The following is a 67676-nucleotide window of genomic DNA, read 5'->3' as shown; positions in this document are numbered from 1 at the left end:
TAGTTTCAACCTTCTGCATGTTGCTGTCCAGTTCTCCCAGCACCATTTGTTAAAGAGACTGTCTTTTTTCCATTGGATGTTCTTTCCTGCTTTGTCAAAGATGAGTTGGCCATACGTTTGTGGGTCTAGTTCTGGGGTTTCTATTCTATTCCATTGGTCTATGTGTCTGTTTTTGTGCCACAAATAAAATTTTTAAAAAGAACTCTGGAAGGAAACACAAAACACTAATAATATCAATGGCTAATTATGTGGAAATGGAAGGTGAGAAGTGAGAGGGAGGGAGACAGAGGAAGGAATGAGATTTTCATTTTGAACTTGAAAGAATCCTTGATCAATTTTTTTTTCAACGTTTTTTTATTTATTTTTGGGACAGAGAGAGACAGAGCATGAACGGGGGAGGGTCAGAGAGAGAGGGAGACACAGAATCGGAAATAGGCTCCAGGCTCTGAGCCATCAGCCCAGAGCCTGACGCGGGGCTCGAACTCACGGACCGCGAGATTGTGACCTGGCTGAAGTCGGACGCTTAACCGACTGCGCCACCCAGGCGCCCCTTTGATCAATTTTTTGAATAGAACCCTGTTTTAAAACTTTATAAGGAGAGAGGCACCTGGGTGGCTTAGTCAGTTAAGCGGCCGACTCTTGATTTCGGCTCAGGTCATGATCAGGTTCATCAGTTTGATGAACTGTGTAAGGTCCTTTGCTGACAGCATGATCTGTTTGGGATTCTCTCTCTCCCTCTCTTTCTGCCTCTCTGCCCCCCTCTCTCTCAAATAAATAAATGTTAAAAAAAAAAAAACACTTTATAAGGAGAGATGGGCCATGACATCTACATGACTTAAAAATTCAGTTTTCAGGGGCACCTGGGTGGCACCATCAATTAAGCGCCTGTTGATTTTGGCTCGGGTCGTGATCTCACTGTTGGTGGGTTTGAGCCCCGTGTTGGGCTCTGTGCTGGCAATGCAGAGCCTGCTTGGGATTCTCTCTCTCCCTCTCTCTCTGCTCTTCCCCCACTCATGCATGCTTTCTCTATTTCTCTTTCTCAAAAAAAAAAAAAAATAAATGAATAAAAATTAAAAATAAATAAATTAAAATGTTTTCAGTTTTCAAGGAAGGTATCATGAAGCTATGGTCTCAGAGATAAAGAATGTGATGTTGAAACCACAGGTCAAATCCTGCCGCTTCAAATGCCAATGACTGTGACTGTCTGAATTATTTTATCATATTGAGATTTGTTTGAGATAGTATGGGCCATCAGCTGGCTTAGATCTCATTTTTGATATTAGGCAGATTTGTCAAAATCATGTAATAATAGCCCATTGCTAGTTTGTGGATTCAGTCGTATGGAAAGGCACCAGAGGGGAGGAGAAAGATCAGTGGACAGGAAGTCAAGAAACCTGCCTCTAATGGTACTTTGCAATTTAATGTACCTGTGACTGTGGGCAACTTAATTCCAATCCATAGACCTATATCACATTTGTAAAATGGAAGGATTAGTTGAAGTGATCTCTAGGTTTCTTTTTAGCTTGGATATTGGGTTTTGAAAGCTTTATTCACAATTTAGAACTAAAGGGGAATTTATGAGATCATATTTCAAAGCCAGGAAGTAGTAACAGTCTGTTGGCTCTTTTGCTCCTTTGATCAGAAGCTACAGAAGAACTAGTGAGTGATCTTGGCCTCTCTCTCCTATAACCACACACCCACACCCTGATGGCAAGTATCTAGATCTGTGTTCCTCAGAGCGTCTGTTTAGGGAAATGCTAACTAATGTTCTATGAGACATCAAATACATTTATGGCATCTTGTATAATAAACGTTCCTGATGGAGAGTCACAATGCTATTAAACGTCCTGAGAAGGCCTGCCATAAGGAAACTCACATAATTTTACTTAACCCAGCGTGTTTCAAACATACGGAAATAGAACACTTTGGCATATCCTATCCTCTGTTTGGAACAAATGGGATTCACACGCCTACATTTTTAGGGAATTTATGAGATCAGCTATCAGTTGGCAGTTAGGACAGTTCTGGGACCTCTGCAAATATGGGAAGATCTAGTACATTCCTCAGGGGGCTTGGGAGTCTTGTGATTCTCACAGCTCTCCACTCTACCAGTTAAAAGAAAATCTTTCAACAGTGGGAGCCTCAGGACCTCCTTTGTTTTGCAGGGAAGTTCCCATCTAAGCAAGGAGGTCGGTGACATCCCTTTCACTGCTGGTTTTGATTTATTTTTGCTTTGGGGAACTTGTTTTCCTCACTCTTTTTGTTCAGCAATTAGTGTTCTCTTTCTTTCCTAGCTCCATAAGGTTTGTATAATTTCCTCCCTCCTAATATTTTCATTACCAAACGGGTAGGTGGGAAAGGTTCATGCATCATTTGGGTACTGAGCCTGCCGGTGCTTCACATCCTTCATTTGTTTTTGAGAGTTTTCAGTCTCAATTCCCTCAATTCCTGACTCATCAGGACACACACACACACACACACACACGCACACACACACATGCATGTGCATAGTCATTTGGAAAAAATTAATTTAATCTGTATTTCTTTTTTTATTTTTTATTTAAAAAAAATTTTTTTTTCAACGTTTATTTATTTTTGGGACAGAGGGAGACAGAGCATGAACAGGGGAGGGGCAGAGAGAGAGGGAGACACAGAATCGGAAACAGGCTCCAGGCTCTGAGCCATCAGCCCAGAGCCCGACGCGGGGCTCGAACCCATGGACCGCGAGATCGTGACCTGGCTGAAGTCGGACGCTTAACTGATTGCGCCACCCAGGCGCCCCTGTATTTCTTTTTTTAAAATAGTTTATTTTTTAATTTATATCCAAGTTAGTTAGCATACAGTACAACAATGATTTCAGGAGTAGATTCCTTAGTGCCCCTTACCCATTTAGCCCATCCCCCCTCCCACAATCCCCCCAGTAACCCTCTGTTTGTTCTCCATATATGAGTCTCTTATGTTTTTGTCCCCCTCCCTGTTTTTGCTTCCCTTCCCTTATGTTCATCTGTTTTGTGTCTTTTTTTTTTTTTAATGTTTTTATTATTTATTTTTGAGAGAGAGACAGAGCGTGAGCAGGGGAGGAGCAGAGAGAAAGGGAGACACAGAATCTGAAGCAGGCTCCAGGCTCCAAGCTGTCAGCACAGAGCCTGATGTGGGCCTTGAACTCACGAACCGCAAGATCATGACCTGAGCCGAAGTTGGACACTTAATAGACTGAGCCACCCAGGCGCCCCCTGTTTTGTATCTTAAAGTCCTCATATGAGTGAAGTCATATGACATTTGTCTTTCTCTAATTTCACTTAGCATAATACCTTCTAGTTCCATCCACGTAGTTGCAAATGGTAAGATTTCACTCTTTTTGATGGCTCCATTGTGTGTGTGTGTGTGTATACATACACAAACATACATATACATACCATACATATAATATATATTATATATATATATACATATATACACACACACACATACACACACACATGCATACATATATATACTACATCTTCTTTATCCATTCATCTATCAATGGACATTTGGGCTGTCTCCATACTTTGCCTATTGTTGATAGTGCTGCTACAAACATGGGGGTACATGTGTCCCTTCGAAACAGCACACCTATATCCCTTGGATAAATACCTAGTAGTGCAATTGCTGGGTCGTAGGGTAGTTCTATTTCTAATTTTTTGAGGAACATCCATACTGTTTTCCAGAGTGACTGCACGAATTTGCATTCCCACCAACAATGCAAAAGGGATCCTCTTTCTCCGCATCCTCACCAACATCTGTTGTTGCCTGAGTTGTTAATGTTAGCTACTCTGACAGGTGTGAGGTGGTACCTTATTGTGGTTTTGATTTGTATGCTGAGTGATGCTGATGCTGAGTGATGTTGAGCATAAAATCTGTATTTCTGAAGACTTCTCAATTATTTTGGCCCCATCATTAAGCAGTTTAAAGAAAATACAAATCTCGAAGCAGGCAAAAACATACTATGCATTGGCGTACCTGTAAGTCTGAAACCAAGAAACAATACGAAAAGCTACTTTTGCACTTAGTTCCTTTTTTACTTTGAGGTTTTCAGGATTTCTGCCTAAGCAAACCACCTTAGTTTTCTTTTTAAGATTTTATTTTTAAGAAATCCCTACACCCAAAGGGGAGGTTTGAACTTACAACCCCAAGGTCAAGAGTTGCATGCTCCATGAACTGAGCCAGCCAAGAGGCCCCAAGATTCCCAGTTTTATAACAGGTTTATTTAAAAACTCTTGGAAAGCCAATAACCTGTTAGTATACTAAATTATTCTTCAACCCCATGGGACTTGAGTTACATGATATGATTAGCACTTTTTTGTAAGTAAGCTCTACGCCCAAAGCCCAAAGCGGGGGCTGGAGATTACAACCCTGAGATCAAGAGTTGCACACTCTGCCAACTGAGGTAGCCAGATGCCTCAAATATTAACACTTTATGTCTTACTCTTTTCCCCAGTTCCAGACCCACTAGCCTTTTCCTTCTCTAAACACTGCCCCAAATTGTTCTTTGTCCCAGGGAAATCACCTGTTTCTAATCCATCAGGCTGACCTGCCATAGCTTCGCTGGCTGAAGCTCATCCTTTTGTCAAAGACCACATGGGGCACCTGGGTGGCTCAGCTGGTTAAGCGTCTGACTTCGGCTCAGGTCATGATCTCCCTGTTTGTGGGTTCGAGCCCCGAATCAGGCTCTGTGCTGACAGCTCAGAGCCTGGAACCTGCTTCGAGTTCTGTGTCTCCCTCTCTCTACCCCTCTCCTGCTCACACTATGTCTCTCTCTACCTCTCAACAGGCATCTTACCCCTGACAGTGTGTGTCTCACCCACTGGAAGCAATGACATCAGTTGCCTCTGAATATTCCTTCCATGAGAAGATAGGAACCGTCCTCAGCTCCCGCTAGCCCAGAGCTGCTCCAACTTTAACATGTATACAAATCCTGTAGGATTCAATTAAAATACATATTCTGATTTAGAAAGTCTGGGCAAAACTGAGATTTTACATTTCTTTTTTTTTTAAGGTTTATTATTTTTGGGAGAGGCAGGGAAAGAGAGAGTACACAAGCTGGGGAGGGGCAGAGAGAGAGACACACAAACACAGACTCTAAAGCAGGCTCCAGGCTCTGAGCTGCAAGCGTGAAGCCCAACGTGGGGCTTGAACCCACAAACCGTGAGATCATGACCTGAGCTGAAGTCAGACGTTTGACTAAGCCACCCAAGTGCCCCAAGATAATACTTTAATGCAATATTTAAAAAATAACAATTAATGTAAAAAATGCATGATGAATAAAATATCAGCATTTAAAATAAAGACAGGATCCAACAACACCAGTATTAGAGCGAGGCAAGTAAGGCCAAATTCTATGGGTTGTAGGGTCAGACCACACTCAGTCTAGGGTGGGTATTAAGCGACCGGTGGCACTTAGGTTTTGTGCCTACTTCCTGGCCACAAGTGAGTCTGGAAGAGCAGCATATTCTGGCTAAGCTATTCTGAGGAAAACCTTAGTATTTATTAGAGTTAGGGTAGAGACAAATCACTATAGAACTATAGAGAATAGAGGACAAAATACCTCTCGTGAAACTGGGGAGGCTCCAAGGAAAAGATAAGGTTTGAGCTGGGGAAAAGGGAAAGCAGAAAGAATATTGGATTTGCAATCAGAAAATGGGGTTCCTTTCTTTGCTGCTTGCTTTACTAGCTGTGACAATTCAGGCACGTCACTTTGCTTCTCTGAGTGTAACTCTTTATGTGTTTACACTTTATGTGTAAAAACCCATCCTATGTGACGTGCCAAAGACTTGTGAGGATGAACTGAGATTAAATGAGTGAATGGGGTTTCTAAACTGAAAAGCACTATGCAAACATCTTGGACTGTTATTAAGTCCATAAGGAGGGACAGGATTTTGACAAAAGGCATTGAGGGAGAAGGGCCTTTGGGCAGAGAGAATGAAAGGTGAAGTGGTTTTTGTACGAGGCTAGACAAAAGGAAACTGGGCTTTGAAGACTAGGAAGATGAAAGCAGTCAAGGAATGCCTGTGTTTAAAGACCATTAAGGAAACAAAGCCTAGGACCCCAAGCTTGAAGGGTAAAACCAAGCTCTGTGGTCTCACGAGTACTCAAGAGTGAGACACCTTACTCTCACATTTTGCTTCCTAGATGGTCTTTTTGAAGGCAGGCAGGCACTATGTCTTACTTATCTTTGTTTCCAGAAGCCTGACACTTTCTGGCCAAGGGCACTGTGCTCCGTTCTCAAGGAATGAATGAGTGTCCGTCCAAAGGCTTGGGACCTCTACCCCAAGGGGTGGTACAGATTAAGTGGTTGGGTAGCTTTGAAAAGCAGGTTCTTCTGTGCACGCTGGGATGCTCTCCTGATAGCCTGGTGTTAAGAGAGCTCACCAGATCCTAGGTAAGGACGGCACTCTTAAGAACGAGTAAGATGGGGCCAAGGGCTCTAGCCGTCTTATTGCTACGATGACTGAAAATCAAGGGAAGGTGGGGGGATGACGACTACACGTGTTAACATTTAATAGAACTACAGATGAGTGTGAACACGCAAGCACACACAGACGCACAAATGAGTGCACGGGAAACTGGTTAAATCTGAGTAAGGTCTGCAATCTAGTCAATTGTATTGGCGTGGTCAGTTGCATTGTGCCAATGTCAATTTCCTGGTTTTGACAATGTAGCATAGTTACATAAGCCGGTGAGGGAAGCTGGGTGGGTGATGGGTATATCGAGACTTCCTTGTATTAATTTTACAGCTTTTTGGAAGTCTAAAATTATTTCAAAATAAAGCAAAGAAACCAGAAACAAATAGAGCCTCCCTCTCGAGCCCAGCCTCGCCCACCCCGACAGCGCCCCACACCTCACACTTCGCCCTCCGTACCCCCTCTCCTGCTCAGGTAAGGCGGGGGGAGCGGGAGCTGCAGGGCCGCGCACGCGCAGTCCTGAAATCGCCCGCCGCGTCTCTAGGAAGTCACGCTTGCGCAGTCTTGGCCCTTGCCCGCCGCGCCTGCCCCACTACGCGGCGGGGTACTCGGCCGCCTTGGCCCCTTCGCGCTGCCGTCTTTTCCGGCAGTTGGAGCGCTTCCTGTTGTCCTCACCCGCAACCGCCCCTCGGCCCGGACTCCAGAGTCCCTCAGGCGTCCCCTCGTCTCTTCTGGTCCGCCGGGTGCTGCCGCTGGGGCTTCGCCTGTCCGCCCGTCGAGAGACATCGCTGGCCGCGCCGGCGTCCGCGGCTGGTCGCCGCCCCCAGCCCTTCTTCCCCCGGGGCTCTGGTGAGTGTCTCGCTGCCACTGTCTTCAGGCCATCCCAGGCTTTTCCCCTCGTCTCCTCCCGACTCTTTTTGGGCTTCTCCCTTCCCGCCGACGCCCTCTTTCCAGCCCTGTCCTGTCGGCCCCTCGGCCGCCCTCCTCAGCCTCCTGACAGTCCCCCTCCTCTGGGTTTCCCGAGGGTCCCCTGTCAGTCCTCTCCATGTTTTCCCAGTCCCAGGCTCCCCACCCCATTCTTTCTTTCTTTTTGTGCAGCTGGGGCGGGGAGCCAGGCTGTCTCTCTTTTCCATGTTGCCAGCTTTGTCTACTCGTTGCAACAGCTCAGTCTCCTCTGGGACCTCAGTCATTGCCAGTTTTCACTTCTTTTGCTTTTTTTCTGGGGTCTGAGAACCTAAGAGCTGTTGTGTGAGGCAGAGGTGTGGAAAGCCCACCTTGGGGTGTGGTTCCTTTGAGTCTGCTCCCTTTCCGGTGGCTAGTCTTAGGGTACTGGGCTTCAGATCATCTTAAAATCACAGGAAAATTGAGTGGAGATTTTTTTTTTTTTTAAAGAGTAGAAAAGAAAAGTCGATAAGGACGGGAGGAAAGTCTGTGTCAGAAAGTGTATGGAACAGCTAGTAGAGAGACCAGATCTCCCGGCTGCACTTCCAATTGACCGAAAGACACAAAGAGACACTTGTTTTTGAAACGTACAGAGGAAGGTTGGCGCGAGGTAGACCTTGTGCTTCCTCCCCCTTTCAGCTCACCTTGGCTCTGAATTCGGATTAGCCAGGCAGCAGATGTGGTTTCCCTAAACGTAAAACATGACCACGATAATGGGCTCCACTGTCTACCCCAGACATTCGAGAGCGGCTTGCTCACAAGGGGACCAGAGCACTATCCTCCAACTTTGTAGAGAAAACCACTTCACGTGCCAACTCCATCCCTACCAAACATACGTAGCCCCAGCTCCTAGTAATGGTCATAAAAGATGAGTGCCTTCTTTGTAAATCTTTATAAGGTGCTTACTAAGTGCGTAGCATTGTGCATGAGACTGGAGAAGGATATTAAAAGTACTTGCTTCCCATTGACGTACAGTTCAGGAGGAGAAATTACGGTGCGTGCTGCTGCTGCTGCTGCTTCTTTTTTTTTTTTTTTATTTTTTTTTCAACGTTTATTTATTTTTGGGACAGAGAGAGACAGAGCATGAACGGGCGAGGAGCAGAGAGAGAGGGAGACACAGAATCGGAAACAGGCTCCAGGCTCTGAGCCATCAGCCCAGAGCCTGACGCGGGGCTCGAACTCACGGACGGCGAGATCGTGACCTGGCTGAAGTCGGACGCTCAACCGACTGCGCCACCCAGGCGCCCCTTCTTCTTCTTTTTAAAGTTACTTTTTGTTTACTTTTGAGAGGGAGAGAGGGAGAGAGAGAATCCCAAGCAGGCTTGTCAGCACAGAGCCCGACGTGGGGCTTGATCCCCTGCAAACTGTGAGATCAAGACTGGAGCTGAGATGGAGAGTCAGAGGCTTGACTGACTGAGCCACCCAGATGCCCCAAAGATGGATGACTGTTAAGGAGTAGTCTTAGCCTCCGTGTTCATTTGCCCAGATGGAAGGTTCTGGATTGTCAGTCACAAAGAAAGAATTAGTGAGAGAAGGGGTGTTCATAGAGGTAACAGTACCATTGTAAAGTCAGTCAGCCAGGCATAGCCATCTGGGTTGAATAAAACAGTGGTTTTCATGTGATCTGCTTTTATGTTTGCAGTACCTACCCCTGCCTTACAAAGATCCAGTTCTCTTATTAAATTTTTTTCAACGTTTATTTATTTTTGGGACAGAGAGAGACAGAGCACGAAGGGGGGAGGGGCAGAGAGAGAGGGAGACACAGAATCGGAAGCAGGCTCCAGGCTCCGAGCCATCAGCCCAGAGCCCGACGCGGGGCTCGAACTCACGGACCGCGAGATCGTGACCTGGCTGAAGTCGGAGGCTTAACCGACTGCGCCACCCAGGCGCCCCATAAATTTTTAAAACTTTTAAGGGGCTCCTGGGTGGCTCAGTTGGTTAAGCGTCGGACTTCGGCTCAGGTCCTGATCTCAAGGTTCGTGGGTTCAAGCCCTGCATCAGGCTCTGTGCTGACAGCTCAGAGCCTGGAGCCTGCTTTGGATTCTGTGTCTCCTTCTCTGTCTGCCCCTTCCCATGCACGTTTTGTCTCTCTCTGTCTCTAAAAAAAAAAAAAAAAAAAAAAAAAAATTAAATAAATAAATAAAACTTTTAAGAATTTCTCACCTACCTATTCCCTAATTCTGCAGAGTTGAAGAATGAAACAAACAGGGAAGGGACCTCCCGTAGTCTGTAGGTCAGGGCATGAAGGCTTGAATTGTCAAAAGCATAAGGGAAAGCTCTGTCTTAAAAGGTACTTGGTTGACCCAGTAAACCTGTAAATTGCTATAGGGCAATAGTAATTGTATCTTTTGATGAAAGGTTATTAGAATAGGCTCATCCTTTTATGAGTGAAGGAAGGGGAGGAGGAGGTTTTGGAGAAAGGTCAAAGGGAAGGATAGTGCAATCTTTGCTATTACATTAGAGACTGTATGTGAAGGTTGAAAATCATTCTGCTAGAAAATTTGTTAGCCTATTATATGATCATCTTTGAGTACGCTTAATATCCTGTTGATCTTTTTAAAAGCTTAGGAAGCCATGCCAGTGACTTAAATGAGTCAAAACTTTCTCCACCCCAGTATTTATATACCTATCAATGTAAATGTAATTTTGTTCTTTAATTTTGTTGACAACTGAAAAATCATTAACTTGCTCAACTTAGTTTATTAACCACTTATTATATGGAAGGTGCTCTTTGTCTTAGGTTTAAACACTCTTCTAGTTGCATTTCTATGTTAAAATAATTTCAGTTGTTAAAATGTAACCACATCTGTGTATTTATAAAAATGTCTCCAGAAATGTTCAGACCAGGGAGGAGTACAAAGCACTCCATTACTTCAGACTTGTTTTTAAATCTGGTTTCAAAATTTCTTCACCAGACTTAGAGTGCATGTGGTTTTCATTGTGGGTGGAGGGGGTATAGGCTGACAAATAAGGAACCACACCCAAGCTTCATAAACCAGAGGTTTTTGAAAAATCTACTGATATCCTAAAAACATTTGCGTTTTCTTTGTTTGGTATTAGCAGAAACTTCCCCATAAAAAATATAACATAATAACAAATAACATAAGGTAGAGCTGAGTTCACTTGAATTTGGCACATCATCAATAAAAACATTTGAAGTAGAGCCTTGATTTTGAATTACTTTGCTCTCAAAGAATTATTCTTTTATATGATTTTCCCTGAATTTTTTTTAAATAAAGTTGCTTAATGTTAAGCCTTTTGTCTTAGTAATAGTAAGTATTTGTGCATTCCTTAATAGCTTTAATCTACGAGACAGTTTAAAAAGCTGCTAAGTATGGGGCGCCTGGGTGGCTCAGTCCATTGAGTGTCTGACTTAGCTCAGGTCATGATCTCGCGGTCCGTGAGTTCGAGCCCCGCGTCGGGCTCTGTGCTGACAGCTCAGAGCCTGGAGCCTGCTTCAGATTCTGTCTCTCTCTCTCTCTCTCTCTCTCTCTCTCTCTCTCTCTCTCTGCCCCTCCCCCAGTCACACACTGTCTCTCCTTCAAAAATAAAATAAACATTAAAAAAAAAAATAAAAAGCTGCTAAGTATTAAAGGGAACCTGAAGGAAACTTTTCATAGAATGTACTATCTTTGAAAATGGCCCTTGGCCCCTCCTACTTTTACTCCACTTTATATTGGGATGAAAAGACAGACTTAAAGGCAGGCAGTCATGTTGGAGGAAGGCATGATAAGGATAAAATACTGAACATTATTGCCAATGCTGGAGCAGGTCCAGATCGGTGAATGGTGTGGCCGAGTGTGACAATATGGGCTGGCAAAAATATCTGGGGTGGGGGTGGAGGATGAAATTTAAATTTAGGAAAAAATGTTCTATAAACTATTTAAACCTTGTTGGTATCAGTTTTCTCATATGTAAAACTAGGAGGTTAGGGTCCCTTGTTTTTCAGATCTCTTCCATCACTAAAATTATGATTCAGGTTATTTCTTTGTAACGATGTTTTTTTATCACAGTTATTTGTTTTAATTTGTAAATCCAAATAGACAGCAAGCATTTATCTAATATCATAAGACATGTCAGTACATAAATACCTATAAATGGGCATTTTAGTCATAGGTTTTTTTTAACTATAGGAATGGCAGATTTAAAAGTTATTTGTATTTAGGGGCGCCTGGGTGGCTCAGTTGGTTGAGCGTCCGACTTTGGCTCAGGTCATGATCTCACAGTTTGTGAATTCCAACCCCGTGTCGGGCTCTGTGCTGACGGCTTGGAGCCTGGAGCCTGCTTCGGATTCTGTGTCTCCTTCTCTCTCTGCCCCTCCTCCACTTGTGCTCTGTCTCTCTCTGTCAAAAATAAATAAATGTAAATTAAAAAAAAAGTTATTTGTAGTTTAATAGTAATAGTACATATTCATTGAAGAAAATATGGAAATTATGGAAAAGCACAAACGAATAAAATGATGTATTGTGTTCTTACTGCCTAGAGTTAAGCCGGTGGTAACATTTTGATATGTATTTCAAATAATTCTGTGCACATCTGGTAAACACATAAATCAATAATTTAATCAGTTCTGTTGTTGGATATTCAAGTTATTTCAAGTTTTCCTTTGCCATTACACTGCTACATTGAGTCTCCTTGTGTATGAATCCCTATGGGTCTTTGATTTCTTTTAGGTAGATTCTTGGATGGCAAAGAATTATATCGTGTCTATATTATATCTTAATTTACGCTTATGGTGTTACGATCTTGTTCTCTTCCTTTTTTTAAAATTAACAAGATGTTTTAAAGATATTCATGTCACTTTTAGGTACAGATAGATTTGCTTCTGACTACTGCATGTTATTTCTTTATGTGCACCCCCACAGCATTTTATTTATTTCCTTACTGAATTGGCTTCAACTTCCTATGTCACAAAAGATGGCATAATAAACATCCCCTCTAATGCACATCATTGTGCATATCTCCTTAAGAGCATGTGTGACAATTTCTTTAGGCCTTGTACCTAGAGATGGTATTTCTGGGTCATAGGACATTGATACATACTTATTTTCACCAAGTATTTTGTTTATGTGACTTTTGTTATATATTTACATGTTTGTCTTCCAGAAAACTTGTACCAGTTTACTTTCCTACCAGGGTGGTAGGAGAGTGATAGTTGATGGATTCTAACTCCAAAACTAATACCTCTTCTTTTTTTGTTTCTAGCAGCCATGGCAATGACAGGCTCAACACCTTGCTCATCCATGAGTAATCACACAAAGGAAAGGGTGACAATGACCAAAGTGACACTGGAGAATTTTTATAGCAACCTTATCGCTCAACATGAAGAACGAGAAATGAGGTAAAGAATTTTGTTTGAGAAAATTGTGTCATGGTTTTGGCATTCATGTCTAGTGTCACAAAACACATTCATAATACTGTTGAAAGGAGATAAGAATAGCAGCATCCATATTATATCCTATCCCATTAGAATGGAAGGACAGTGCCATTGATTTCCAAAGTCCTTGCTATTAACCCACTTATTTCTACTACTAGCCAATAACACAGGGGTGCCTGGCTGGCTCAATCAGTGGAGCATGCCACTCTTGATCTTAGGGTTGTGAGTTTGGGCCCCATGTTGGGTATAGAGATTACTTAAAAATAAATTCTTAGAAAAAAAATAACACAGAATTCCATAGTAGTATGAAAACATTGGCCAAATTCTTAGATTTATTGTTAAAGTAGTGCGATGTAGTAGAAAGAGCAGCCCTTATGGAATCAGACCTGGGTTGAGAATCCTGCCTTTACCATTTAGTAGCTGTCTGAGGCCAGGACCAATTTCTTAGACTTTCTGTGTATCAGTTCCCAATCTGGAAAATGGGGATAATACTTGCCTCGCAGGATTGTTGTGGGGATTAGATATAACATATGTGAGTATCCACCATAGTGCTTCTCACATAGTAATCACTCAGTCACTTAGCACCTGGTATATATTATTTATATAGTAACTCGTAATTAAAATTTTGTTCCCAACGTTTTATTATGAAAATGTTCAGAAGTACAGAAAAGTTGAAGGAATTATACAGTGAATACCTGTATATACATCTAGATTCTTCAATTACCATTCATTGTTTTATCACATATCCATCTATCCATCTCTATCCATTCATTAAACCATCTTAATTTTTTGCTGTACTTCAAAGTATGTTGCAGATGTCAGTATATTTTACTTCTTGTATAGCAAATGAGTTCAATGTGTGTATATATATACATATATATATTTTTTAAATATTTTAGTTTAAACAGTTTAAATATTTATTCATTTTGAGAGCGAGAGAGCACGTGTGAACACGGGAGGGGCAGAGAGAGAGAGGGAGAGAATCCCAAGCAGGCTCCTTACTGTCAGAGCAGAACCTGATGTGGGGCTTGATCCCACGAACTGTGAGGTCATGACCTGAGCTGAAATCAAGAGTCGGACGCCTAACTGACTGAGCTACCCAGGCACCCCACAAGTGTATGTACCTGTAGAACTGAAACTCCTACCAAGACATAAAACATTATCATCATCCTAGAAAGTTCTTTGATTTTTGGAGATGTTCCTTCAACCCCAGGCAACCACTATTGTAATTTTACATTACTCTTGCTTATTCTATACAGATGGAGGTTGTAAATGGATTTATATATAGTAAGCACTCATTTCAGTAAGGCTTTTTTCACTTAGCCTAATGTTTCAAGGTTCATCCATGTTGCTGTTGTATCAATAGTTTGTTCCTTTATATTGCTGAGTACCATTCTATTTTCTGACTATACCTATACCTCTGTTTTTACATTCTTCTGTTGATAAACATCTGGGCTTTTTTCTACTTTTTGACTGTTTTGGATATGTTTCTATGAACATTTGTGTACAGATCTTTTTGTGAACATTTGCTTTCAATTCTTGGGTAAATATTTAGGAGTGGGATTGCTGGTTCATAAATATACATAAGTATGTTTCATTTTATAAGAAACTGCTAGACCTTTTTCTAAAATATTATCAATAACGTATGAGAGTTCGAGTTGCTTTACATTTTTGCGAACAAAACGTCTGTCAGTCTTTTAACTTCAATTATTCTTATAGATGGTTAGTGGTATCTTACTGTTTAATTGCATTGCCATGATGATTAATGATGGTGAACATTTTTTTATGTGCCTTTTGGTCATTTATATTTTTTTTGTGTGTGTGTGAAGTGTTTCTTCAAATTTTTTGACCATTGAGTTGTAGGAGTTCTTTATAAGTCCTAGTTACCAGTCTTTTGTCACATAAATGTTCTGCAAATAGTTTTTCAGTCTCTGGCTTTCCTGTTCATTTTCTTAACAGTGTCTTTAGATAAGCGAAAGTTAAAAAAATTTTTAACCTTTTTTTTTTTTTTTTTTGAGCGAGACAGAGTCAGCACCAGTGGCAGAGGGGCAGAAAAAGAGTGTGAGAATCCCAAGCAGGCTCCACACTGTCAACGCAGAGCCTGGTGCAGGGCTTGAACTCATGAACCGTGAGATCATGACCTGAGCTGAAGCCAAGAGTTGGAAGCTTAACTGACTGAGCCACCTAGGCACCCTAAATTTTTTTTCTTTTTTCAACGTTTATTTTTATTTTTGGGACAGAGAGAGACAGAGCATGAACGGGGGAGGGGCAGAGAGAGAGGGAGACAAAGAATCGGAAACAGGCTCCGGGCTCTGAGCCATCAGCCCAGAGCCCGACGCGGGGCTCGAACTCACGGACCGCGAGATCGTGACCTGGCTGAAGTCGGACGCTTAACTGACTGCGCCACCCAGGCGCCCCATGATTGAACTTTAAATATGCAGATCTGAAAGTGAAATAGCAAAATATTTTATAGCTGGTGGTGGCTAGCTGCTGTTTACTGAAACAGAGAAGTGCCTGCAGAGTGCCCTATGTTGGGATCATGGGGAATTCAAGGATAAATTTGCACAGTATATCTCTAGGCATGCTGTTGGAGATAGTTGTTTTCAAATACAACCACTCTCTTGAAATTGTAGTTTCTGGTATTAGAGAAAGAAAACAAATACTTACGAGTTCTGATTAAGATACTTGTTTTATTTGATAATAGGTTTTTTTGTTTTTGTTTTTTTTACTTCAGAGAGAGAGTGGAAGAGTGGGGGAGAGAGTCAGAGAGAGGGAGGGAGGGAGAGCAAGAGCAAGAGAGAGAGAGAGAGAGAGAATGAATCTGAAGCGGACTCCACACTTAGCGCAGAGCCCAACACCGGGCTCGATCCCATGACCTGAGCTGAAATCAAGAGTCTGACATTCAGCAGCTAAGCCACCCAGGCAACCCTGTAATACTTGGTTTTTAATCCTACTGGCTCTGCCTTAAAGTTCATTATTGATATGTATCATGTTCTCTAGTAATTATACGATAATGGTGTTATGTTATTAATAAGTGTTACGTTGTGATTTACACTAAATTACACCCCAAAATGGGTTGAAATCAGTGCTTTTTTTGTTTTGGATTCTTTTTTTTTTTTTTAAATGTTTTATTTATTTTTGAGACAGAGAGAGACAGAGCATGAACAGGGGAGGGGCAGAGAGAGAGGGAGACACAGAATCGGAAGCAGGCTCCAGGCTCTGAGCTGTCAGCACAGAGCCCGACGCGGGGCTGGAACTCACGGACTGTGAGATCGTGACCTGAGCCGAAGTCGGACACTTAACCGGCTGAGCCACCCAGGTGCCCCTGTTTTGGATTCTTAAGATGGAAATACCTTCCAAAAGTGGTGGTGGTTTTGCTTTTCTTAAAGATCAAATTAACCAAAAGAGATTGTGCAAAGGGAATGGTAGACACTTAAGAGGATTAGGATGTGTGTTTTTGGTAAAATTTTTTAATGATTTTTTCAATGTTAACTTATTTTTGAGAGAGAGAGAGAGAGAGAGAGAGAGAGAGAGAGAGCAGTGGAGGGGCAGAGAGAGAGGGAGACACAGAATCCGAAGCAGGCTCCAGGCTCTGAGCTGTCAGCACAGAGCCTGATGCGGGGCTTGAACCCATGAAGCACAGAATCATGACCTGGGCTGAAGTCAGATGCTTAACTGACTGAGCCACCCAGGCATCCCTCATCTTTATTTAATCCTTGTTTTGCCTCTGATGGTAAGGTTCTCTAGGAACACCACTTCTATTCTTTCTCTTATGTGATCCTAATTATGTGGTAGATATTGATTATTGCCTAGATATTCATACAAAATAATTTATAGCAGCCTGAAACCAAAACCAAGGAAACTGGCATTTTTTTCTTTTTTTTTTTTTTAATTTTTTTTTTCAACATTTATTTATTTTATTTTTGGGACAGAGAGAGACAGAGCATGAACGGGGGAGGGGCAGAGAGAGAGGGAGACACAGAATCGGAAACAGGCTCCAGGCTCCGAGCCATCAGCCCAGAGCCCGACGCGGGGCTCGAACTCACGGAGCGCGAGATCGTGACCTGGCTGAAGTCGGACGCTTAACTGACTGCGCCACCCAGGCGCCCCATGGCATTTTTTTCTTAAAAAAAAAAAAAATTTTTTTTAATGTTTGTTTATTTTTGAGAGAGAGAGAGAGACAGAGTGTGAGTGGGGGAGGGACAGAGAGAGAGGGAGACAGAGGATCTGAAGCAGGCTCTAAGCTGTACATCAGTACAGAGCCTGATGCAGGGCTCAAACCCACGAGCTATGAGATCATGACCTGAGCTGAAGTTGGATGCTCAACTCATTGAGTCACCCAAGCACCCAGCATTGTTTTCTTATTAAATATTGTGTTGTTTCTGTTCTTCATAAATACTATCTTGGTGGATTAATTAAAGCCACAAAAACCTAATTTAATAGGAAGTAATGGTGTGTTTCCTCCCCTCTTACCCCAAATCAAATAAGAATTTTCCTACATTTTACCCTTTGAGAATTAGCAAGTTCTACTACTCCTGTTAGATAGTCTTACCCAGATTTCCCCCTGTCTGCATTTGGTCTGATCTGATACTGAGTTGTAATATTGTGATTACTATTAGTCAGCAAGTGTCAGTTTTATTTAAGTCCCAGGAATGGGTAAATCTTGACCTTTGATTGTTAATTCACTGATTAGATATATCAGTCAAACCAAAGTAATTTGTCGAGATTTTTTAAAAATCTGTAATATTCATTTTTAGGATATTTCTTGAGAGTTTTCTCAATTTTGATCATGGAAATAACAAGTAGTGTTTATTTCTTTGCTATTTTTCCTGGTTTTAAAATGTCTCATCAACAGAAATTAGAAATATTGTCTAGTCAGCTGTCTTGTAGAGTGGATTAGCTCTTTTCTCCCATTTCTGCAACCTCTGAATCAAGCTGTACTGGGAGGTGAACTTAAGGTTGGCAAAAGGGGCTAATTACATGCAGTCATAAGTATGTTTGCACATTGATACACACTTGGATCTTTTCCTCCCCATTTGGCAACACACATTTTATGAAGTTGGCTGTGTACAAGACGCTATTCTTAGTGGAGAAGGAGGATTCAGCTACCTGCCCTTACCATCTCCTATGAGAAGTGGGCTCTCATGCAGATAAGTAGAGCTCACAGAAAGCCCTTGATGGGGTGAGGTTGGGGGTGGCCTCCAAGTGTAAGTGGGCGGTATTTCTCCTGGGGTTCTGCTCGGGACCTTTGGAGTTGAGTGCAAGAGTAGCTTCACCAATGGCTGGAGTGTTAGCTAAACTGGCTCTTCCACCAGGGACACACAGTGGAGGGGCCTGCTTTTCTTTTTCATTATGAACACTTTTAAACATACATATAGAAAGACTATATGTCTTTCTATATGTATGTATCTATGTATCTTACAATGAACCCCCATATACTCATTCCTCAGATTCAGTAATCATCAAGATTTTGTTAAATTTGTTTCATCTGTTCCATTTTATTTTTTCTTGCAGTTGTGTTTCAAAACAAAATTTAAACATCTGTCATTTCCTATGTACTGTAGGGTACATCTTGTAAAATATGGCCATTTACTTGTGTAATTACAATGTCATCATGAATCTAACAAAGTTAATGGTAATTTCTTGGGATCATCTCACAGAAGATATCATTTGTAAGCCTCATTTCAGGCTATGCTTGCCATTTTTTGTGTCTTTAAGATCTTCATTGGCTTGGCCCCAGTATCATTACCATGGATAGGCTTTTTTCTGGATACTTTTCTGATGAACGAATCTGATTGTGTTCAAGGAGTTGATTCTGATAACTTTACTCTCAGGTAGATATTCTACAGAAACCAATTTAATTATGCTTGCAGTCAAGCTATGGAAAGCTTCTTAGTTGGAACTGAGATTTAAAATATAGTCAGAAGCAGGTGTGCCTGGGTGGCTCAGACTGTTACGGTACGACTCTTGATTTTGGCTTGGGTCATGATTTCATGCCCAGCACAGAGCCTGCTTAAGATTCTCTCTCTCCTTCTGCCTTTCTCTCCCTCTCTCTCTCTTTCGGAAAAAAAAAAAAAAAAATACACAGAAGCAACCATCTCTGGGACACACATTATATGATAGCACATTGGACTTCTAGCCTAGTCTGGTGTGGTCATTCAAAAAAACATAGTCGGAAATTATGGTGTTTGATACTGAAGGCACAAAAAGAGCTAACCATGGTTGAGATATTATAGTTCTTGCTGTGATGTTATCTTTGATTCTTTTTAGTCTTCTCTACTTCAACTATTTAACCACTGAAATGGAATTAATTTACACTCCTGAAAGTACCAGTAATACAGCCTTCTCCTTCCAGTAATGTGCACACATAGATACATACCCCAAAATATTCTGGGAACTCAGAGAAGAGAAGTGGGCAGACTGGGAGCCATGCCAGTGCTTCCCCGACTCACCCCCCCCCCCCCAAATCAGGGTCAGAGTAGATCTTTTTACTTCCTGAGACTTTGGATATGAATTCTTGATGTCATCTGATCCTGTGGATGTGTAATATGATTTCTAACATGATACTGATTTAAACTAATTTCTATTATTGCAATAATTATTTATTGACCAAAATAAAACCCATTACCTTTCCCTTGGTCCTTTCTCTGTGTTTCCTCTCTTGGCTACTGGTGTCATTATCCTCCCACACAAGAAATTGTAAGATTTTTCCTTTGACTCCTGCTGCCAGTTGGTCATCTTTGCAATAGCTCTCTTCACTTCATTCTAGGTTTCTAGCCTTAGTTCCAGATCTTTACTGCTCGTCTGAATCGTTACTAAAGCTTTCAGTCTGCCTCAGTCGTTGTCAGTTGCTTTCCCTGCCAGCCCGTCAGCTTATTACTGTGGCTGTCATTTTAAAATAGAACCTCATCACCTCACTCCTTTATACACAGGCCTCTGTAGCTTTTAGTTGTCTACAGACTGACATTTGAAGTGTGGCACTTGAAGTGCTGTGTGCCTCCCCCGCATTGACTACATGCTGTTGCTGCGTGTACTCGTGTACTCTGTACTTTCATTCTTCCCTGTCCTGCTCACATTGCCTGCTATCAGGAATGCTGATAAGTGATAGAGATCCCAGCCCATGTGCTTTCATTTATTATGCCGAATAAATAAAGGTTGTGTGGAATTGGTTATAAGGAAGTTTCACTTGTTTCACTGTGAGATTGTAGCTCAAAAATATTCTTGGATGCAGTTTTTAAAGTTTAATACTCCAAGGATTTAGAGTCTTAAGTTTTGATAGTGGTGCCAATCACGTATTTTGACCATTCCCTTTTCTCCCCTCCACCCCAAATCTCCAAATTCTGCCTTTACTAGTGTTTATTGCTCTTTGTTTGTGGCAGGGAGGAGGAGGAAGATGTAAAAATAAAGGAAGTAGATACCAGTCTGGGAGAGAGAGAGAAACACCCTGATAGAAGAGGTTATCAAACACCAGCTGTTTTGTGGTTTGTTAAGGAGGAAATAACTTAAAAATAAAGGAAAGAGAACTTTTCATTTTGAAATAAGATTCTTTGTTGCATTAACATCTTATACAATCTTTTTCAAAAGGTAGAACTAACAGGGTGGGAATCTTTTCACTTGTCTTTAGTAACTGTAATTTGTTTTAATGAGGCACTTTGAGATTTACCTGTTTTTATCATTACAAAAAACCCTGTGTTTGGATAGGCTTTTTCAGAAAGTTATTCAAATGTTATTTCAAATATTTTTATTTATTTTTAGACAAAAGAAGTTAGAAAAAGTGATGGAAGAGGAAGGCCTAAAGGACGAAGAGGTAATTAATATTGGGAAGTTTTTCCTTGAAACCCAACGTGGCGAGTCTTGTGCAGCAAGTTGTTAGCCTTGGTGCATAGAGAAAGGGTTTTGGCTTAGTAGCAGAGGGACTTAGGAGGGCTGGTGCGCTTCTGGATTTAGGTATTCATGAAGATGGAGAAATTAATTACTGAGTACCCAGGAGAGGAAGTCTTATTTAGGCCCAGTTGTAATAAATTAATTAGATTTAGAATTCCAAGAAAAGAAAGAGATGAGATCAAATTAAAATTTTAAAAGGAAACCATAGCATATTTACAGAAATCATGGAAATATCTCCACAGAAGTGGTGCAAATGCCTGAAATCATTATCAAGGCAAAATATTTCTCAAATCAGCCCTTCCCCCCGTGTCTACAGACTTGGTAGGAGAAAATACAGTTAAGAAACTGTGCAAGGAACTGAAATGACCGTGGAAATGCTTTCAAAAATAGGAATGAATCATAGAATCCAGGAAAATGGTGAAAAATACCAAAGTCTTGTTGGAATTATAGAGCATAAAATGAACTCGAATGTGTTAAAAAAAACCAAAAAACCCACACTTTGATTTTATATAAAAAAGTTTAAAGGAAAATATTGTTTATTCTGCCTTCATTAGAAAAGTTCGAATAATTGACTGCTGAAGTAGGTTAGTCAGAGTCCACCGGAGGCACCCCGATGATCAGTATGGTTTGTTTTTGTATCCGGAAGCTGGGGAGGGGAGGAGTGGCCTCTTCAGGGTTCTTGTGTGAGGCTCTCACCTGTGAGAAGGTCATGATTAATCGGCATGGCCCTGCTTTCCAGTCACGAGTAAGACTGCTGTGGAGTTGCAGAAATTCAGCTCCTTCCCTTCCCTCCTCTCTCCCCCTTTATTTAAACGTTAGAAACGACTGAGGAGATCAGCACATGCTCGGAAGGAAACAGAGTTTCTTCGTTTGAAGAGAACAAGACTTGGATTGGAAGATTTTGAATCCTTAAAAGTAATAGGCAGAGGAGCATTCGGTGAGGTAAAAACCACAGCTACTTACCAGATAAGATACAAAAATACCACAGAACTTTGAAGCTGCCAACGTATCATCAGCTCATGGTTGTCGATAGAACTGAAATATGGGGTAGGTGGGTCAGACGTGCCAGGCCCACATTGTAACTGCTGTCTGTCCTTTCCTCCCCCTCCACTGACCCAGATCTCTGATTGTTCTTCTGTTTTGCCAGAGATGATGTTGACGCTTTAAGTATTGATTTAGAGGGAGAGTTGAAAGGGAGAAGGAAATCAGTATTTACTATTTACTGAGTGTTTCTCTCCTATAATCGTGTCAATGACTCATTTTATAGATGATGAAATTAAGACTCCGAGAAAGGATATGTAATGCTCCATAGTCACATAGCCATTGAGCAGCAGTACCAGAAGTTGGGCCCAGAAGTTCCTAATCTTTTTTTTTTTTTTTAAGTTTTCATTTTAATCACCTAGTGCTCATGATGACAAGTGTACTCTTCATTCCTCACCCCGTTTCCCCCATTCCCCCATGTCCCCTCTGGTAGCCATGAGTTTGTTCTCTATAGTTAAGAGTCTCTTTCTTGGTTTCTCTGTCTGTCTCTCTTTCTTTCCCTTTGCTTGTTTGTTTTGTTTTTTAAAGGAGTTCCTGATCTTAAAGCTCTTGCTTTTCCCAGTCTCACACTGCCTCTTCAGGAGCAAACCAACAGCATATATCCACCCTTTATTTCTTCCCGCTAGATTTGTATCGCTCTAAAAAGGTGGCCCCAGGAGACAGAGATTATAGAAATGGGTTATACAGGTAGTGGTAGAGAGTTGAAAGCATTTGTCCCACCAGGTCTTGTAGATGCATCTTGCTCGGTCATAAGAGCAGTCTATGGGGAGGGTTTAAATGAGCCCCTGCAAGGTCATCCTCATTAGTGGAAAACACCCAAAGTGGACGACTCACCCAAAGTGGATGATGCAATAGTTTCATTAACTTTGTATAAATTGAGCAGCATATTATTAAAAACCCATACCTAGGGGAAATGTGAGTACATACTCAAAGGCACAGGTGAAAGATTAAATTGATCCCTCAGTGTTCAAAATCCCTGTTGGCTCCTGGAGACAGGGGAAGGTATGGTACTACCTCTAAAAGAACTTTCTGTTCAGTGAGGAAGGGACGTGGGACTCAGTCAGGAAAAACATGAAGAAAGGTGCAGGGAGGAGATAGCCTAAGTATCTTGGTGGGGGTGGGGGGGTGCAGGGGAGGATGTGCAGGGACTTGCCAAGAAGTTTTTCTTTGGGTTTGTGGACTATCGATTGTCTTTTCATCGTAAAATTATGTGCTCTAAAAACATTGGAGGATAAGAAAGAGGAAAACTGCACAAAACCCTGTTTCCCTAATGACACATTTTAGGTTTTTTCCTTCTAGACATTTTTCTTGCACATGAGCTTTTGCTTTTGTTTTAAACACTGTTGCAGTCACTTCCTTAGGTTGTCTGAGCTTGTGGATGACAGGTGCCATGGTTATAATGAGTCCTTAAGTTCAAAAGGGAGGGTTTTCAAATAGGATTGACTTGTTCAACGAGGGAGCCAAACTGTTCAGATCTAGAGATACCTGAGAAAGTTTTCAGGACTGACTTCACCGTGTATAATAAATCTACTCATTTTGGAATGTTAAAAAGCACTTTTTTTCTGTTTTTTTTTTTTTAAATTGCTGGTTGTTTATATTAAAATTGTAACACTTTTCCAGTTTAAATTACTTCCTATAACACATGAAAGCATTAATTACCTTGGCATTGTGAACTTTTGACTTGGCATTTCTTTTATAACTCTTAGGTGCGGCTTGTTCAGAAGAAAGATACAGGGCATGTGTATGCGATGAAAATACTCCGTAAAGCAGATATGCTTGAAAAAGAGCAGGTAAACCACAATTGTAATGGTGATCTTAGGCTGCTTATCAGCTTTTTGTTACGTAAAACTGTTCCTTTTGTTTATTTGAAATGTATTTTCTTATTACAGTTTTCTTTAGCACTGTCATGTACAAATATACATGTATTACTTTTCTTTCCCCAACAAAGAAGCAGTTACATGTATTTTAAAAGTACAAATAATGCCTTATGTTATGTGCAGTCTTTTAAAAGTTGAAAACCTATTAGAAGCATCTGCTGTTTGTGTCTCCCAATTGATCACATGCTGTGCTTGTCATGAGGAGCCTATTTTTGGGGTCACACTTGCTGTGATGACGCGTTCCTATTGAATGCTGATATACACACACACACACACACACACACACACACACACACACACTCTAACACTTTGGGACTGAGCCTTAGGAATTAGAATTTGGAATTTGCAGTCTAAAATGTGTCTTAATATGCTTCATTCTGTATTCCCAAACCAAAGTTGGGTCTTCTCAGTAGCTCATTACTACCCAAGACAGACCAGTCTTCTTTCTGAATGAATTTGAAAAAATCTAATGCAAACGGCAGAGCAGTACAATTTCTCCTTTAAGGAGCGAGAACACTTTCTAAAACCTAAACCTACTTTGCAAGTAGATTTATAAGATGCAAAAGTAACTTTATGCAAAATAAAATTTTAAAGTTTGGATAATATATTAAAAACAAGAATGCAACTTTTCTGTAAATCTAATTTAATTTAGCTGTTTGCTTAAGAACAGATTTTAGTGGGTGATGCCTGCATATGTCCTGTAAAGGATCAGATGCTCCAGGAAGACAAAGAGAGAGCCTGTGGCAAGGAGAACCCTGGACACAGAGTGAAAGAGCAGGGTTGGAGACTGGCCCCACACCCAGTCCTTTTTGCCTCTTGAAGGGAGGTGTAATCACTGAAGCTTCTCAGTCCTTTTAAGTGCCAGTGAAAATTTGAAGTTTTTATTTTCTCTTTAATTTTCATGTGTTACCTATAAGCTTAGACTCCCAGGAATTTCGGTTGAGAGTATCAAATACCCTGGCAGTAAACATTCAGACACTATAGTTTATGCTGATACCAACCTTACTCAGAATGCTCAACAGCCCTATTTATGTGTTTAAAAATTATTGTGTGGTATGGGTATAGGCCCTGAAAGAGTTTTAGCTAGTCTTGAAAAGGAAAATGGAAAACTGTAGTGATGAGTCAGTATATTTTGTATTTCACAAGTAAGTTTTACTTTTATAAGACCTATTTCGTATAACTTTATTTATTATTTTTTTAAATTACTTAAAATAATTTTTTTAATGTTTATTTTTGAGAGAAAGAGAGCGAGACAGAGTGCAAGTGGGGGAGGGGTAGAGAGAGACAGAGACACAGAATCTAGAGCAGGCTCCAGGCTCTGAGCTGTCAGCACAGAGCCCAATGTGGGGCTCGAACTCGTGAACCCCGAGGTCATGACCTGAGCTGAAGTTGGACACTTAACCGACTGAGCTACCCAGGTGCCCTTCCTATAGTTTTCACCAAGTCTCAAAACCTTTCTTTATCAAATAATTAGTGTTCAGAATAAAATGTAAAAAGTATGCATCATGATTTTCACTTATTAATCCTTCATAACATGTGCCAGTTGCCCAGCATGGTAACAGAGGACAATTCAAATATACAGTGTAAAAACATTTTTTCAAATACTGTGCCTTCTTCAAAATCATTTTCTAAAGTGTCCCTACATGAAAGTAGAGGAGCTTTCCATGAGAATTAGGATTTTAAACAATGTATTAGCTTACTTGTTAGCTCACCTTGCTGTTGGACTGTGCTCCCTAGATTTGATCTCAGTGTGATCCAGTTAAAGTTTCTGGTCACAGACTCTACCTGAGTCGGCCATCTTGAAGAAGCGTGGTTGGTGCTAGGGCGTGAGAGGAAGTAGACCAGTGCAGACCCATCACTTGGGTAGGGCTGACCAAGTTTAGACTCAGAGCCTAACTTTTTGTAGGTACAGGTTCCTTTCCCCTAGGAAAAGTTCTTTCTTTGCTTTTACTAAACTGAACAGGAGTTAGAGCTACCCACTGAGAGTTTAGGTCGTTATTCTGATCCATAGGGTGGGAATTTTGCCATCTGGAAAATAAATTTTAAAGGACAAGAGACCAGCATTTAGCTAGCTTTTTCATGTTTCTCTTACATTGCTAAAGGAAAACCTCCAATTGTGATGCTAGTACAGTATTAGGAGGGGACAAAAGATGGACTTTTATCTCTGCTTTCCTAGTGCTCAGGATAGCAACTAGCATGTGACTCCACCCCATTAAATATTTATGGAACAGAGAAAGGGAACCTCTGATGTGAGTTGCACCTTTGGTTCTTCCTTCCCTTACCCTATGTTAACCTCACTCCACTCTTAGATATTGAGGTTCCTAGTTGCTGTCTCAGCCCCAGGAGAGGAGGGCAAGGTGTGCATAGGTGGCCTGTAGCTTTCCCCTTAACAAACAGAGAGTGCTGCCGTCACCGTTCTGTCCTCCGAGGCGAGTGACGAGTGGTAATAGTTCTGTCTCCCCCCCCGCCCTTTTTTTTTTGGCTCCCTGCAGCAGGTAGAGGCCTTGTTGGGAGCCAGGAGAGCAGAGGCAGCTGGAGGCTGGCTTGCGCAGTCTTTATGTCCGGTGATGACTGGGGCACAACCACAGCTGCGGTTGAGCAAGTGCATTAGTGTTTCCCAAAAGCTTTGCTTCTGTATTAAAGCTGAGGAAAAGCATTAGCCTTTACTCAGCTTCTTTGTGATTTCATAACACTGTTCCTTACCACCCTTATCTACCATTTTCCCACCCTCATGCCCTAAGGAGAAATGTAAAAATGTAAGTTTTCTGCAACATTGAAGCTATTTAAAAATTTCCCAAAGAATTTTAGTAGAGACTGGAAACTGAGATACGTAAACTCAATACTTCCCTTGGGCCTGAAGGGAAGAATGAGGCAGGTTAGGGGTAAGACAGGAGACAAGGGTGGGATCTGTGTCCAGTTGGAAGAGAGAGTGCCTGGCTTTGCTAAAGACATTGCAGTAAAACAAAGCATTGTATCGAGCATCGTATTGAACAAAACAACAATCATGCGCTGAGTTTGCCAACCGGAAGTGCCAGTTTATGGACTTCGGTACATCTTTACCTGTGAACGTAGGGCAGGACTGAAGCCCTGCTGCATATGTTAAGAACAAAACTTCTATTCAAGGATCGCACTGGGTCTTAATAAACGGAGACCTGGTTGAACCCACCTTTGCATCTTGTGACATTTAGCGTAAGAGGAGAGGGGACAGGATTTGATAATACGCAGCTGTGGTTTGATTACTCTTACATATTTCAAGTAGATAAGGGAAATTTGATAATAAAACATTATTATGAAATAATGTAGTTCTGCCAGTTCTCCTAAACCTTTTGGCAATTTGGTCTCCCTTGGCTAGATATTTTAGTAAGAGCAGAAAGCTGGAAATACCATAAATTCGAATCAGTAACTCTTCTTAGGTATTCTTGTATTTCCATTCCGTAGGAATTGAGCACATACTCTGTGCACAGCAGCGAACTGAATACTGTGGTATAGTATTCTAGAATTGTCAGCCAGGGCACCGTCATTGCGGACACCATTGCAGACCTGAGGCAGGACTTGTTTAGAGAGTTTCATCTTGGGGACTAATTTTTGTCATAAAAGGTTATTAGAACAAAAAGATGTGCAAAAGAATGGTACTTTTAATTAATCACAGGTTCAATTGACAGCACTGTTAAAGTTGCCGTTTGCATGACAGCCATTCATTTTGTCCTTTTGTAAGCCTTTCATCACTCAAGTGTTCATGACTGAATACCGTCAAGTCCAGTGTTGTCACTTTTGAGTTCATAGGTTTGCCTAAGCATAAATTAGATCTTTTGCATCATCACAATTGAATACTCAAACGGTACTTAACTTGTTTAAACAAATATACAGTCTAATGAAGCAGAGCAAGGCTTGTCATTAATCAAATGCGTATACCTCCAGGTTGGCCACATTCGTGCGGAGCGTGACATTCTAGTGGAGGCAGACAGTTTGTGGGTTGTGAAAATGTTCTATAGTTTTCAGGATAAGCTAAACCTCTACCTAATCATGGAGTTCCTGCCTGGAGGTAATTACTTGACGATGAAAGGTCATTTTTCCTTTTTGTTCTGTGGTTTCTCTCTCACATCAATTAACCCTCCTTTCTGCTTTTAATCGTGTTCACAAAGTTGCTTTCTAAATCTTTTTTAGGTCTGTAAAGGAGGTCAGTAACCTGTCTTGTGCTGGGGTGCCTTTCTACAATTCTTAGTGCCATAAAAGTAACCTTCTCACTCATTCTCATGATTTCAGATGGACATTTCTTTCTTTTATTTTTCTTTTTAAATGTATAGGAATAAACTAGGGACTCTGCCTGCTCTCCTGTCAATGGGAATCACGTATAATCAGTTACCCAAATGACCAGATTGAAGCTATTATGTGATTTGCTTCAACTGTTTATCTTTTGGTATAACTTACATTAATAAGGAGTGAATTTCTCATTACCTATATTAGTAGCCAGACTCAGTCTCTCATTTCTGAGATTTCAAGTTTTACATAACTCAGCATGTGTGTCTCCTGAGACAGCTCCAAAGTAAACCCGTAACAGAATATACCATCTGTCCTGGGGAACAGTCTGTTTGCCAGTGAACAGATGAGCTGTGAGCACACTCTGGTGGGGGAAAAAAAGAAAACTTTTTCTCTTTTTGGTTCTATAGCAAAGCAAATGTAACTGTGGCATAATATTTTGATCTTGTGACAACTTTTATTTAGATCTAGGGTCACCAGTTTTTTATGAACAATTGATGAAAGTTAGGGAAGAGTCTGATAGAATGAGGAGAAACTTTTTAACATTTAGATGCTAGTTCTTAAATAGGAATAAGAAGCAGCTCAGTCACCAGCCCCTTGACACGGGTCTCCTCAAGCCTTACACGCCCCGTCTTCCATAGCTTCTCATGTCTCCTGGACCCCGCCCTTTGCCCTCCGTGGAGCTGGCCTCAGAGCCATAGACCATCTGGCTTGAGCTCTCTGATCTGGGCAAACTCTGCTCTCCTGAGCCACAGCACTGAGGCCACACAGCTACCTTAGAGCTGGCCTGAGTGCCCCACCCCCACATCTCTGGTGTGCCTCCAGATGGAATATGTAGCTGCCAGGAATGATTAGGGAATCCTGTTTTTCAAGTCTTGGGTCAAAAAAGAGAGCATAAATGGTTTAATTTTTGCCTGAGTGTAAAATATCCAGTTTTCTCTAAGAACACAAAAAATTCCCCCAAAGTTATAAGTGAAATTCAAAAAGCAGCATGATGCTCTATTAAAATCAGAGGTTTCTTTCTCTTTTCCCTGTTTTCCGACCATAACTGGCTTTATATGGAATCTAAACTGAATCTTTCCTGTTTCTCTTAGCTTTAAACTACTTCTAAATATTTTCTTTGCTTTGCTTTTGTCTAACCATTGAGTTAGGATCAGAATCTTTTTTTCCCCACCATTTTATGTTGCTGATAGTAAGCAGAAATAATTAAATTTTGACTTTGCAGAAAACTAGGGAGTTTACCTTTTAACTGCTAGAATACTGATCCTGTGTTGTAAAAGTCGCATAAAGCATATTGGTGTATATTTACCTATAATAACAGTGGAGAAAACACTCTGCTGATCTTGGGGCGTGTTCACCTTGCACTTCTGAGAGGCAGCCATTGCATACCCCAGTACGTAGCATTTTCAGTTCCTTTTTAGCTTTTGTTGACTTACACTGTGCTACCTAAATCTCACCTTTTTATTTATGTTCAGGTGTTTTGTAAACAAATTGGAGAGCTTGTTTTCAGTCTCCTCATATATTTAGTTTTTGTTTGGCATTTCAGCCTATACTGATAACAATGGTGGTATAACCTATGTGGAAATGGTAGTTTGCAGACAAATTAAAAAGTAAAGTCACTTTTTCCCCCAGTCCAAAAACTTACCCTAAGGAATTTTTTTTTTTTTTAAAGTGTGAGAGAATTTTCCTTTTTCTCTCCAGAATAAAATGGGAATCACTGCTTAGTGGTCAGCATCAGGTTAGGTTAAAAGCATTTTGTTCTCTGTGGCTGTGAATGTTTTACCTTTAAGTATTAGAAACTACTTACCATTTCCACCCATGTCGGCAGTGTGGGTCAGTTTCTGGAACACAAAAGAGTCCTGTTTAGCACTGCCTTATGTAGGCAGATAGGGAAGACCTATCTGAAAACTGGCACTTACTCATGCATTGTTGTGTGTGTGTTTGTGTGTGTGTGTGTGTGTGTGTGTGTGTGTGTGTGTGTATGTGTGTGTGTTGGCTTTGTATCTTGTTTCCAGGGGACATGATGACCCTGTTAATGAAAAAAGATACCCTGACAGAAGAGGAGACTCAGTTTTATATAGCAGAAACAGTATTAGCAATAGACTCCATTCACCAACTTGGATTCATCCACAGAGACATCAAGCCAGACAACCTTCTCCTGGACAGCAAGGTACTGTGGTGGGGGAATAGCCAGTGTGTATTTCCTCATCTGAGCAGTGTCTGCTTTAACGCCTGCAATGCTTTTGGTAATCACAGGGAGCCACGAATTGTTTTGTATAGTCTTTGTATAGTTTTCTCTTTTTTTATAGGTAAGTTTGCTGCTACTTCCCCTCTCTGAAAGGTGTATGATTCTATGATTTGAACACTCTTCTTAAAAATAAAGGACATCTTTGAAAATGATTAAGAGGAAAATTGATTTAAAGTTTATTTATTTTGAGAGACAGAGCGAGGGAGGGGCAGAGAGGGGGGAGAGAGAGAATCCCAAGCAGACACTGCACTGTCAGTGCAGAGCCTGATGTGGGGCTCGATCTCACGAACTGTAGTATCATGACCTGAGCTGAAATCAAGAGTTGGACGCCCTGAAAACTGATTTAGAAGCTTATTTTATAATAAAGCCAAAGGTACCATTTTTTCCTAGCCCATAATTAACTATAATTAGCATATAATTAACTCTACTGATGCATCGCCTATTGGGAATCCCTTTGTTGGGCAACCTTATTCTTGAACCCAGTCAAGAACTGGGAAGTAAGGCAAACAAAAACAGCAGTCTGTGCCAGAGTTCAGGTTCCAGATCCTTTGTCCTTTGCTTAAAGAAGAGTCCTGCTCAACCTCTGGACTGGCCTATGTATTCTTTAGCCATGCAAACGAGTTCAGTTGCTTGTTTTTTTTTTTTTTTTTTATTTTTTTTTATTTGAGAGAGAGAGAGAGAGAGAGAGAGAGAGAATGAGTGGGGGAGGAGCAGAGAGACAGAGAGGGAGGCACAGAATCGGAAGCAGGCTCCAGGCTCTGAGCTGTCAGCACAGAGCCTGACGCGGGGCTCGAACTCACCAGCTGTGAGATCATGACCTGAGCTGAAGTCGGATGCTCAACCGACTGAGCCACCCAGGCGCCCCTCAGTTGCTTGGTTTTTAAACTCACAGCAGATCAGAAGAGAACCCCTGTGTTGCTAGGTTTCTGGCTGCTCCTTGGCAGGCCTCCCCACTGTCCAGTCCTCATTTATCTATAAAGTGAGGATATCGATCCAGAGAAGCTCCACAGTCCCTTCCAGCTTTATTTTTTATTTTTTCAACGTTTATTTATTTTTGGGACAGAGAGAGAGACAGAGCATGAACGGGGGAGGGGCAGAGAGAGAGGGAGACAGAGAATCAGAAACAGCTCCAGGCTCTGAGCCATCAGCCCAGAGCCTGACGCGGGGCTCGAACTCACGGACCGCGAGATCATGACCTGGCTGAAGTCGGACGCTTAACCGACGGCGCCACCCAGGCGCCCCAGTCCCTTCCAGCTTTAACATTTTAGGGGTGCCTGGGTGGCTCAGTTGGTCAAACGTCTGGCTTATGGCTCAGGTTGCAGTCTCGTAGTTCATGGGTTTGAGCCCTGCATCAGGCTCTCTGCTGTCAGTGTGGAGCCTGCCTTGGATCCTCTGTCTCCCTCTCTCTCTGACCCTTCCCTGCTTGTGCTCTCTCTCTCTCTCTCTGAAAAAATAAAAATAAACATTAAAAAAATTTTTAGAATGTTCTGTTCTGTTACACAGAATTGTTGTCTGGACTTTTAAGGAGAAAAGTGAATTTAATTCTTTGAGTATTTTTCTTTCTTTCTTTCTTCCTTCCTTCCTTCCTCCCTCCCTCCCTCCCTCCCTCCCTTCCTCTTTCTTTCTTTCTTTCTTTCTTTCTTTCTTTCTTTCTTTCTTTCTTTCTTTCTTTCTTTCAAGTTTTATGTATTTAAGTAATCTACACCAACATGTGGCTCAAACTCACGACTCCAACATCAAGAGTCACATGCTCCACCGACTGAGCCAGCCAGGCGTCCCTCTTGTTGTCTTTTAATAGTTTTCTTGCTGTCTTTGAAAAACCTGAGCTTTTGGTGTACGTTCTTTAAAAAAACTATCTTTCTATTTCAAGAAGGCTGGAGATTTATCAAATAATTTCTTTTTCTTGATCATAAGAATAATGTGTATGCACAGTGGAAAATTTGAACAGTACAAAGAGTTATAAAGAAGAAACATACCTATAATCTCATCATTCAAAGATAACCACTATTTTGGTACAATAGCTTCAATACCTTCTCTATTTGTGTCTATAATTTATATACAGTTAATATCCTAAAAGTAGCTTGTAGCTTGGTATTCTGCTTTTAAAATGTTAATGTATATATTGGGGCACCTGGGTGGCTCAGTCGATTAAATGTCTAACTTGATCTTGGCTCAGGTCATGATCTCACAGTTTGTGAGTTGGAGCCCTGCATCAGGCTTTGCGCTGGGCATGGAGCCTGCTTAGGATTCTGTCCCTCTCTCTGCCTCTCCCTTGCTTGCTTTCTCCCTCAAAAGTAAATAAATAAACTTAAAAAAAAAAAAGAAAGATTTAGAATCTTCTCTGAAGGTTCTCTGAACCTAAAAAAAATGTTAATGTATATAAACGTATTTTTCTGTCATTCTATGTATATAAAATTTTTTAATGTTTATTTTTGAGAGAGAGAGAGACAGAGCGCAAGCAGGGGAGGGGCAGAGAGAGAGGGAGACACAGAATCCAAAGCAGGCTCCAGGCTCTGAGCTGCCAGCACAGAGCCTGACGTGGGGCTCAAACCCATGAACCACGAGATCATGACCTGAGCCAAAAGTTGGACCCTTAACCAACTGAGCCACCCAGGCGCCCCTCAGATATATTTTAATAAAGCACTGGCCCTACTTTGTGTAGTCAGGTTCAGATGCCCTGATCCTGTGCCCCAGGTGCCTTAGTGCAGGTTTAGTTGCACCCTGTAGTCTCTGTTCAGGTCTAGCAGACATATTGAAAGCCAAGAACTTGGGGCCTCAGTATAATGAGGAGGAGTGGGGAACCCTTTTAGGTGCAGGTTTGCTCTCTACAAGATGCGAGCCCAGACTTGTAGAAAGATGTTTTCACAAGCGAGCTCATTTCGGTGTTCAACCATACAGATTCTAGAAGTGAAAGTGTAGATGTTTTGAGTTCCTGCCACATACTTAGGATACCTACAGAATTCCCTGAAAATTTAGGCTTGAATAGCATTTGTTCCAGGTACTGCTTTTTAAGACACTCTCTTTTCTTAGAGGTGTCCAGGTGAAATGTAATTTTGAGAACTCTAAATTAAACTCTGTTCCTTGACTTATACAACAAGTTGTTTAAAAATCTGAAAAAAATGATACCAGGTTAGCAGGTTCAAATCTGTCTTTGTTTGGTAGTTTACTTTGTTGGGCATACATACACGCATGGGTATACACACACACACGGCCAAACCTAATGGGATTTCTTCAAAACAAAACAAAATAAAACTGACCCATCTGAGCAGGGCTTCTGTAGCCTCATGTATCCTGAGAAGTTTGTATATTAAGGCCCAACGATGTCCTGGAGGAAGGTGGTATGGATAGATCACAGATGTTGAAGTCTTCGGCCACACCACTTTTTTTTTTTTTTTTTTAAGTTTATTTATTTATTTTGAGAGAGAAAGCAGCAGCAGGGGGTGGGGGTGTGGAACAGAGAGAGAGAGAGAGAATCCCAGGCAGGCTCCACACTATCAGCACGGAGCCTGGTGCGGGGCTTGAACTCACAGACCATGAGATCGTGACCCGAGCTGAAGCCAGGAGCTGGACTCAACTGACTGAACCACCCCAGTGCCCCCTGGCCACACCACTTCTAAGTGTGTGACCTTGAGCAATGTAGATCCCTGAGCATCAGGATTCCCTCCCCTATTTTTGGTTTTACCTCCTTATCTACTTGAAATTTCACTACCCCAAGAACACCTGTCTCTTACTTAGAGCTAGTGCCAGGCACTAGGTTAAGATCTTTACATGCATTAATTGTCATCATTCCTACCAGGAAGATATTATCTCCATTTTCCAGGTGGGATCAGGGGATTGGAGAGGGTAAGGGAATCTTGGGTCTGGGAGAAGGAACATGGATTGATTTTTGGCTTTGGTTCTGCCATTTCACCAGCAAGTCATTTAATGAGTCTGAGTCAGTGAAATGTGACTTAAGAGTTATAAATGAGATTACACATTTAAAGCGTGGGGCCTGGCTCAGAGGAGGTGTGAGTGTTCCTTGAAGAGTATGATAAAGTCAGACACTTATGACTGAAATACAGTATAGCAACATTTGTCAAGAACTATGTAATAAAGTTTATTCTCTGTCTTTGGAATAATTTATTCCTTGGAATGTATCCTAATGAAATAGTTCAAGCAGAGAAGAAGTTATATGAACAAAGATTTATTTACTCATTAACAATCGTTTATTAAGACCATCCTCTGTACTATGCATGGTTAGATTTGGGGGCACAGACCCTCTCTATCACAGGGTGCTTATAATCCACATTACATGGAGTGAGGAATTAGAAATGGAATAAACACCCAATATGAGGAGGATGGTTAGGTAAACAATGATGTACTGAGTCATTTGAATATTATGTACACATTAAAAATGGTGATTTTGAAGACCATATAGAAACACAGGAATATTTGAGTGCATTAGTTTAAGAAGTAGTAAGAGTATCTTTATTTTTTTAAGTTTATTTTGAGAGAGCGAGGGGCAGAGAGAGAGGGAGAGAGCGAGAATCCCGAGCAGGCTCTGCATATCAGCGTGGAGCCTGACTTGGGGCTCAAACTTACAGACTGCGAGATCACAACCTGAGCTGAAACCAGGAGTCAGACGCTTAACCGACTAAGCCACCCAGGAGCCCCAAGAAGTAGTAAAAGTGTTTTTAGATGCCATGGAGAGTTCAACTATGTTGGGAAGTTTATGTTTGGACAAACAGATAATATGTAAGAATTGAAATACTTTTATTCGAATAATAGGATTTGGGGTGATCTTTTAAAAATTTATTTTTAATTTATTTTTCCCTATAATGAAAGAAAAAAAGACAGTATACTTTGTGGGGGTGTATTGGATACTATAAGGAGCTAGAGAATAGAATGTCTGTTCCACATCCATGAATGTTCATCCATTACCTTGTTTCTTCTTCCCCATAGGGCCACGTGAAGCTTTCTGACTTTGGCCTTTGCACAGGACTGAAAAAAGCACATAGGACTGAATTTTATAGGAATCTGAACCACAGCCTCCCCAGTGATTTCAGTAAGTGTAAACAATGATGTTAGCCTTTTTATCCCTTACCTGGGCATAGAAGAGCTGTTACCCTGGTAACCAAAATATGCAGGACAGATTAGGAGATTCTCCTGGCATGAATCTAGAGAATAAAAATATCTTCTCAGGTGTGCCTGTGGTTTTTATTGTATGTGAGGCAAGATGAGTGCTACCAGATGTACTAAGGCTGATGTTGCAAAGAGCCTTCTTTGGAGCTCTACTGAGAAGGTTACTGGGGATGAATGTGGGGCAGGCAAGCAAAAGGAGTAGAGGAAAATGTCCTGGGACCAGCTCCAGATTAGATTTATCCCAGGTGCTTCTTTCTGTCGTGGCAGAAAGACATTGATCTTTATGAGTGTTACTTTCACTCCAGTCCTGTCAAACCATTGAAACTGTGTGGTACAGTTACAGTTTATCCTGGAGAACTGAAGCCAAAAATGTACTATAAATTCAGAAGTCTCCGATTATGTACCAAGTACTCTTCTTGGAAACTTGATGGTAGCTTTGAGAAATTATCAGTGTCTAGGTCCACTTTGGGACCTTTGCTTCTGATGAAACTGTATTCCCCGTAATTCTGATGAAGGCCTGGCCACATGATCCACGTGACTGTATGATTCTTTGAGCTAATGCTTCAGTGCCTTTGATTTGGATTTACAGACTTGCTGGGAAGTGTTATTCAGAATTACTAATGTATGGGCAGAAAAGCAAAACTTTAAGGCTTCATGTGGCTTGAACCAGCCCAAAAAAGTAGTAAACATACCTGTTTGAACTTTGATTAGAACTTGTTGTCTCTACTTTCAGCTTTCCAGAACATGAATTCCAAAAGGAAAGCAGAAACCTGGAAAAGAAATAGACGTCAGCTAGTAAGTAATATCTGTGGCTTCTTAAATGCTACAAACCAAGTATGAACAAATTTTAAAAATAGGTACATAAATGTGCATTCAGTAAATGTTTACAGCACATCTGTTCCTTGCTTTTAAGATTATCTTAATAGAACGCTGTCATTGTGTCCGTGGAGCGAAAGGTAATCTTTTGAAGGAGGGAAGATAGTATTGTTCAGGTTGTGACATTTTCAGTGGAGGACTTCATTTTGAGTTCTTACGTTCGTGACAAGCCCTTTCCTTCCTACTCCCCTTGTTGCCTGTTTTTATGGTGGTAAAGGGGTTATCTTTAAGCTGGAGGTCTCTCAAGATGAAACTAAGTTACAAATACCTACCCAGAGCTTTAAGGCAGTGGGTCTCAAACTTTTGCAATTTTGATTCACTTAGGCAAGTCAGACTCTTCAATTCACCTGCCCCACCCTTTCCTACCTTGTGGTGGAAAAGAGGACTTAGTGATAAAAATTGGAGAGCAGTTTAAGGGAAGTGCTTATAATTTACTTTATAAGTATTTAAGTATATACACATAAAATTATGTGCTACAAGCTTAAAAATAAGTAACATTATTGCATTTACCTATTGATAGTATGTTGGAAGTTATTTAAATAAGTACAGATTAACCAGTGAAATATTGCAGTCTAGGCAAACTTTTATTCTGAATCATTCATTTATATTTGAAGTGCAGTCCAGTGTCTAGTTCTTGGAAAATTATTGACCGGACATCATAGAAATGTGTATCACCACGTTCTTAGGCTTCGTTAGAAACCCATAGCAAATGAAGTAAATGATGGTAAAGTTAAACTAACAACTGGTCGTAGGAAGCAAGAGTAGCGGCTGGGGAAAATGATGACTGACTCGGAATGATGGCCACGCACGTGTATCATCTGGAAATGGCGGCACCTCTGCTAGTCGGTGTATACGGTAGTGACTTGGCAGGTTTGTCAAATAGTGTGTTCGGTCAGACTTCTTATTCTTAGTGAAACGCTGAATCAGAGTTCTCTGTAGTATCTTTAGTAACTCATTTAGTAGGTCGCTGGTAGTAGCTGGCTGTCATGGTGAAAAAGGATGCCTGTAAGGTTAAGAAAGCATCAAAAGAAAGGCTTGCATTTTTTGATTTGAGGCCCACTGGTAGGCCTCAGACCATGCTATGAGCATAATGAATATTTTTGTTAAACCTGGGCCGTGGAGGAGGCATGGTCTTAAACCAAACACTTCTGGAGATGTGGTAACTGAAATTCATCTTTGATATCTTTTTTCTAACATTAACTTGGGGATACTTAAAGTTGGTATAGTCAGTCACATCATAGTCTCCTTTCCTTAGGAACTCTGATACTCTTGAAGTGTTTGAATTCTATATGTGGTTGAAAAACTGTTTACATAGCTTGTTGAGGGTTAGGAAATGCCAGGAACAAATTTGATCAGATGCTTCTATTGTGTCTCTCCATAGAGTAGTAGATCTTAACCTTGGCTGCACATCAGAATCACCTGTGGACTTCAGAACCTATTGATGTCTGGGTCCCACTCCCAGAGATTGATTCGGTTGGTTTGGGGCATATAATCTGTGTATTTGATTTTTTGAAAGGACTCTGGGTGATTTTACTGTATAGTGAAGGTTGAGGGCCTCCACTAAAGAGACTGTTTCTTAAATAGTAGCTCCTGCATTATTGGGAAACTGATATTTACCTGTGTTTTGGAAGCTAATGTAAGATAAGGCTCTTCTGTGATTTTTTATTATTTTTTTTAAAGCAAGCCAGGGTTTAACTTTTGGCCACTGGGCTAAAATATTTATATTTATTTTTTTAAGTAATCTCTGCCCAACGTGGGACTCGAATTTGCAACCTTGAGATGAAGTTACATGCTCTACCAACTGAGCCACCAGGCACCCCAATCCCTGGTTTTATAATACAAATCTTTTAACAAATAAGATTTACTTAGCGCTTGGCTTTGCTGTAATAAATCTACTTTCTGAATTGAAGGGTTGCTGTAGTTTCTTAGCCTTTATAAATAGAATGAAAATACTTCTTGGGGAGGGTCCAGTCTGTGTCTCAGACTTTATTTTTACTTCTTTATTTAAAGTTATTTATTTTTTTTGAGAGAGAGCAAGCATGCATGCACATTTGAGCAGGGGCTGGGGCAGAGAGAAGGGAGAAGGAGAGAGAGAATCCCAAGCAGGCTCCACGCAGTCAGTGCAGAGCCTGACTGGGGCTCTATCCCATGAACTGTGAGATCGTGACCTGAGCTGAAATCGAGAGTCAGATGCCTAAACAACTGAGTCACCCAGGCGCCCCCATGTCTCAGACTTTGAAACAACTGGCATTTATGTTACTTAATATTTGTATTTAAGAGAAAACCACATAAAAAAAAAAAACAATGTACAATTCTATATGGAAAAAATGGATTCCTGTCTTACAGTATACACAAAAATAAATTGTAAATGGAAAATAAAACTTGAAAATTTTTAGAAGAAAGAACAGGGCAGTGTATTCATGATCTTGGAGTAAGGAAGGATTTTTTTTTTTTTTTAATATGAAGATAAAAGAAGTACAGATCATAAAACTTGATTTTACTACTTTAAAGGAAAAAAAACCCTTCTGTATATTGAAAGACATAAACAAATGAAAAATAAACCACATGCTCCCACTGCTTTGGGATTATCTTATAATTCATGTGCATGCCCTACAAGCAGCACTTCTGCCCCTAGTCATATGGTCTGGGGCATCTTGTGCTTGGGAACCAGGAGCCATGGATAAGAATGTTCACTGCATTTTTGTAATAGCAAAAAACTGGAACTAACCCAGTGTCCATAGACAGGAAAATGGTTACACTGTGGGATAGAATATTTTACAACCATGAAAATAGTTCAACTACAGCTGCATGTGACATCATGGACCAATTTTAGGAACAAGACATTGAGAAGAAAAATAGCAGAAGACTGCATGTAGAATGACATCATTTTTACAAAGCCCCCAAATAAAACTAAGATCTCATTTAGAGAGAGACGTGGGCAAAATTAAATTTCTTTAGGAATGATAAACAAAATTGACCTGTAAGGTCAGATTAGGAGGTTAGGAGAGGTGGGCTGACAGAAGGGAGAGGAGTGCAAATTTAGGTCTAATGACATTGGGAATAATTCAGTTCTTTAGTTGAACTTACAGTTATTCATTTTTATTATGCTTCATAATTTGATAATTACACATTTTTGGGTATATAATAAATTATCACATCACTTAAAAATGGTAATAAAAATGATAATCCTCACACTGGGAGAAGATATTTTCAATTTCTAAAACTAAAAAAGGATTAATTTCCTGAATCCCAGGATTAATGCCGTGATTCATAGAGAATTCCAATGAATCAATTAAAAAAAAAAAGATAAATGCAACTAAAAAAACAAATGGGCAAAGGATCTGAATGGGAATTCACAGAAAAAAGGACCTGAGTGGCTAATTAATATATAAATACATGTTCAAGCTTACTAGAAATAAAGGAAATGCAAATTAAAACATAAGATCCCATTTCATGTTCATCAGATTGGCAAAAATTAGAAAGTCTGACAAAACCAAGTGTTGGTGAGATATGGAATACCAGGAGCTCATCCCCGCTGGGGGTGTTTAAATGGGTATAACCACTTTGGATGCTAGTTGGAAGACATCTGGTTAAGTTGGAGATGTTCATAACGCAAGACCCAGTGACACTGTTTCTGGTATATCCTCGAGAGAAATTCTCACTGTAGTGCCCAGGAGGTGTCACGGGAATGTTTACTCAGGTGTTGTCATAGTGAAACATTAGAAGCAACAGAAGAATGGATAAAAAAAACATTATGACATTTGTATAATGGACAGGTGTACAGCAGTGAAATGGGTGAGCCAGAGCTCTGTGAATAAATCTCAAAATCATAATGTTAAGTTAAATAAGCAAGTTGTAGCATTATGTAGAATAATTAACCACCAGATGAAACCTTTTATTAAAAGTTGAAATGTTCGGGAAGTAATATCATGCCAGTTATGCAAATATTCATACAAGCATAGCACTGCAACTTTAGGGTGATTTTGACTTCAGTAGGAGAGGAGGGAGGATCTGGTTTTAATTGTGTAGTTTTGTGTTTAAAAAAATTGATCTGAGACAAATACTCATCTTGTTAGTATGGGCAGTTGGTACACATGTGTTGTATTGTCCTGTTTTTTTTTTTTTTCTGTATGTTTGCAGTATTCCATAGTAAATATTTTCCAAAGACAACACAGGTATAATTTTTTTTTATTTTAGAAGTTCTACAAGGGCGCCTAGGTGGCTCAGTTATCCGACTTCAGCTCAGGTCATGATCTCGCAGTTTGTGAGTTCAGGCCCCGCGTCGGGCCCTGTGCTGACAGCTCAGAGCCTGGAGTCTTCTTCGGATTCTGTGTGTCCTCCTCTCTCTGCCCTTCCTCCACTCGTGTGCTCTCTCTCTCTCTCTCTCAAAAATAAATAAATGTTAAAAAAAAAAAAAGTACTATAATATCAGAAGCACTTAGATAAATCTGAGTCTTCTGTGTTGTAAACTCTCAAATTCTGAGCACAGTGGAGGGCTCTGAGTGTACTTCCCCCTGGTATTGTAGTCCTTGTATATGACAGTAGATTACTTGAATTTAGAAAAATTTCCCCTAAGAACTATTTACATAAATAAGTAAATTTGGTAAATTGATGTAAATCTCTAACCTATAGGATATGACTAGCTTGTGATAGATAATAAAGCTTCCCTTTACGATTTTGTCAAATCGAGGAATGTTGGTGGTAGAAAGAGGGAGGATTTAGACAAGGTATTAAATTTGCACACTGAGCTCTGCCACTTAACTAGTTCTGAGCCTGTGAACAAAGCTGCTTTGGGAGTTAGATTTTTTGTATCTGCAAAGTTGGACTACTAAAGTCCTCTTTACCGAGTTGTGTCAGGACTAAATAGGCTCATAAGCATTTAAGTACAGAGCCTGGCATTCTCTGGGTACTCAGTCACTTACGGTACTAGTGAACATGGATCCTGTGTCCTGGTGGACTGTGGGCTTTGGCTATATTTGGGAATGGTCTCTCGCCTCACTGTTCATTTTGGAAGTGCTCTGGCAAATCAGACTTGCCATTAAGCTCCTGGGCCATCCTGTGCAGTTAGTTTGGGGGTAGCCATAGATGGTGCTTGAAACCTTTGGTCTCTGGAGCAGAACTCTGGGCACCCTCCTGCCTGCTGAGCCCCCCTGATGCGTGCTACCTGTTTCAGGCTTTCTCCACAGTAGGCACTCCTGACTACATCGCTCCTGAGGTGTTCATGCAGACCGGGTACAACAAGCTCTGTGATTGGTGGTCGCTCGGCGTGATCATGTACGAGATGCTTATCGGTAAGTTGCATGCTTTCAGGGGCTTTCTCTGTGCAGCCAGGGTTGAGTCGCATACTGATAATAGACTGTTTCGATTAGGGGTGGTCTAAGCACTTCTCCCCTCTTGTCTTTCAACGTGAAGTTTCCTAGGCAGAAAGCTCGGCCGTCAAATAGCCAAGTATATTCTCTGGCCTGCTGGCATTCTGCGGTTGCTTTGCTGATCGTTTATCCATTCTGCATTTTCATCCTCTCCATCTGGCAGCTCTTTCAGTCACTGACATTTGTTACACATTCGTTGTATGCAGGGAACTTTAACTGGGCGTTGCCTCACATGCTCTTTACTTATTTGCTGTCCCCTTCCTTTCTCTAAGCCTTCAAAGCATGGAATCCTCTGATCTCTCTCCCTCTTATTTGGATGGTGTGTCTGGGTATTTGGGGGACACTCTGGTCGGCGGGGGGTGGGGTGGTCATATGCCCGAGAGCACTAGAAGAGTAAGTGTATCGTGGCTGTACTGAGTGATTCTGTGGGTGACTAGTGTGGCCTCTGGCGGCGTTGTCTCTGGAGACGCTGGATGGATGCCGGTGGAGGCAGATGTGATCTGTGTGGAGGGCATGCGGAGTAATATGGTATGAGAGTATTTATCCTCTTGCCTCGTAGTTCTCAGTAAGAGGCATGGTGGTCACTTTTAAAGCCTGTGGTTTTTTTTTGTTTGTTTGTTTGTTTGTTTGTTTTGTTTATTTCTGAGACAGAGAGAGACAGAGACAGAGCACGAGTGGGGGAGGGGAGAGAGAGAGGGAAATACAGAATCCAAAGCAAGCTCCAGGCTCTGAGCCGTCAGCTCAGAGCCCGACGTGGGGCTCGAACCCACCAACTGCGAGATCGTGACCTGAGCCGAAGTCGGACGCTTAACGGATTGAGCCATCCAGGCGCCTCCCTGTTTTTTTTCTTACCAACTTGTTTGGCACTTTACCCGCATAAGGATATTCCTAGAACGGAGTCATTTCTTAATGATGTTCCACCCTTTCCTCTCTTCTTTGGCGCAGTGGTTTCCATGTGTGCAGCCTCTGTGTGTCCTCCTTTCTTTTCCCAACTTCAGCTCTGAGCCGGCTCCTTTTGTGGTACCAGAAGCACAAACTCACTTTGGGTTTAGGAGTTTGGGGGAGAATGAAAAATTAGTTCAGATGTTTTCTGGAATGAGTGGAAATCTTGTGCGTGTCATGGAGGGTTGAAGATATATAGAATCATCTTAAGGAGAATACTGTCAGGCAGATTCAAAGTTCTGGGATGTAAAAGCTCTGAAGTGCTTTTTTTATTACAGGCTACCCACCTTTCTGTTCTGAGACCCCTCAAGAGACATATAAGAAGGTGATGAACTGGAAAGAAACTTTGACTTTTCCTCCAGAAGTTCCTATTTCTGAGAAAGCCAAGGATCTAATTTTGAGGTATTAGAGAACACTTCCCACCCAGGCTTTTTGACATGAATGAATTCATATTTTTAAACTTAAATTATTACCTGGTCTGCCCCCTCTCTCTCCCATCCCTTTGTTTAAAAAAGGGGGGAGGGGGGCATTCTTTTTCATTTTCCAAAGTGATTACTTGAGGTATGCTGAAAGGCCTCTGTGTTTTCCAGATTCTGCTGTGAGTGGGAACATAGAATTGGAGCCCCTGGAGTTGAGGAAATCAAAAGTAACTCTTTTTTTGAAGGCGTTGACTGGGAACATATCAGGTATATCCATATAAAAGTTTTCGGGATTATTTTAGAAAGTCTGTAATTTGTTTAATAGTAATTTAGAAACACTGTTATTGGTAAGTCACGTAAGGGAAGAGAGCTGCTCAGAGATTCAGGGTCTTTTCTTGTCTTTGTTCGTGGTGAGGATTGGGAGTTGGGGCTTCCTGTCAGCCGTGTGGCGTGGGGTATGGGGAAGCCAGCAGTTATTTCCAGAGTGAAGTGAACTTCGGGTTCCGTGGTGAAGGGAGCACCTAAGAAGCACGTTGCCCTTGCTTTTACCTAGAACACACCAGCTTCTCTATACCAGGGGGCCACAGCAGGGCTGTCCCCACGCGTAGGGAGGTAGGGAAGAAAGAGGAAGAAGTATGGGGGTGGGGAGGGAGGTGGACGTGGCCACGGTGGCGGTTGCGGAGCGCAGCCAGTGGCAGCAACAGCCTGCACCGCCTGCTGCCGTCCGACCTTCTTACTCAGGTTGGTTGGTTGCCAGACAGAAGGCGAAGACGTCATCTCTCGTGATTGTGTTCTGACTTACATTCCTGTAAGTTTTACCTCCGCCTCAGCCACTCTCTCTGTTGACAACCTCTGGTAGAAGGAAGCGCAGAGCCTTTCGTGAGGGAGCACCCAGAGGTTTACTTGCCCTTTTTACAGACAGGGCAGGCCTTGAGGGGAGTGCATTGTTTAGATTTTCATTTTTCTCACTATTTTTGTCTTTCTTCCCAGCTGTGAAAAATTGTTATTTGTATTTTTTCATTTAGTTTGGATGCGGTCAGGTGGCGTGGTCGCTCGGTGTCACGAGCTTTTCAGAGAAAGTAAACGCTGCCTGCCAGCGGATAGTCCTCCCACGTCAGACCCGGGGGCTTTTTAAGTTTATTTTGAGAGCGAGCGAGTGAGCGAGCACAGGCCGGGGAGGGGCAGAGAGAGAGCAAGAGAGAGAATCCCAAGCAGGCTCTGTGCTATCAGCGCCCCGACCAGAGGGCTTTTTTGGAGAAAGACTTAATCAGCAGTGATCCGCGTGATTACTGACCACAGTCATTTTTGACATGTCTGTTCTTGGCAGAGAGAGACCTGCTGCAATATCTATTGAAATCAAAAGCATCGATGATACCTCAAACTTCGATGAGTTTCCGGAATCTGATATCCTTAAGCCAACAGGTAATATCCCCAACACTGCCTCCTGCTGCCTCATAGGTACATCATTTCCGCTCCCATTTTGGGGTCGTGTTTACAAGTCAGGTAGAGGAACATCAGTTCTTTCGGTTCTTTGCGAGTAGTTTTGCAGTGCTAATGCTGGGCAGCAGTGACACCTTGTCGAATGGAGACTGAATACAAACTCCCATGTTTGAACTGGATGGGTAAATCACACAGGTTTGTTCTTTGGTTTTTATTTGTTAAATTAAAGGTTAGATGACCTGAAAGGACGGAAGTGGGAAAATACAACTTTTAAAGTATCCGTGAAAAATAGGAGGTTCAAAGAACATAGGCAAGCAAACGCAGGCAGTTTGCAGAGTGAAAAACAATGTTTCCCAACTAGAAACTGTGGTACCTTCTTCAGAATGTCATGTCTTCAGTACTGAGTAGTCCATTTGGGTAAGGCAGTGAATCAATTCTCACATCTATTTTTTTCCCAGTGGCTACAAGTAATCACCCTGAGACTGACTACAAGAACAAAGACTGGGTCTTCATCAATTACACATACAAGCGCTTTGAGGGCCTGACGGCTCGGGGGGCTATACCTTCCTACATGAAAGCAGCAAAATAGTATCCTTGAACTAGAACCCTAAATGGAGCGGAGTTCTTTGTACAACATTGCGGTTTTCCTCTCACATGCTCTTTTGAAAGAGTTCCCAAGAAGTTTCCGGAACCCACCGGTGTGTCATGGTAAACTCCTGAAACGCGATAGTAAGTGGAGTCTCTTCCATAATGCATCCGAAAACCTGTAGAACAAAGACGACCATTTCTACTGCATCGGCCATAAACAGCTGTGCTGCTTCTTCAGAAGCATCGTGAGCCAATTTGATAGAGGTTTTAAAAAACTCATTTTCCTAAGTTCATCAGAATGAAGGAGAAAAAACAGCCATCACCAAACATTATTGAGATTGTAACACGTACTTCTTGAATATCAGCCAATTTCTGTGATTTTTGTGACAGACACGCTTTCTGCCAAGCCCACCAAGTATTTCTTTTCCTTCACAGCTAAAAGCTCCATAGTACTAAGGAAATAAAGCAATAACGAAAGCCTCAGCAGCCAGCACTCTGGCTCAAGGAGACGCCCCACTGTCCTCTGAGGGGGTGGTGGGGGGCTTCTCCCCATACCTCGGCCTCGGGCGAGTGGCTTGGATAGCCACCATTCACGGTGCACTTTATTTATGGTACTAGCATAAAGACCCGCAATCCAGTGATTTCTCTCCTCCTGCCCATCTAAAATACTCAAGCTGCTTTTCTGAGTGTTGATGGGGGATACTAGCTCCATCTCTCAGTGCTTTCAGAAGGCCCAGAAGCCACGGGGCCTTGCCGAGGAGTCCCAGATCACGTGGAAAACCTTCAGTGTCTCTTCATGGCCGTATCAGAAAATCCCTAAGACGGACGTTGTCGTGGACCAGCGATAGCCGCAGGCGCTGCCAGCAGGAACTCGGTTCCTTCCTGGGAACACAGCAGGGAGAGTCCGGGCAGAGGCAGGAAGCCTGGAACCCCTCTTGGCTAAGGTGCTGCTCCTGCTTGGTCTCTGGAACCTCCTTGGAAGCGAAGGAACCAGCCCCCTAGAAAGTGCAGAGCCAGCCTACGAATCCGTGTAAAGTTCACTCCTCAGTCCTTGATGCAGCCGTGTTTTGTCTTCTCTCTCGGTATTTCTCCTCTCCGATTTAAGTAACCATTTTGCCTTGGAATCATGATTACGAATTTTTCCTTTGCAGATGCCTTCCTGGGGGATGCGCCTCCCCACCCAAAGGGTAGCCTGCAGCTCTGGCTGACCAGGCCTCTCCGTTGTGGCATTCTCACGAGAGACCCTCTGAATTTTAGCACAAAGTGCCTTTTCTTTCACAGCTGCCACCACCTTTAGAGGAATTTTGCTGCGTCAGAAAAATGTGGAGGCTCCATTTTAATGCATTATTTTAAAATTTTTGATAACTCTTCAAGCATCATTTGCACCTGTGTGGTAATTTTGCCTGTTGCAAAGCATCATGGCCAACCTACAACTGGGAGTCTGCTTTCTGCTAGGCTTGAGCTTAGGATCAACTTGACAGTGTGTCCTAGCTCAGCCATTCAGCAAAGAAAAATGGGGTAATATCAGAGTTACAGTAGTAAATGAAACTGCTTTGGGTTTTAATGTCTTAGAGGAAGAAAAAAAAGGAATATAGGGAAGTATTAACTTTGGATGAAGGTAATGTTTGCCCCTTAATCTTTCATTCATGGTCTGTTAGTGACAAGGAAGTAAATGAGATTCTTTTGTGTAACTTGGTAGTTCCTTTGTATTACCCAATAGTTGACGTTTTGATCCCCAGGTGTTTTGCAAGTATGTGTGGTAAGCACGCTCAAGAGAAGTTAACAGGAGTGGTGATGGTGTGTGGGGAGTGGCAGGGGATGGTTTGTTTTAGGGGAAAATGCCCACATTTTAAACTTCTGAATAAAACTGTGTGAGAAAACACCGTGAACCTGATGTGTTTTAAAGCAAGTGTGGCTTGTGACTCTAAGGGGCAGAGTGCTGGTGGCTTCTTCCAGCCCCGTTGTCTGCGGACCACTGGAACACTGCCTCCCCGTATGCAGGCAGAGTGTTTTTCTGGCTCGGGGAGGCTGGGACCTACTTTCGCGTTCGCTGAGAACGCGTCTTCTGAATCGGTGTTTGTGTGAGAGCCGCTCTTCTGTTGACCCTGAGCGCCTGTTCTTCCCACCGGCTGCAGGGCTGCACGGTGGGCTCTCCCCCTGCAGCTAGGCCGAGGGCAGGGCGGCTGACAAAAGTGCTGTCAGTTGGTGGGCCCTTTGTACAGCTGTTTACCCCGCCTGGGGTCGACCGGGAACCTCACAGCCTCCTGGGATGGGGCTTCTCGGCCCTCCAGGTCCACCGGGGCAGGAGTCCTGTTGGGTCCCCCTCTGGCTTAGGGAAAGGAGCCCCAGAAAGAGGTGGGAAAGCAAAGGCCATCCGGCGTCAGAACTGCGGCCACAATGTGTATTGTCTTTGCAAAGCTTACGGGTTTCAAGAGACATGTTGGGAACCATTGGCTCAGTGTTGGTCCTGTTCACAGATAGTTCCGTTTCCTGCTCCCGCAGGGGGAGTTAGAAGACAGGACTTGAACTGTATGGCATACTGAAGTGAAACTGAATACTGTCAGCATTCAGTCTCCTCTTGATTCAGGAGTGCATCAGGATTCTCTTCAGTACCGGTTTTTCTGTTTTCATTTTTTAAAAGTAGGCTCCACACCCAGTGTGGGGCTTGGACTCACAAACCTGAGATCGGGAGTCGGATGCTCTTAACGACTGACCGGCCAGGAGCTGTTTCTTTTAGAATTACTTTGAAAAGTTAGCTATGGAGGAGTTCCTCCGGGGTTAATATTCAGGCTCGGAATAGCAGATTGCGGTTTCAAGACTCCCCTATCTGGCATAGTAGGAATCCTCTGCCATCAACTGCCAATGCCTCTTCTCTGAATTGTTTGCTTGGAAAGCATATTTAGGTTTCACTTTCTCCTGTTTGTGTCACTCCTGGCCCTCTGTGTCTAACCCAAATGGTGTTTCTTCTGGAACTCTGAAAGGATTCAGTGAATGGTATTTTTGCTTCCCAGGTAGCACACACTTCCCTGGAATGAGCTATAAGAGCCACCACTGACTTAACCACCTCCATGATGCTTTTTCGGGCATATTTGCAAAGACAAACATCTTGCCCAGGTAACAGTTAAGCATCCATAATATACAGAGCACAGTACTGGACCCTCTGGGAATGCGCCAGGGAGCCTGCCATGGTTCTGAACCGCAGAGCAGTTTGAGAATTCCCGCCAAGTGGCTTGAGAGCAAGCGGCGTCAGCTGTGAAGCCGCTACGTTAGTGCTGGTGTAACAGTCCTGTTAGGCCGACCTGGCGGTGCTGGGGAGCTGAGCGAAGCTCCCCGATGAGGTGAAGCCGCAGTGACTTGGCGGATGCGAGTGAGCGGTCTGGGATTCTGGAGGCCGGCAGGTGTGGGCTTGGAGTGTGGCAGGGGTGTGGAGCCGGTGTTCCTTCCGAACACTGCAGTGGCCTTTGTCGCTTCCCCATTTCCCTCTCCCGCTTCAACTCACTCCCTTCACTTCTGCCCCTCGTGTGAAACATGTATTAATTATCCTGTGCGTGAAACCTGCTAGTCTTCATTTTTATAGTCATTTCTCCTGTCACTGGTGTCCTGACAGCCATATCCATTGACTTCCCTTCAGTCCTCGTCTTGACCAACCTGCCGCACACATACTCTTAAAACAAAAACAAACCTCTGCTCCGACCTGACTTCCTTTTTGGTATTTCTTCTGCTACCACTTAAATGCTGGTGCTCCTCCGAGCAATGCCTTTGCCTTCTTCTTACTCGTGTGATCTCGGTCGTCTCCCCGACCCTGTGACTTCAGCTGCCGTTTCTGCGGTGAGGTCTTCAAAGTGGGCAAGACTTCCTGGACTCCTCCCCGGAGCTCTAGACCATGGAGTCAGGTGACACTAGACACCACCGTCTGGAAGGCCTCACGCAGGCTCAAACGAAAGCCATCCAGAGGAGCTCCTCTTACCTCCGTTATTTTTGAGAGTGAGTGTGCGCACACGCCCAGAGGAGGGAGAGGGAATCCCAAGCAGGCTCTGCACTGTCAGCTCAGAGCCTGATGTGGGGGCCTTGAGCTCATAAACTGTGAAATCAGGATCTGGGCCAAAATCAGGAGCCAGACCCTGAACCATCCATCCGAGGCACCCAGGCGCCCCTCTGCAGGAAACTTCTTACACCGCGCCCATCAGGAAACATGCACAACTCTGGATGCAGCCATCCATCCTAGCAGTGTCTTCATGATTTCTTACTGAATGTGCTGCAGTGGCCTCTTAGCTGACCTTTGTCCCTGGTCCTTCCCCTTTCAAGCCCACTGCCCTCTCTGCTGCCAAAGAAATTCTTTCAAATTTCAAGTCTGATCATGTCGTTCTCCTACATAAAACCCTTTAGGGCTCCTAATAGGTCTTCTAAATGAGACCAGACATCTTTGAGGCAGAAAGAGTCCTGCCTTACTCTGGCTTCATCTCTGCATCACCCCATTTTCCCTATTATCAATTCACCTTTGCTCATATGGTTGAGTTGGCCTGGACTGCCTCCCCTCTGCACATTCATGGATCCAAAACGACAATTTTCATTCTTCACGCTTTGGTTCACGTGTCACTTCTAGAATCCTCTCGTGAAGTCTCCTCATGGTAAATACTGGCTACTCCATCCTTCTGGGTTTCCTGAGCGACCTGGACTGCTCATAGAGGTTTTCCCCCCACACAATTCTAAAACCCCCTTGAAGAGGGTCTCCAGATCGTGTCCCTGTTGTCCTGCAGTGCTTGGCACAGAATATACCCAACAGGCCACGTCTTCAGAGCACGTTCTTCACCTCTGTGCCAATGAAGGCAGACCTGCTAGGGAGGTGCTGGCTTTAGCCCCACTTTGAGTTATTTACCACCAGTAAGCTCCCAGGCTAAGTGAGCTGAGGAAATTCTAAGCAGACACTGGACTAGAGTAAGGCAAAACCAGAGACCAAAGGAGAAACCAGAAGCTCTACGGCAGTGCTTCCAGGGGACCTTTCATTCCTGCCATGGTTCCTCACTTGCTTTAAACCAGAGCCAGAACAGAAAAGTTCGTGAGTTCTCTCGCCTTTCAAACTTACATTTGGCTTTCTGGGGGGGTCCTACTTGGTTGGATTTGAGGATTCAGGAGGTCTTGAATTCCAGTTAACCAGGGACTCAAGAAGGCAGACTATCAGGGTTCTGGAAACTTTGGAGTTACAAAGAAATAGGGTGGGAAAGGCACACACAGGCTCAAAGTGACCCTACAGCCCCACAGGAAAGGAAGAGGCTCTGTTCTGGGCAGTCAAGGTACTACTTCTTTCAGTCCCTTTAATATCTTGACTTCCAACTTTATTTTCTGCTAAAAAACAACACGAACACAAATGATAATATTTTATTATAGAAAAAGCATCCCAAATACAGGATTTCGTAAACACTGGTAGGTGAACAAGTGTAACTTTCAAAGTAAATACAAAGTAAAGAGGTAAAACCTATAAGCATCTTGCCTTTAAGAGAAAACGTACTGTTCTTCCGCAGAGGTGATCCCACCCACAGCACGAACGTGGCTCCGTCTCTACCAGTGAAGGCATCAGGTTCCCTTTCTGAACTCTTATGCCCATTTTAACAATCTCAAAATAATGGCAAGAAGTGGCATTGAATAAATTACTAAAATCCCTTGATTCTTAACTTTCTATTGACTTGATAGAAAAAAAAAAAAAAAGACTCCATATCACACTTTGACAATTTGAGTTAAAAAGCCTGTGCTCTGATTGTTTTCTGCAAATACATCCATCCTTCCTGGGCTTATTCCACAGTATTTTCATAGACTTGTATACATTAGATATCACATTGGTTTCTTGGAATTTAGCTTAAAATAATATTGGCTGTTACAAATTGTGCAGTCTAGCTGCTTTCTAGCTTCCTTACCATTTTTGCTGTCATTTTTTCTGATACTTTCCCTCCACTTTGGAGAAACCGTTAAGTAATCTCACCAGACACATGTTAACACTCTTTGCCCACTCTCCAGCTCAATGCCAAATGTTTCCTAGTTAACGCTACATGATAATGATGCATTAACAAACTCAGATTCTAAACCTCAAATTCAGGTTTATCTTGGCTTGCTGAGATACCTCTGAGTAAGACAGTCTGAGCAAAACCATCTCATTTTGAAGATGGTTCTGTATAAACAGCCTGGCTTACTTATTTAGGCACTTAGAAAAAGAAAAAAACAAAACAAAACACCAAACCTGAGTTCCACCTTTATCAGAAATACCTCTTACCCAGCTGGCCATTAACGGACTCTGAAGGGAATGACGGCAACCCAGCCACTGTCCCCGTGGGGACTGCATGGTCCTGCCATTATGGAATGTCCTGGCCCCAGGAACAAGCAGCTATGGCTAAGGGGAGCCACCAAACTACAGTGATGCTGAGCTCCAGACTGGGAGGGTGGGGGTGCAGAAGAAACCTCCCTCTCCACAAAAAGGGACCTGTGAGCCCCACTTTTCCCTTTGTCACCATCATCTAGGGACACTGGCAGATTTGCCTATACAGGTTTCTAGCTCACTCACCCTATGGGTTGGGGCCAAATGCACATGAACCCACTCTGGGGAGGAAAAAAGAACGACTCCTTGAAAGCCTGAGGAAACTAATCATTTACATAGAACAAAGTGTTATTAAGTACATGCCATACTTTCATACCTGGCTTTTTACCTAAGCAAGAACTAATGAGTTTTAGAGTATTAGCTGCGGCATGTTTATACTTAAATGTTAATACGTAAGATGTACAACAGAAGTTATACTTACCAGACCACACAGTTAATTCTGACTTCCTCTGTGATGGCACGGAAGTCAACTGATAAGCATAAAGCACCATTAAACAATTATCTGGGCTGGTCAGTGGGTATGAGTGTAGGGCTGGTAAGGTTAAAGCCAAACCTGACAAATGAGCCCATGAGTTTCACAGACCTAAAAGTAACCTCTGGCTACAAAAAACACTAATCCTAAACTTTAACCCTTGCCATCAGCCTTACAAACTGGATGCCAGTGGTAGTCAGAAGAACTCTGTAGGTGGGAGATGGCTCAGTTTAACCCCTTACTTCTACTTCTTTACGAGTAATGAACAGAGCATTGATTTCCACTGTGCTGCTGGTCACATGCACAAGACAACACACTTCTTAAGAACATTCTTGTTCTTCAAGCCTGGAAAGAGCAGCTTTTGACATCCATCTGACTTTACTTTTGGAGGACTAGGGCAGTCATAAAATGGAATCCACTGGGGCACCTGGGTGGCTCAGTAGGTTGAGCATCCGACTTCGGCTCAGGTCATGATCTCACAGCTTGTGAGTTCGAGCCCCATGTCAGGCTCTGTGCTGACAGCTCAGAGCCTGGAGCCTGCTTCAAATTCTGTGTCTGTCTCTCTCTCTGCCCCAACGACTTGCATTCTGTCTCTGTCTCTCTCAAAAAAATAAACAAACAGTAAAAAAAAAAAAAAAAAAAGGAATCCACTAACTTGTCCTATGGTATCTTATGGGAATGGAATTTAAGAAAACTAGTCACATTATCTTAAAGATGTTAAGGAAACTATGTACCTCTTTGAAATTTGTGATGAGTAAAGGTTCTGGGTAGGTGATAAGAAGACCACCTTTACCACAAAATGACAAATTATCCCCAGACACTTAACATCTGGCTCTAGACTTGAAATTTAGCTTTGCTAATAGCCATGGGGACATAAGGGAAAATGGTTTAGTACTTGGGGGGAGTGATCTCGGTTGTCCTACACCAATGCATTATTAACACAAGAGTAGACAGATCAAACAAAATTACTAGGTGTAACATCCCTTCAACTCATCCTTCCTTTGGGGATGACAGTAGTACGGTTTTTTTATGCAGTGTGAGCTCTGTAACTGGCTACTTCAAAAACAAATATCCTGGTATCCAAAAGAATTCCACAGTATGAAAAGAACATACAAAGAAAAATCCTGCGTTGGGACAAAGCCTGTGAGGTGATGTTTCCGCACTCAGCTTCACCCCAAATGTCCCCTTCCCTGGAGCTTTTAGAAGTCTTTCTGTTGAGAAACCAAGCACTTGTGAGAAATTTCTGCTCATCTCTTGAAAATCTTTAAACCGTATCGACTGAGGTTTCCCAGCCACACCCATAGCAATGTGCTGCCCTAGGGTGAAGACCTAAAGGCTTCACACCAGATTCCGAGACAGGATGATCAAAGTAGCCTGATTTGGAGAGGTTCTTGTATTTGAGTTGTGAATTTCATTCCAAATAACTGATTTGTGTAGGCTCAAAAACCTTGAGCCTAAAAAGGTTTCATAAACACTGTCCCGCTATTACTAGAGTTCCGGTCAAAGAATCTGTATGGTTTTGAATTATTCGTCGCATTAATGAAAAACAAAGCTGAATTTAAACTCTTTAAGAAATTTCCTTTTGGACATTTTGATGACAGCCTAGGTCTTCCGGATGCAACCTGGGCACAGAGGCCACCAGGAATGGCATCTTCATTAAATCCTGAATAAGACTCCCATTAGTACCTGGTTGTAGAAGCCAGAGATTGTCTCTTTTTAAAGTCTGGTCCCTTTGCTGCTCAGTAATTCATTTCGCCTGGTATAAAACAAACAAAACAAAAGCCAAGAACAAAGTGTAAAGGATGAGGACTGCTTTGATGAATAGGAGGCAACAGGAGTCTTGACTTCCTTTCCTGCTTTTTGCAGTTATGCAAAGACTGAGTAAACAGCACCAGACCCCAAATTTTCAAGTTACCAGGGCCACTGCCAAGCTGGTAGCTTATTTACCAGTGAGTGCCTTTCATCCCCTGCCGGAGGCACAGATTTCTCAGTAATGAAAAGGACACAGGTTATTTGTGGGAGAAAGGGAGAGGATGGAGAAGCAGATCTCCTATTCAGGGTGAGACAAACCATGGGAGGACTGGCTGTGGACATTCTGGACAGAGAAGTGCTCCGAAGAGGGGTAGGTCCACAGCTGGCCCTAATCTTGAAAGTCATTAGAAGCCATCTGAGAAAGTGGGGCATTCAGCCGGTCAAGTTCATCCACTTGGGGTGGGTGGTGCATTAATATCTCCTGGTCCTCTAAGACGTCTTCTCCAGCAGCTACCAGATTAGTGAGGGATTTGCTTCGGACACACTGGAAATCCACGTGGCGACTCTTCCCTTCTTCCTTTTCCCATGACATCTGGATAAAGGGGCGCTGCACATAATTATAGATTACTTCAGATCGGCCACCAGGTCTTCTCTTAATTTTTTCTTTACAGGTAGGATAACCTGAAATAAAGCAAAAGGCCATTCCCATGACTCCAGCAAATTGCTCACTCCAGCTTCCATACTTTCCCTTCCCTAACCACATCAGTTGTCTCCCAAATTCAAAGACTGTGCATGAAAACTACTGGGGAAATGACCCCTGACCATGCTCTGCGACTCCCAGTCACCTACACGCGCACTTCCCATCTATCCGGGTGAATAGGTCTTATCCCTTAGAAAGGAAGTAACAAAAATTCTATCCCTTCTAATGGCAGGGTGCATAATTTCAGAAGCTGTTAGTTCCTGGCAGCAATACCAGAGAAGTCTTTCTAGGCCATGGCTAACTCCAGTCCTCTAATTCTACTGCGTAGAGCACACGCTGTAAGAGAAGCAGTTAAGAAGGTGTGTAATGTGTAGCCTCAAGAAAAAAACAGGAATGTTGCCTAAAAAATCTGAAAGGCTATCACATGGAAATGGGAGAAATCTTACTCAAAGTAGCTTCAGAGGCTAGAACTAGAAAGAAGAAGACAGAGGAAGTGATCTACTAGATCTACTAGAAAAATATTCTAATGGTAGAACAGTGGATGGGCTTCTCTGGGAAATGGAGTAATCCTTATCACCTTGTTCCGGGAGTTTCCAGTTACCAAAGAATGACACAGTGGAAAGAGATTTAACAGATCTCAAAAATCTCTTCCAACTTGAAATTCCAACCTAAGACAGACACAGTGAAGATCTGATGGGCTCTGTGGGCAAGACTGAGACAGCGAGATTAAAAAAACACTCGTGGAGGTGTGACCAGAATAGCTTTAGCATTCTCTAAGAATCAGTGTCTAAGACCCCTCCACGAGACCACCGGTTGGGAGTCATTGCTCAAGATCATTTAAAGCAGTTCTATCAACACATACAGACATTCCTCCAAGGTATGTGGTGGAAAAAATTAGAATTTTGAGTGTCCAAGCTATAGTTTTCAGAAGGACCCTTCCAGATCCCAAAAAGATCCTCACCAAGACCTGGAGGAATGGCCCTCGCACTTGGTGAGCCCACCAGTGTCCTTAGTCCTCACTGCTCTTTGTCCCAAACAGTTAAGTTGGAACTTCTTCCTGCAGCTGGTTTAAAGCATTTACAACTAGATACAACATGAAAAGGAAACGTAAGGGCAAACAAAAAAACAGGAATCCTTCAAAGGGGTAGGAATGTGGTTTTCGTATGTGCCTATTCTCTAGGTCCTCTGGAAGCTGAGTTTTAAGGACCTAAGCTGTGCCCATAGATACAACCTGCTCCATAAGCCAAGCAAGCTGTATACTAACTGGGATGTTTATTACCTTCAATTCCAATGCGAATGTTTTTCAGGCCCCGCTCCTTTAACACTGTTTTAGCGACATCACGATTCTCAATATATTTGAAGAATCTATAGAGCTTGGAGCTATAAAGAACTGGAAAAAAGAAAAACTGGGTTAGTCACGGAGTGAAGACTTCCAAAAGAGGAGGGAGATGAGCTAAGAGAATCAGACTAATGAAAGATATATATCTGACACTGACGCCAAAAAAAAAAAAAAAAAAAAAGAAACCACGTGAGAAATTTTTATAGTCTCAGGGTGTGGAAGACCTTTCTGGGTACAGCATAAAGGCCAGAAGCCACAAAATAAAAACTGATATATTCAACTACATAAAAAAATCCAAAACATTGCTGCGTAGCCAAATCACCATTAACACAACTAAAAAGACAACCAACTGGGAAAACTATCTGCAACTCTTATTACAAAGGGCTGATTTCCTTAATATATAAAGAGTGGTCACAGAGCTTTCACAAATCACTAAGTAAAAGACTAACAATCCATTCTGTAATGGGCAAAAGGCACAAATAAAGTTACAGAAGAGGAAATTAAAATGGCTCCTAAAAACGAAAAGATGGTGCGTCTTGATCATGAAATGAGAAATGCAGATTGAAACATTCAAATGAGAGGCTAATTTTTACCTATCAGAGTGGCAAAAATGAAAGTTTAATAAAACGCTGTTTTGTTGAGGGTGTGGGAAACAAACCTGTCATACGTTGTTTTGAGATGGTTTAACATTTGTGGAGGAAACTTTGGCAGTGTCTACCAAAATTATAAAGGAACAAAGCTTTGGCACAGAAATTCCATTTCTAGGAAACTTTTTTTAATAAAGATTTTATTTTTTTAAGTAATCCCTATACCCCAACATGGGGCTTGAACTCACAACTCTGAGATGAGGGGGTTGCAGGCTCTACTAACTGAGCCAGCCGGGTGCCCCTTTAGGAATATCATTCCATAGAGATATGTGTGTGAAAAGACTATGTTTAAAAGGATATTTATTGCAACATCATTTATAATTTCTAGCTTAAATCAACAACACAGCTAGTTAAATCAATTATGGCACAGCCATGCAGAATACCATACAGCCATAAAAAAAGATCACGGAAGGTTTTTATGTTAAGACATGGTACTGGACAGTCTGTAGAATAGGGTATTATTTGTAAAAAAAAAAAAAAAAAAAAAAAAAGGAAAAATCATGTATGTAATTGGTCGTGCACTGAATACACCTGGGAAGATCTAAAAGAAACTGAGAAGGAAAACTGGGTAGATGAGGCAGGGATGGGATCAAGACTTTTCAATGTATAACCTTTTGTACTTTCTGAACTGTTACCAATTCAAAAGGATTTGGGCGCCTGGGTGGCTCAGTCAGTTAAGCATCCGACTTTGGCTCAAGTCATGATCTCGTGGTTTGTGAGTTTCAGCCCCCGTGTCGGGCTCTGTGCTGACCGCTCAGAGCCTGGAGCCTGCTTCAGATTCTGTGTCTCCTTATCTCTCTCTGTCCCTCCCCTGCTCATGCTCTGTCTCTCTCAAAAACAAACGTTAAAAAAAAATTTTTTTAAAGGGTTTAAAAATGACACAAATGGAGAGAAGAATGACACCACCAATTAATGGCCTCGGTATCGCCACCACACTGCCACAGCATCAGACATCGGGGGCAGGAGTGGGAGGAATAACAATGTCATATAAGCCGCATAAAAGTTAGATGTGCAGGGGCGCCTGGGTGGCTCAGTCGGTTGAGCATCCGACTTCGGCTCAGGTCATGATCTTGCGGTTTGTGAGTTCAAGCCCCGCGTCGGGCTCTGTGCTGACAGCTCAGAGCCTGGAGCCTGTTTCGGATTCTGTGTCTCCCTCTCTCTCTCTGACCCTCCCCCATTCATGCTCGGTCTCTCTGTCTCAAAAATAAATAAAAAAACATTAAAAAAGAAAAAAAAAAAAAAAGTTAGATGTGCATCACTAGACTGCACCAGGTGAGTGTGCTCACTGCCAGCTTAACAGTGACAGTCATGCTGGTTACAGGATGCAGCTGTTACTCTGGGCAGCATGTTTCCCTCTGAAACCATCTACACCGTGCAGGGGACTCCTACTTTGGGAATATTCCTCCCCCATGGGAGGGGGGTGGTCTTCATCCCAGTCCACAGAATCCTCATCCGTCAGCACGACGATGTGGCACTCTCGCTCCCCTTTCTTGGCACAGCCCACCATGATGGGCAAGATCAACTCTTCGAGGTAGTGGTCAAACTGCTTGTGAGCACCATCATTAGACAGTTCATGCAGTAAAGCGCCTGGGGAGAGAAAATGCAGGTGAACGTCCTATCTGCCCAAGCGCAGAGATTACCGGAGTGAAAAAGACTATGAGGTAATGGCTGTTGTCACTGATAAGTTCCGGAGAGGTGGCCCATTTTAAAGGCAGAAATTGTTTCTTGCTCTGAAGTGCTAATTAAGCTGATTTTGTTAAATGTTTCACATTCCATTACTCTAACTTTCTCATGCTTAATAATCCCTGAGCATTCTGAACAAGTGCGGTTTTATTAGCTGTACAAGGTCAAACCATAAACATTAATTCTACAAGAGATACAACTGCTGTCTGGGGATGACTGTAGTACCAGATGCTCTGGACCCCAATTTCATGGAGTTACAGTACCACAGAAGAGGAATAATCTAAGTTTAATGACACCAAGGGACTTGCTCTAACTGTGTGCTAAACTCAGTAGGGAAACCACAAGTCTAGAGAACTTCATGGAGTATGCAGGGAAATGTATCATGAACCTCAAAGAATAGTTTTTAAAATAACTTCAGGAAGGCTAGGAGATGATAAGAAAATGGCATTTGCAGTCAATCAGTTCTAATCCCACCTTTAATGCTTTGAGCTTTGAACATGCTAATTTCTCAGTCTTCTCATTTGTTACATGGGGTTATCACCTGGCTTTCAGGGCTAACTGTTGTAAGAATTAAGCAAGTTCACAGCTATAAAGCTATTAGTAAACAATAACAATAATAAAAATAGGGCACCTGGGTGGCTCAGTTGGTTAAGCATCTGACTCTTGATTTCAGCTCAGGTCATGATCTCATGGTCCCAGGTCATGATCTCATGGTCCATGAGATCAAGCCCTGAGTCCAGCCCTGCTTGGGATTCTTTCTTTCTCCCCCTCTCTCTGCCGCTCCCTCACTTGCTCTCTGTCTCAAAATAAACAAACATTAAGGGGCACCTGGATGGCTCAGCGGGTTAAAGCATATGACTTCGGCTCAGGTCATGATCTCACGGTCTGTGAGTTCGAACCCCTCATCGGTCGGGCTCTGTGCTGACAGGTCAGAGCCTGGAACCCGCTTTGGATTCTGTGTCTCCCCCCTCTTTCTCTTCCTCCCCCTGCTTATGTTCTCTCTCTCAAAAGTAAGTAAAAAGCATTAAAAGAAATTTTAAAAATAAAAAAAAAATGATAAAAATAATTCTAAGAAGAACCCAGCCAATTTATGCTGTTTGACTTTATGAAGGAAGGCTCACTCATGTCCAAGAATCAGTATCCTTATTTATTAAAGAACTGAGACACCAGGTCCTTGGAGGGGAAGCAATTAGCTTGGTGACTCACTTGACAAGCTAGATTTAGAACCGAACACATGTTCTCTTTTGTTTACTTCCTCACAGTGCTTTGAAGCATGAGAGAGGGAATGGGTTAGTATCACAGTACCTGCCTCCCCAGATGATTTTCAATTTAGGCTTGAAACTCTAGTAGCAAAAAGTTACCAGTCCATTTCAAGCAAACTCAAAGTTCAGTGGCTCAAATGCAGCTGGGAGTGCTCCTGTACTCACTCAGATCTTGACATCGGATAGTGTTGAAGTCAAAGTTTATGCAGAGATAATCACATGTATCTCTAAGGTCTGGAATAGAGATGCCATCCGGACAATTAATGATACCAGTTTTGTAATAATCCTGTAAACAGATTAAAAATAAGAAATGAAGGCGAAGAACAAGACGAAAACTTACTTCCTCAACCCCCTATTCATTCCTGGTTCTGTTAAACTGATAGGATACTAGAACCACTAAGCTGGATGACTTATCAGATGGCCAAGTGGCTCCTGGCTCTCCTGGCATGTTTAATCCCAACTTGGTACCTGACAGTCAAGAAGTACTTAAAAGTTACCACAATAGAAAATAAAGAGGGAAGGGCAGTAACGGAACTACAGACCGAAAGTCAGTTAACAATCTGATGGAGACCTCAAGTCTTCTGACTTGAGTCTGTGCCTGCCCCTGGGGAAGAGGAGGTAACAGAAAGGCTCCTACACACCAGCACGGTTCGAAATACGGTTGCACTGATTCCTTCAGCAATCTCATACTCTCCCTTCTCATTGGGCCGAGTGAAGTTGTACTCTCTTCCTGGTCCAAACATTCTGAAAGATACCAGGCAACAATGTTACCTTCTGCAGTCCAGCTGGATTCTTCACAGATGAGGCTGACCCCTTGACACCTCATTCAGTAAGACTCCATTCCACGTTCCCATAGTTTAAGAACTCATAAATTAAAAACACAGTGGTGGGATCCAACCCCTATTAAGAAGCTCCCTCCAGACAGAAAAGGTGGCAGCAATTGCTTTCAGCATTTGAGCGAAGGAGAAATGAAGCTGCAAGTCCTCCAGGTTCACCTGTGGTGCTTCTGGGACAGCAAATCAAGTTGGAAAATCTCTGGAGTGTGTGAGGGTTGCCTCTCAAGCCCTCCCCACCACCGAGGAACCCACCTATAAACTGGCAGCTCAAGAAGACAGGGGGTCTCACACTCCTGACCCTTCCTGTTCTTTTCCTCCCTCAATTAGCATTATCTAGTATGCCAGTCCTCAGTATTTCTGAGTTTTGCTGTTCAGACATCTAATGTGATAGATGAATCCAGAGCGATAGGTGTAGATGTTAACGTTCTCCCTTTCCTGATACATTTTTTTAATGCTGGAGTTCTGGGGGAAATGCCCCTCTTCAATCCAAGGAGTAGCTCTAAAGATGGGAACTTCAGGTCAACTGGGCAGGGATGGTAGATACTAGGCCATCAGTGGTTTGATATAGTTCAGAGGGGTCTGCTCTGCGCACGAACTCAGAAGTCATGAGGGCACAGGGGGATCTTCCTTTTTCTTACTCTTTTCCCATCCTTCCTCCCTCCAGTAAAACTGGACTCATGACTTCCACCACTCCCACTGTACATCTGAGTTACGGAATGGGAAACCAGAGTGAGGGACAAGGCAGGCAGTCAGGATCTTCAGCCAGCCCGATTTAAGTTTCCAATTGGGCCTCACTGCCACCTCCTTCCTGAATCTGCTGGGAACCCCTATGTTCAACGTTCAAAACTGTTATCCGCCACCCTAAATTGGCTGCTTTTCAAAGGTCTGAAAAAGACTCCAAATAACATGCTTTTCAAACCACTATACCATACAGAAGAAATCCATCTTGATAAGTGTCTTCAAAGAATGCTGATATTTTTCTGGAACATTCTGGCTGAAGTTTAGCCAAGACAGCTGTGAATCAAAATAGTCAACCTGCCATGTAATCCACCCCCCTCCCCGCCCCCCAAGTATCCTCAGCGGAACCTAAGCTCAGAGTTCTCTATCTGGTAGTGACATGGATTAATGTTAATCCATTCGCAATCTCTCAGCTTGTCCCCCTTGTGACTACTGGCCCACACCTGTAAGCTCACTGCCTAGGCTTATGCACACTGTATATAACCTCAGGACAGAGCAGACCCAAGTAACTCTCAGAACAGATAACTGCAGCTGACTCAGCTGATGAACCACCCAGATAAAGAATCAGACTCTCTTGTCATGGGACAACTCATTCCTAGATTCAAAGGGCGTCACCCAAGAGTCTATTAATCTATTACCCAGAAAATGCTTGCTTGCTTCTCTTGACCACTGTTTTCAGACGCAATCTACCTCAAAGAGCAGCCTGTGTTGAGGCTAATGCTGACTTTGAAGCGGGGGAGGGGGGTGCAATAGTGTAGTGATACCAAGACGGAGGACAGGAAGTCAAGTCTGATAAACTATAGGGCCAATTTGGAAAATGTTTTAATGTCCTAGTTTAGTCTTAATTCAGATGTCTGAGAAATATACAAGTTTGATTCTGGTTAAAAATGGTTCATCATGAATCTCTATGTATATGTTCAAATATAAATATATTTGAATAGCTGGATTCCATTTAGCCTAAAACTCAACAAATGAGTATGGTCCATTTTGATTTCTAAATCAAAGTCCTGAGTGAGGTTAGATCTTTAAATAAGATCTACTTTGAAGTAGATAAAAACCCTCAAAAGCCAAGTGTTTGTGTGTACACATACAAGTTATTGTTTTTACTCCTATCCCAATCTGCTCTTCCTCATGTTAAGGTCTGTGGTTGGCCAGAAAGAGAATCTCCTCACTCCCAGCCCAGGCTCCAAGAATACTTTCTGGACAGTGCTCCTCCTTGGCAGGCTCTTTCCATTTCCTAAACTCTAACCGTAAAATGCTGGAGGCAGGAGATGGTAAGACTACAGTCTAAAAGCAGCACAGAGGGTGGAACATGAAGAAAAGAGAGCTCAATCACGAAACAACGAAAGAGCCAGATATAAAGATTTGGCTTTGGAAAACTTGAATAGTGATGGAGACATTAGAAAATGACAGCATGATCCTCCTGCCAAGCATAATGGGCAATGGATGGCAGGTGAAATGCTCTTTAGTAAAATGCCTTTGTTCTTATGTCATGTGGAACCCATGTCTAATTCTATCTTTTATTAAAAGGCAAAAGAAAAAAAAAACAACTTAGATCTCACCTTAACTCTAGATCTTTGACGTGGAACTCAGAGAAGATTATTACTTTTGTGAGGTATACAAACTATGGGGTAATAGAAATCAGGTCTCCGACTTCTGCTTTAGAGTGAGTTTATTGAGGACTAAGGAATGCTACTCAGCAGATTATTTTCCACAGTTCTGACTGCTCAGGTAGTTGTGGGGGCTCATTTTACTATACTGGCTTTGTAAAGAAATTAAGTACATCCCCCAAATCATCAACAGATATAAGGTGTTTTACAAGCTTGCCCTCCCTGTCTCATAAAAGTATGAAGGTAGAAAAATAAGCAATCAGTGCTTCTTTTCCTCATTCTAGTGCAAGATAAACAGCAGGTATTTCTATTCATAGAGAACAGAGTGGATTTGGAAAGAAATTATCATCAATTACCTTCCCAACATGGTATCCGGATGAGCAGTGAAAATTTGTGGATTCACAACAAAACGTGTGCCATCTACAAGAAGTGTCACTTTCTCTGGCGCCTGGGAATGAACGTTACTGCCAAAGCCCACAGTGCTGTTTCCAAATCGTTCTGGAGCCATAAAGGGTTCATGGTTCCGTTTATTCCCATTTTGGAAGCAGGAGCCTTTGATGTCTTCAGGAAGTGGCATTATGTGAGGGAACTGGAGATTTGCTGGCTGAGAGGCATAGTCAAGTGAAAGGTCTAAAAGATCATACAAACAAACCAAAATAACATGACAGCAAAAAGGCTTGGGGGGGAAATAAAACTGCTCTTCTTTAAAAAACCAATTTACCCCCCACCCCCCATTTTTAGGTGTTCACAAGCAAAAAATTCTTGCCTCGAACAAATCAAAGAAAAATAAACTAGAAACTCATATTGGATCACCCTGAGCTTTTCTCCAGGTTTGTATGTTGGAGAGGAGAGAATGGAGGCAATAATGCCCATTTTATAATAAAATGGTTAAAATTTTTTAAAGTAAACTATGTGCATGGCTTTAAAAAATTTAAACACTCAAGAATTTCTGTGGACAACCAGCAAGGCCCTACCACACTCCGTGCCCTCCCCTGTCTTGTTTCACAGAGGCAATCACTTTTTACTTCCGTTTCCACTTCTAGTTCTAAATAATACTCTTATATTTCCTGTTTTTTCTTTTCTTTTCTTTCTTTTTTTTTTTTTAAGGAAACTGCTGCCTCTGTGTACAGGAACTATTTCATTTTCCACATTCAAAAATTTCTAAATGTTTCTAAATTTTACTTCCCAGAAGGGATGATAGTCTCTAATGGTCTAATGCATTACTTTTGCTAGAAATTCACATAAAAATGCATTTTCACTATGCACAGAAGAATCCTAACATTGTCAACACCATTTTTTGTAAAGGCAAGTCTTGCCCTCAGCAGAAAGGTTCCACTGCAAGTGGCCTCGGGTTAGGATTCATTCCCAGAACCTCAGTTTTCTATCCTAGTATCACCAAAGAGTCATTTTAAGTAATTTATTTAATTTTCCAAACCTTGTTCATTTCTGTAAAATGAAAATAATGTTCACGCCACCTCCCTCACAGGATTATTTTATCAACTGAAATAGAGTATGTGAGAGCACTTCAAAGTGTGTTAATACTGTATCATGCAAAAAAGGCTTAAAACTAAATGCTGTAGCTGAAATCTGGATGTACACAGAAGACAATCAGGGGAAAGTATTTATAAAGGATTACCATAGGATTCTTTTCAATTGGCAGTTCTCCTAATATATTTTAAGTTAAAAAAAAGTTTTTTAAGGAAAAATTCAAACATACCAAAGCACAGAGTTAACAATATGCATATCCTGACACCTAGATTTGAGAAACTTAATTAACACTTTTCTACATTTTCTTCAAATCTTTTTTTCCCCCCAAATCTCCCATTCCTCATGTACTTTAAGTTTGTACACAATAATTCATGAACATGATTACTGCCCATGACCTCTGGGAAATGAGTCTGACTTTGGGCACTTAGATAACCAAATAAATTGTGACCTGGAGAACACTCACTCCCCCCACCCCCACTCCATTTGCTTCTAGAGAAAAGGAAACCAAAATCTAGACCAAAAACCTATTGAGGATTCATGTCCTACAGCTTTTGACAAATTTTCAATGTGGCCCTGTGTTTGCATACCAAGAGCCAAGCTTCCACAAAATCCATAGGCAAGCTTACAACAAGAGAACACTTTAATCACCAAGACAGGCTTTCACATTCACAGCGCTGTTCTAAAAACTGAAAGTAGGTACCTACACCACAAATTCAGATTTTAGAATGCTTGATTCCCTCCCCGCCCGCTGCCCTCTCCCCTGCACCCCCTCCCAGCAATGAAGCAATTTAACTTGGGCTGATTCCTGAAGGACACCTCAAGTTGCACCCAGCATAAACGGGTGAGTAGGAAAAGAAACTCACTGCACAAATTCTCCCTGACGGTACACTCTAGAATGGCAGGCACACTCTGCTCCTCTGGCAGCTAAAATATGTAGAAGAGCACGGCCCCGGTCAGAAAGACACAAGTTCAAATCCCAGTCCCCTAAACTCCCAGCAGTGTGAACCGGAACAAGTTTTCTAAGCTTCTGAAGCCTCACTTTTCTCATCTGTACAAGGATTAAGCAGAGATCAGCAAGCTTTCTGTAAAGGCCAGAAGGTAAATATTTTGGGTTTTGTGGGTCATGGTCTCTGTCACTGTAGCAGGAAAGGAGCCAAAGACCATATGTGAACAAATAGGCATCATATAAACATGATGGCTGTTATTTAAAATTTTTATTTGCAAAAACAGGCAGTGGTCTAGATTTGCCACCCTGTATTTAAAAAAAAATGTATGTAAAGTTCCTAGCACAGTGAATGCTCAATAAACCGTAACTAATATTATTAGTGTTGCCACTGTCTTTATTAAAAATTAAGAAGAACCTAACAGTTTATCAAGAGCCGGCACGTCCAATAACTAAAAAGTCTTTTGGTCTCATGAAGTAAGAAGATTATTAATATCCCTGTCTTCCAGATTAAGAAAGCAGGGCTCAGAAAGATTAAGCAGCTCATCCAAGGTTACAGAGGATAGTAGCAGAGCTAGAATTTGAATGTGTCTTCTGACTCGGAATCCAAGACAATTTTTCTTATACTATCATTGCCACATTAGATATGCTGGACTGATTAAGTGGAGATTTTTTGTGATGGTCAGCTGTATAGAGCTGTGATATGTAAGCTAAGCCAATTGGCTGGATATTTTATTTGGGTAAAGAATATGCATGCCTTCTGGGTAGAGTGGATGCTCAGATGTTGGAAAGCCCACCAAATGAAGTCAAGATCTAAGTGTCATACCATCGCTCCTGGGGCCTAGAGGATAAGTAAGGTTCTGAAGACCAGAAGAAGCCGGGCTATTTGTTTCTTTCTCTTGTGCCGCAGCTGGGCTTTCATCCGTTAGGCAGCCAGCCTCCTGCCGCAATAACCTGTCGCTCTCACTGCCACGGTGAACATTCATCCTTGGATTCTGTATCCTGAACTGCCTGCTTGACCAGAAAAAAATCCTAGAAGACAGGAATATGCAGGATTTAGAACGCTCTCAAAACAGATTTCCAAGGACTTCCAAGGCAAGAAAGCCAAACTAGAGAACTCACCAAAAGCTCTCAGTCTTGTTCTGAGAAGAAACGACATCTTAAACATTTCTGTAATTTTATACTTACAGGAATTGAGCTTATTTAAATGGTCTTTATCAAATCACTAAGAATATAAGCATGTTGATAAACTTGTTACTTGGGAGTAATTTTAAGCTGTATCCAAAAACAGATATCAAATCCACAGTTTTGGCCACAATCTTGATCAATACTACAAAGTAAATGGTAGTGCAATAATTTGATGATGTTTATATCACAGACACAAAAGAGGGGAAGAATCCAACTGGTCAATTAAAGAAAACCTGCCTCTATTAAAAAACAATTGAGGGGCGCCCGGGTGGCGCAGTCGGTTAAGCGTCCGACTTCAGCCAGGTCACGATCTCGCGGTCCGTGAGTTCGAGCCCCGCGTCAGGCTCTGGGCTGATGGCTCAGAGCCTGGAGCCTGTTTCCGAGTCTGTGTCTCCCTCTCTCTGCCCCTCCCCCATTCATGCTCTGTCTCTCTCTGTCCCAAAAATAAACGTTGAAAAAAAAAATTAAAAAAAAACAATTGAGACACAGATGTTCCTGCAACAATTAAACATTAGGAAACAAAAACAACCAACCATAATACTCATGGGAGTATTATGGGAGTACTCAAGCAAAATTTGACTTATCGTGCTCAAGTTCTTCTTTATAAGTTCTCTCTTTCTGCACCTTATCTTCAACCCTAGCCCCCACCTCAAAATTACATGAAGACGTCACTGGCGATAAGGCTAACTCTCTCCCAAGCAGTGCACAGTCGTGACCAAGAACACATAATGAGCTACGGCCACGTGCAAGGCATTTGCTGATCAGGCAGAAGTAGGGGGGGGGAGGGCAGTTCAGGAGGCTTCATACCTTTCTTCCAGATAATCAAGCCCTGCAGCCCTTCCATCCTTGGGGGATGCCCAGCTACTTGAAACATTTCTGAAGTTCACCCTACTTATTAGCATTTTTAGTTTATACTGTACTGATTTCCACTTGGTGTTCTGGTGGAAGAATCCTCTTCCGTCACTACCAATTTTTATGCAAATGGACTGCATGCTAACACCGGTTCAGGAACAAGTTAGGTCACTAAAGGCAGTAACATGTAGAGGTTAAAACAGATCCCCAGGGACTGGTAAACTCAAATAAAACCACCACTGCTCTCAAGTTTGATTCAGAAAGGTCAAAATCAGGTCTACTGAACAGGATAAGAAAAGGATATGGAACTGGGAAGAGCATTATTGCCAACAATGGAAAGACCAAAAGGGGGGTTTGCTTCTTTAAGCTTAACAGGTTTTGAATGGCAATGTTTCCACTCAGCAGTACAGATACTGCTTCTCAGCTCTTCCACTAGCGGCTCAAGAACCAAGTTCAAACTTCTCTTTGTTGCTCTCCTAAAGACCTCCTGGACCAAAGATGGTAAGCCTGAATAAATCCATCTCTTGAGAATCTGCACAGACTACACTGTATCAATTACTTCATTTATTCCTTAAAATGTGTGAAGAACAGTCACATTACAATGGAATAGTTTGAAAACAGTTTCTTCCTAGTGGAATCGGGGCTCAAAGTGAAGTTTAACTTGTATATAATGAACTGAATTAATACACAACAGGATGGAATTGAAACTTAGCAAGTTTGGCATCTCCAATGAGGTAAAAGAAAGTAGCCCTCTGAGCACTTAACAGGCATTTTACTTGCATTTAATTTTTATTGCAAATAATACATGACTATTTCCCTTCTTAAAAAGGATGCTTTGGGGCGCCTGGGTGGCTCAGTCAGTTAAGCGTCCGACTTCAGCTCAGGTCACGACCTCGCCATCCATGAGTTCGAGCCCCGCATCGGGCTCTGGGCTGACGGCTCAGAGCCTGGAGCCTGCTTCCGATTCTGTGTGTGTGT

The 67676-nt window shown here is 42.2% G+C and overlaps 2 protein-coding genes across 4 annotated transcripts in view; one reads left to right on the top strand and one right to left on the bottom strand.

The window, feature by feature from the left end:
- Positions 1 to 6996: 6996 nt before the first annotated feature.
- Positions 6997 to 46713, top strand: STK38 (serine/threonine kinase 38). 2 transcript variants are annotated; one of them, XM_040473344.1, is made up of 14 exons: positions 6997 to 7292; positions 12591 to 12726; positions 20518 to 20569; positions 21466 to 21588; positions 23394 to 23477; positions 27483 to 27606; positions 29837 to 29991; positions 35011 to 35113; positions 35924 to 35985; positions 41240 to 41357; positions 42656 to 42779; positions 42968 to 43063; positions 44124 to 44218; positions 44695 to 46713. In XM_040473344.1, the coding sequence occupies exons 2-14, from the start codon at positions 12596 to 12598 to the stop codon at positions 44823 to 44825; spliced, it is 1398 nt and encodes a 465-aa protein (XP_040329278.1). In that variant the 5' UTR covers positions 6997 to 7292; positions 12591 to 12595; the 3' UTR covers positions 44826 to 46713. The 2 variants fall into 2 exon arrangements, with proteins under 2 accessions (XP_040329278.1, XP_040329277.1); XM_040473343.1 differs by having other exon boundaries at positions 6998 to 7292; positions 12594 to 12726.
- Positions 46714 to 52250: 5537 nt separating this feature from the next.
- The window catches only part of KCTD20 (potassium channel tetramerization domain containing 20), a 35804-nt gene continuing 20378 nt past the window's right edge, over positions 52251 to 67676 (bottom strand). Inside the window, exons 2-8 of one of the 2 annotated variants that reach the window (XM_040473340.1) lie at positions 65485 to 65690; positions 62584 to 62857; positions 59685 to 59787; positions 59209 to 59329; positions 57488 to 57685; positions 55392 to 55502; positions 52251 to 54093 (exon numbers count right to left, since the gene is read on the bottom strand). In XM_040473340.1, the coding sequence (XP_040329274.1) occupies positions 53801 to 54093; positions 55392 to 55502; positions 57488 to 57685; positions 59209 to 59329; positions 59685 to 59787; positions 62584 to 62857; positions 65485 to 65644 (1260 nt within the window). In that variant the 5' untranslated portion in view covers positions 65645 to 65690 and the 3' untranslated portion in view covers positions 52251 to 53800. Of the gene's footprint in view, positions 54094 to 55391; positions 55503 to 57487; positions 57686 to 59208; positions 59330 to 59684; positions 59788 to 62583; positions 62858 to 65484; positions 65691 to 67676 lie in introns of those variants that run through there. The other variant, XM_040473341.1, reaches the window with a different exon arrangement.

Source organism: Herpailurus yagouaroundi, unplaced genomic scaffold, assembly GCF_014898765.1.
Source record: "Herpailurus yagouaroundi ecotype Mexico unplaced genomic scaffold, PumYag 139, whole genome shotgun sequence".
Lineage (NCBI taxonomy): Eukaryota > Metazoa > Chordata > Mammalia > Carnivora > Felidae > Herpailurus > Herpailurus yagouaroundi.
This window is presented reverse-complemented; position numbering and strand designations above follow the sequence as displayed.

Excerpts from the sequence above, each read along its gene's own strand:
- STK38 (XM_040473344.1), top strand. The coding sequence starts at position 12,596 with ATGGCAATGACAGGCTCAACACCTTGCTCATCCATGAGTAATCACACA. Across the intron at positions 20,570-21,465 it reads AAGGCCTAAAGGACGAAGAG|AAACGACTGAGGAGATCAGC; the intron begins GTAATTAATATT and ends TTTAAACGTTAG. Across the intron at positions 21,589-23,393 it reads GCAGAGGAGCATTCGGTGAG|GTGCGGCTTGTTCAGAAGAA; the intron begins GTAAAAACCACA and ends TATAACTCTTAG.